Below are 64472 nucleotides of genomic sequence, written 5' to 3'. Positions count from 1 at the left end.
TTGCACATAGTTGAGTCATAATTTGCAATGAAGAACATGAGGTTGTACCGTAGGTGGAAAGTGGCGTGGATTCCAATGATGATTCAACAAGTCTTTTTGGCGCACATATCATACACCATAACCACAATAGTCATCTTGTGATATTTATTGAAAAGGATATTTGAAGCAGTCAGTTGGGTCATAGAGGAGTTAAACTGTAGCATATTCCCAGGAGTGCTCCCATAGAGTTACCAGCCTATATGTTAATTGGGCCTTACTTATATATGTACATTATACATATATAAACGACAGTAAAAGCTGATACCTCTTATAGCACTATGATGCCCTAGGCCCAACCAAAGGCTGCATGGATCCCCATCCCTCACCCCAATCCCACTTCATTCTTCTATCTTCCCAGACTCTTTGGTGTTGAATGTTTCTTCAGGTAAAGATGTTTAATGTGCTGTCTTGTGGTCTTCATGTATTTTTATGACATGACACTACATACCAGTTCTTTACTTTGGGAAGCCACGCTAGAGCCGTAAGGTTGGTTAGGATGTGTGCCGAAGAAGTCATACATATGTGATGTGTTCCAACCTGTGGTCAAAAGCATGAATACATCCCTGGTTGTTCTACTGGTTGAATGTAGGACTTTATCAGTGACAGCCCTTTTTAATGGTTTCTATCAATCCATATGTCTAACATTTTAATTAGATGCAAATTAAACACCCCACATGGTTGTACAATGACCTGTGCAGGTATAACAGGGATACATCCTTCCCTCTTCATATTTGATTTCAGATTTGCAATACGATAGTTGAAAGAAGCAGAAGAGTCAAGCTAATATTAAAACACGATAATTTATTCACATCAGCAGCAAAGGAAAATGACAGAGCAGCAAACCAACTCAGACTGCTGAACTTGTGTATTATTCTTTAATGTACATAAGCCCTAAGTGGCTCTCAAAGCATTGCTTGGCAATTTGTCTGAAACTTACTGGATTTCTAAACCCAGGTTCCCAATTCTATTAGCGGGCATGTGACCTATGGCATTACATATTGTCACAGAAATAATGTTACTTTTAATGCCAAAGACCTGGACACAACTGGAGGTTTGCAATATCATTATTATTAATATTATTTATTGTTTTATATCCATAACGCTGTACAATGGGATATTAAGTGTTGAATGGAAGGTTATAGGGTCCTATGGGAGGGTCATACATGTTATTATTTCACATTTATAACTAGACTGTAAGATCGCAAACGCAGGGCAGTCTCCCTCTTCTCTACCAGTATGTCTTATGTTTGTTAATTTTCCTTTTTTAGATACATGTATGAACAATGTTTCCTTTATCATTTCCCTTACTGAGTAAAAATAATACTTTTCCATAGATAGACAATTACTCCTGCCCTCAGACTGGGACCCCTTATCTTGGTTATCGGTTAATTATGACCAGGCCTGGACTGGGACAAAAAATAGGCCCGGGCATTTCAGACTGAGCAGCCCATTTTTATGAAAAAACATATATGTACATACATATACATAATACTTGGTCATTCAACATGGGAAGCCTGAAGCCACAATTTAGTACAACTAATCCTTTAAAAAAATATTATAGAGTAAATAACACAATACCTTATCTTTTCCACTAAATGATTTCAGGGACTTGAATGTTTTGTCCCCTGAAGTCACTACAAATTCTGGAGGGGATTTTATCTCTGGATAAGTAAAAATGAAATAGTTCCTACTGTAAATTAAGGAAACAGATAAGCAAACACACACACCAGGACAGGCTTTTCCACACCGACACCCAGACACACACACCAGGACAAGCTCTGCCACACCGACACCCAAACACACACCAGGACAGGCTCTGCCACACCGACATCAAAACACACACCAGGACAGGCTCTGCCACACCAACATCCAAACACACACACACCAGGACAGTTAAAAAAAGAAGAAATGGTTCAGCACTCAACTCCCAGGAAGCTGGGAGCTAGCAGGAAAAAAGGGCAAAACAAAAACAGAAAGCATAAGAAAAATAGCAACGTTTGTCCGAAACGTTGCTTTTTTGTTTTGCGTTCTTTGAATAAAGTAACCTAAGGATTGGAAGCTGATTGGAGTGCTGGGGTTCTTTTCTGTGTTCAAACACACCAGGACAGGCTCTGCCACACCAACACCCAAACACACGCCCCAGGACAGGCTCTGCCACACTGACACCCGAACACACACACTAGGACAGGCTCTGCCACACACATCAGGACATGCTCTGCCACACTGACACCCAGACACACACACCAGGACAGGCTCTGGACAGGCACACCGACACCCAAACACACCAGGAAAGGCTCTGTCACACCGACACCCAAACACAAACACACACCAGGACAGGCTCTGCTACACTGACACACACACACACACCAGGACAGGCTCTGTCACACCGACACCCAAACACACACACAACAGGACAGGCTCTGCCACACTGACACCCGCATCCAGAGGGTTTCCACGGACGGTTTCACTCAGCCTGCCTGTGGCATCTTTTCCCCCAAAACAGCTTGCCTGTGGCAACTTTGCCACCAAAACAGCCTGCCTGTGGCATCTTTGCTCTCCCCTTACACATCCATGCTAACGCAAACACATATTCATTCACTCTTTCACAAATATTTATTCACTAATTCACAGATAATCATTCACTCATTCAGATATTCATTCATACATTGATACTCATTAATTCCCTCATTCAGATACTCATTCACAAACATTAATTCACTCACTCCTTCACATATACTCATTAATTCATTCTTTCATTCAATCTCACATACTCCATACAGCCTCCCTCACCCCCTTACCTTAACTAATGATGTACGCGCCGCTCGCAGACTTCTGCAGATCTGCACAGGGGAAGCAGACGCGCAGCAGGGTCATGTGACGTATGTCACATGGTTCCGTTGGATTCCTGCGTCCCCCTGGCGGTAGAAGAGACGCTGCTCACGCGCGTCTGCCAGGTAAGTAGCGGGCCCGCTGCTAGAGTTGCGGGCCCAGTCGCAGTTGCTGCGGGCTTAAGGGGCAGGTGCCCCTTTTGCTCTGCATTAAGGACGGCCGCATAGGCCCAGTCAGTCCGGTCCTGACTGGGCCTATTTTAAGGTAGGGGCCTGGAGCTGCAGCTCCATTAGCCCCTAAGTCAATCCAGCCCTGCTGCGGCAAATGCCCGGTGTGCCCGATGGCCAGTCCGGGCCTGATTATGACCTAGAGCAGTGCATATTTTTAAGATTTCTTAACTGCATCCAAGGCATATCTATAAACACCAGACAACTAAGTATCACCACGATTAGAAGATATCTTGAAAGTTAAAATTAGACCTGTGTCTAGTACCTACACTTTTTGTGATAAGTGCTGAACAGTAGAGAAAAAGCATACAATTCTACTCCAAAACACAAACATCATATTCTTATTTGTACCTTAAAGAAAAAAATAAATCCTAAAGAGCTGTTTTTTTCTGACAAGATTTATCATTTCTAAATTTATCACTGCAGCAAGCTCCCAAAAGGATATCAGGAGGTATCACAGCTATCGTCATTTAATATAAATAACCTCTGAAGGGAGTACAGAACTCTCCTATACAGCAAAAAAAAAAAAAAAAAGCAGAAACATGGTAGAATCTAGTAAAATTACTATTGTATTCCTAAAAGGCACAAAATCATGCACGGCAGTGTTTATGATATAATAATGTGAGTGATGCAAAATAACATGACCATAAAAACTCATATTTATACGCTAAGGGCTAGGTTCAAACACTGAAATACAAGGCAAATCAAGTTCTATTTTACAAAAGGAAACATTTAAACGGACATAAATTAAATATATAAAAATACAGTATAAGGGATTATATTAAGGAATGGAAAACGGTGTGGTGAAAATGACAAATAACTTGGCAGAGGGTAGCATTGTGAGATGCAAACAGGCTTTGCACTTAATTTAAAAGTTCTTCTCGCTAAAATAGTCTATTAGATGATGAAAAATATAGCATCCGATCAGCTGAAGTCTTCTATGCTACATATTCTCCAATTGTGTTCAGTGATACAACAAATGTGTAAAGATGAGTTTTTGGAGTGTCCCAACTTTGCACAGCAGAATCCATGTTTTAGCAGTTACTTTACATTTGGTCAACGAAATGTACACTCCCTCTGTTGGAAGTCCTTTTGGTGGGTGACATTTTCATGTCTCTGTTCTTTGTGGAATTTGGATCAGGGAAATCATTAAGTGAAACATTGCCATTCTGCACCTTGAAGGAAACACCATTTCTTTCTTTGAAAACGGATCCTTTAAAAAGAAGATCAAATTGTGAACTAAAATCACCGTAATGAAAATATCCAATTGATATGTAAATACTTTTTATTCTTTAAATGATCATCTTGTATTATGAAGTGATATCTAGGAAAATAACATATACTCTTACTTTGTAGGTTTAAAGATTTATTCACTAATCTTTATATCTTACTCCCATCATAGTAATTGTTGACTAACAATGCACAATGCCAGTCTCATTGAATAAATAACTCAGCAGAGTCTCAGGGAAGATCTGAAGCATCACAAGCTGAACTAATTAGATTTGTCCCACTGCCTATAGGGAATTAGCTTTGTGAAATTCTTTTGATTTTATTACCCAACATTAATATGTAATTGAATTAAAAGAATTACAATTAAAATATCTAATAATAATAATAATAATAATATCCAATTGCACTACAAAATTAGAAACTATGCCCATTAAAATGCAAAGTTGATGAGACTATCTTTTTATTTCATAGACCCCCCTCTTCGGACAGTAAAATACTACCTACAGTGCCAAATATAACAATATAACATCTTCCTAACTAATCATTGCATTGAGCATCATACTTTTCACATCTAATTTCCCAAGTTCCACAAGCTTGCCTAGAGTGCCGCAGAAAGCAATAAGGGAATGACTATACTTTGCTGACGTACCTTATTTATGCCTCACCCTATACATTATTTTACTTATATGATATTTTTGTGGTTATCATGAGAGGGGAACACTCACAGGTCAAAACTTTTTTTTGACAATTCAATCAGTGCACACAGTGGTCAATAAGTCGTGCAGTTTTCTCTGATTGCTTCTACATGGATTTTAATGTAATATATAGGGGGTCATCCAATATTAGTCAGTCACTTTTGAACCTCTTGCAGACTCAAGGGTAGACAACCTCTGACAATCCAGTTACTGTAGTCCACATCTCCTATACTTTAGCTAGCTGAGCATAAGGCAGTTTTATTACATGTGGGGAAGTCCACTAAGAAGAATGTCAAACAATTGTCACTTAATAAAAAGTGTTGAATATGTACATCCTAGACTGCGAGACCATGAAGAGTCTCTATAATCAGGAATTAACCTTACCATTTCCATTCTGATGCATTAAATACTCATTGGATATTAGCAGCGTAGTAGAATTGGAGTTGCTGGTGGACTGGATTGAGTTGCTTGAGCTGCTAGATACGCCTTGCTTTGCCGTCTGCTTCTTCAGCTTATTGGTAGCTGTTTTACTCCAGTCTAAACATACAGATACAGAATTTTTTTTTTAACTAATTAAGTAATCTAATATTCATGATCAAGTAAACTGCTACCATCACAAACCTTAACAAAAGTTAACTTATAACCTATATCTTGAAATGTTTTATTTGCAATTAGTAAAGGGTATTATTTGGTTGATATTTGGTTTGAAAAGGTACTATGTTATCTAAGGGAAGCTAAGCTTTGGTAAATGGTGGAACATATTAATTCCCTTTCTGTTCCAAAGTCATCCCATTATTCTCATATCATCCTTGCAAGCGCTGCCAGGGCCAGTCGGTTTCCACCAAATAATGATGTTAACTGGTGGTGGTGTAGTAACTCTAGGAGGAACCAGCCATGCAGACCCTGAGGTCCAGAAGTCAAGATGACGGCTTACCAGAATTTTCTGCCAGCCTAAACCTCCCACAGCAAAGATATCTTCTCCACTGTTTACGGACATTTTCCTTTGCTACACAATAGAAGATAAATATGAAGAATCCTAAAAGAAAAATAAAAGATAGTGGGGTTTACAATTATCCTGAAAAAACATCAACTTTACCTTACAATATCATGTAACAGATGTCCTGGTGCACTTATCACAAAACATAGTTAATTTTCTTTACAAAGATTGTGTTTGTAGATATCCGTAAAACATCAATTGCATGGTCGATAATGTAGTCTGACGCAAAACTTACGAAAATTACGAAAATAATCTTTACAGCAAGAAAAACAAAACAAAAAAATGTGCAAGAAAGAATACAATTGACAATCTGGACCTCAAGGCACTGCATTTTTTTTAAGGCGCTGGCCAATGAATGAACACTATATGGACAAAAGTAATGGCACACCTGGCTATTACACCAACAGGGCCTTTTATGACATTGCATTGTAAAAACATAGCTATGTAGTTGGTCCTTTGCAACTATAACAGCTTTCACTCATCTGGGAAGGCCTTCTACAAGATTTTGGAGTGTTTCTGTATGAATTCTTGCAAATTCATCCAGTAGAGCATTTGTGAGGTCAAGCACTGGTGTTGGATGAAGAGGCCTGGCTCACAATCTCTGTTCCAGTTCATCCCAAAGGTGTTTGATGGGCTTGAATTCAGGGGTCTGTATGGGCCAGTGAAGTTCTTCCACACCAAACTCATCCAACCATGTCTTTATAGACCATGCTTTGTGCACTGGGCACAGTCATGCTGGAATAAAAAAGGGCTTTCTCCAAACTCTGACCACAAAGTTGGAAGCATAGCATTGTCCAAAAGGTCTTAGTATGCTGAAGGGGACATACCAGGAACCATTGTCTTTCAGCAGGTCTACTGATTGTCTTTTACTAAGAGACAGGGACAGAACAATGGGTAGATAGACAAAAAAAGATGGAACAGGGGTGTAGCAATGGATAACTTACATTTACTTATATCTAGTTAACCCACTAAATGGAAGGTATTCTAAGTACGCATCTAGAATGCTTTATTGTAAGTCTGACTGTCTGCTGGTTCCATGTGCATGAACAGGCAATCTCCAGTAATCACTTATGTCACATACAACACATGTCATTTCTGCCTTAAATGTTTATAAACCTGCTGAATAACTGAATAAGGCACGACTGTAAAAAAGCAGACAGAGACTCACCTTGCAGCGTGTTGAAGATGGTGAAAAGGTATATAATTACAACTTTCCCAGGCCCCCATGAAAAGAATGCCAGGCCCCAGGTGATACCAAGTAGAACAGTGATTCCAGCCACACTCCTCAGGTCTTGTAAAGTGGTTTTCCTTTGGTATCCAAGTTGCTTCTGTTTCTTGATTCTGCATAGTTGTATTAGAACTACTATAAACATGCTAACATTCAACAAGAATATTATTCCAAAGTATCCAACCACAGTTACATAAAATATGATTTCATGGATCCAGCAACTGAAATAAAAGAAACATTTGTTAGTTTTATTTGGAAAGCATGACATCTAATTAACTACAGGTTATATAGGCGTATAATATTTATCTGAATTACATGATATACTGTATGACCCAGTACAGAGGACTCATTGTGCTCATATCTACATAGCTAACACATGAAATATACAGGTAATTAACACTTTTTATAAAAAAAATAATCAAGATTTTATTCTGATTGAGCCTGCCCCATACAGAAAGATAGGTGTAACTAAAGAGCACAACAATATAGTATAGCTCTGTACTCTTCAAACACAAATACCCGTTGAAAATAAATGCTAGATTCCAGAGCCAGCCTTAGGTGTACTGGCGCCCTGTGCGGACTACTCCTCTGGCGTCCCCCCGTCCCAAAAAAGAAAGGAAAAAAATCTTGTCGCTATCTATCCCCTCTCCCCCCTTATTACTATCTACCACCTCTGCCCCTTCTGACTACCTTTCCCCCCTCTGCCCCTTCTCACTGCCCCCCCACCGCCCCTTCTCGCTTAAACTTTATTTAACATGGAGGATGTTAAATAAAGTTAAAAAAACAACAACAACAAAAAACCCTGATGTTTTAATTTAAGTCCTGGGCAGGCGCCCCTGCTGCCATGGCGCCCTGTGCGGCCGCACAGGTCGCACACCCCTAAGGCCGGCCCTGCTAGATTCACCCCAACCCCAAAACCTGACAGTACCTGATCAGTAGCAAGCATGAGACAAATTATTCCTGCAACTATGACTTATTTGTGTAGTCTGCATTTTATACACACATACATATATACACACATACACACACATATAGTATATATACATATTCATTTGATAACCAATAAAGATACTTAAAACAATATTTTAAGGGATGTATTATGGGTGACCAATTCTTTTGAACCTATGCATCTTAAGACCTACATGTTATACCGGTATGTAAAACATGTTCATGTTCACAAGATGAGAGTTTATTAAAATAAAAATCAGCTGATGTACAAAAATATATTTTTCTTAACTGACAAAGAAAATTGAGAAAGATGAGAATTATAGTATTTTATTATTCTTTTGGTTTTCTTGACCTCTAAGTGCTATTAGATTTTACAGTACTTATACAGTAAACATGCATTAATTTATCATAAACTTAAACTGGAAACTCTACTTACAAATCATCAGATGATCCATTTGGATATTTTCCACTTGACTGAAGACCATACAAATCTTTGTTCACAGCCAATATTATTGCCACTACAACAGCAGGGAGACCTGACAAGACCCCAATTTAAACATTAGTTATTACAGGTGTCACACCAACTTATCCACGATACAGATCCAAATGCATGTTTAAACGTTATCAGACAAGATTCAGTTATTTATCCTCAAAGATCAATGGCTTTACCCTTAGGGGGTTAAAATGAGAATGATGCCCACTCATTCCAAAGTATTTGAAGGTGAAAAACACTGATATTTTCTTTCTTCTTTTCTTTAAAGAGGATCTGCCTCTAAAGAGCCATTGTGGATATCCTGCTGCCACTGCACCCAAGCGGTATACTTACCGCCAGCCAGCTCTAGATCATTGACAGCTCAGAGGGGTCTAACATGGCCTCTGTATGCACTGGAACTGCAACTTTTCTTTAAGGTAAACACTACTATTACTTTTAACAGCTTGGAGAATGCATTTGAACGTTCTTATGAAGAACTTCAATATGCATTATTTGTTGGTGAGGCTGCATGGGAGACTAAACCTGTAGATCTGAGGCTATTCATTGTCTCATACGAGAACAGAGATAATAAATGTCATCTATGGATTTGTTCGAAGACATCCAAGATGAAAATAATCTCATCAGGTAGAATGTTAATCCGATATTACCATAGATTTTTTTCCTTTAATGAAGCAACATAAAGAGTGTTCAGATAAAAGTAGTCACCAAAAATTGGGTTATATACTACAATCTTTATTATAAATACTGTTTTGCACTTACCCCATCCAATAATGCAGAATTTCAGCATGTATTTCCGCACATAGGTATTAAAGACTTTCACAAGCGAGAGATACATGTGGAAGGCTTCTAGACCCATCCAAGTTATTGAAACCAAGAGAAAATAGTGTAGAAATGCGGCCACGGAGATGCAGAGCCCTGGGATGTCATTATATAAAGCAATCCATGGATTAAGAAGGAAGGTGAGATTTAGGCAGACTAAAGCTGCACACAGCTGTATGAGTATCTTAGATGGGTAGTCCCTCCTGATCTTCCTATAAAATAATAAAAAATTTACTTTATTTGTGTTTATTTCTTGCATTCCTATGGATAAAGAGAAAATCTATACTAAGCAAATACAAGATTTGTCTTGTCTAAGTGACAGCAACTTATGAGTAAGCGCCAGCAGGGGCGCAAAATGTGTTAAGCGTTCTTCAATTGGTATCCCCCTTGATCCTGTAAGCATTTTTCACTTTATTAATTATCTGAAGCAAGGTAAGTGTAGAGTTTTCTGTTTTTTTAACTTTCCCAAAGTTACTTCCCCAAAAAAGTGAATATTAGTATATGAATCAGTATATGTAAATCAGTGTGGTAAACATGAGTGTTTCAGTGCATGTGCTCAGATGTATGTGTATGCTTGTGGTGTGATGGGTTTTTGAGCCCACTGTCTGTTTTTTCTGTGGGTTTTGCACAAGGCTCGGACCGGCCCAATGTCCTAAACAAGACCAATTGTGTTCTAATCATCCGTTGTCAACCAACACACACATTCAGTATAATTATTGAGTTATTTGAGTTATTGTTACATACTCAAAGGCAATGTAGGTGACGAGAGTCACGGAGAGAAATATGGCAGATATACCACAACCAATGTATGTGATGAACGTTAGTATCAGGGTGTCTTCTGGGCTGAGTTGGGTTCTTGATACATCCTAAAAACAAACAAAAAAAAAGAAGAAAAGTGCAGTAATGAAAATTAAAATTCACTGCCGAGATCAGGGTCAGCTTACCAGGGTGGTTTTGCCCCCTAAACTGATCAGATTTCAACATTTTGGGCCACTGTCTGCAGCTTTGTTGCGTCTTTTACTTTTAATTATGAATACAACGACAGTGGTGTCTAGAGTAACTCAAGCTTTGGCCAAAAATATTGTAACAGGACCCAGTTATTACCTTGATGGTTATTTTGTACCATAGCCCCATTAATATGTGTGATAATGAATGCTGGATCCCTGAAAATTATTAGTTTCCATTTGTTTGTGTCTTAATGTCTCACTGTATAGTCTACATTACTTAGTATTACTTCCTTAATCCCTTAACCACCGTTGTGTATTTGACATTGCTGTTTGTAGGATGAGATTCGAGTGGTGCCATTGTTGTCTGTGTAATTCATTGCCATTGTGTTATATGTTTATTGTGTTAATATGCTTCCTGTTGTATGTCATCTACCCTTCTCTGGGCAATGTGGGTTTATTAATCATGCCAAGCCCCAATAAAGTTTGTATTCTTTTCCATCCTGGCTGGTGTGTCCTGACTGATGGTACAGTTCTTTGGGAGACTTTTTTTTCCTGAGGAGCACCTTTTATTTGAGAACTGGAGCGGCTAACCATCTTGTAGCCGGCCTTCACTACTGGGTCCCTCTGGTCTACTTGGTTCTTGCTACAAATGTACTCTGAATCCTTTGTATGTTTCCTTTATAAGATGAATATATTTCTCTTAATGTGTTTTTGACCAGACTGGATGGTACACATTGGCGAACACGTTGTCTTTAAAATGTGTTTTGGGAATCAATATTGGGGAACTCATGAGAATTTGTCCCCCAGGGTAAATGTTGCCTGCTCTTCCCTGGCTGAAATACTGAAGCAATATTTTTTTTAAGCACAATGAACATCAAAGAAAGCATTTATATGTATTCTAGGGAATAGTCAGATGTTCCAATAGGTTTTAATGTGCCATCATAATTAAGCCATACCTTTAGTAGAATTCTGCAAGAATCTGCTTACCATAAGTATTGCAAAACTTGTCAGATGATTGCATTTACACACAGTCTCATTTTGCGTTGAATTGGCTACTATGCATCCACTGGACTCCCAGCCTCCTTTTCCCACTGTTAATAAATGAAAGATTGGATAAACAAAACAAAACAAAAAAAAAACTCCAATGCGTAATGCTGGTGTGAAAACATACCGGGTTTTTCTAGCAAATTCTGAAACATGTTTTAGAGTAATCCTATTAAATACATAGCTTAACTCTGAAGACAATTTAAAAAAAATAATTTTATAAAGGTGCTGTTCCACTTATATCAAACATTAGTTCTCCACTTCTCCTCTTCTTACACACTCTAGTATGTTAAGCAAATAAACCTTATCAGATGTGTCACTTATGAAGGTTTAATGGCATTTTATAGCAACAATCGATTAGCGCTTGGTTTTGTATCACATGATAATCACATGCTAATGTCCTCAGTAATAATTATGAATGAGACAGCAGTTTTACAGGGTTATGTGCTTTCTGGAAGGCTTTGAGACAAGAAATGTTAAGGCAAGTGGTCATTGTCTTAAACTAGGAACTTAATTGTAATGCAAGGATGTTTTTACTGAGAAAGTGGTAGAAAGTTTAACAGCCTCCTGGCAGAAGTTGTAAAGGCTTATAAAGTAAGGGAATTCAATAATGTGTGGTACACCCTAACATAAGACAAGGTCAATGACATAATAATGCTTAAGGTCTTCAAAGAAGGGAAAATGTTGCCCCAGTCTATCTTGAGAAATGTACTTGCTATGCTATGCTATAACAACACTTACTGTTTTTCTTGAAATCCCAAAAAACACACTGCATAGAAAAATGTGTCTGTTAAAATAAAAACAACAAGCAAATGATAAGTGAAATTTTGATTCAAATTCCTTTGTAAAATGCTGCATAATCTGTTCCTTATATATAGATAGAAGAAAACAGTAATAAAAAATATCTAAGATAAACTAAGTCCCAAAAAATTGAATAAATGAATGAAGCAGAACAGCAATTACATAAACCAGGCAAAGGCCATACATAATACACTCATCCAACTACCAACTCTTAACATAGAGCGGCAAGAAAAAAGGAAGTGAACCCTTAGGAATGAGCAAAGTTACAATAATTAATAAACACAATTTGTCACAGAAATGAATGTATTGTTCTTGTCCATAGTGAATGCATCATTGAAACGTTGAATCTGTGTGAATCCCTAGGCTAATCACTTCAATTAAAGCTAATTGGAGGCAGGAGTTAGCAAACCTGGAGTCTAATCAATGAAGGTGTGTTTTAGCTACGGTTACATTAAAAAAACCACTCAGTTTGCTATTCTTAAGAGGTATCTGTTGATGTTAACCATGCCTCACAAAACATGAATCTCAGAGATGATTTAGTATTGTGACTACTCTCCCTGCTCAATGTGCCCTACCCAGTTCTGACACATTTACAACAAGACAATGCATAAAAGTCAATAACAGGAACCCAGTGAAGATCTGGTCAGCCTTTGTTACTCTAATGGCTATATGTGGACCTGCATGTAAGACAAAACTCCACATAGTTGCTCTTTGGGGTTTATTCAGTAATGGGAGAGTTGTGATTTGGGTTGTAAATTTCACTATTCATTAAGAAGGGTAATTCCTAGAAAATTTCTCCAGCAATAAATGGAGGTCAACGTGTAAGGAGACTGATTTAACTATGCATTACACACGACCAGCAGATGCTCGTTGGTGGTTGGACCTTCATAATGTATGGACAGGACAAGGAGTTAAATCTCAGTTCTCCTGTAAGTTACCCAACCAACTCTCCCTTTGGCAAATAGATCCCACTTAAGTTAGCACAGTCCTTTGCTGTTTCTATCCACATCTAGTTCTCAGAAGGCCACGCAGACACACAAACACTGTTATCTATGTTGACGATCAGGAAAATTGCTTACCTCATTTTGAAGGGGTGATGTTTTTAGAGTCACAGTCACATTTTCACTTAAGTTACGTATTGTGATGTTGCCAACACTTGATGATATAACTTTGCTAACCAATGTCTGATTTTTAGTTAAGGAATTGTCCTGACAAAAAAAATGTCAATATCAATGAGAAGAGCAGAAGAAATACAAATAAAGGAAGGGACAGACGATAATATATGAAGGAAATACAAAGGAAATAAGCCATAGCATTGCGTTCCTACAATTGGATATATATTTATAATAAATATATAATGTACATGAACACTTTTTCTCAATCCTATTATTTAAAAGTGAGTGTCCCGTGTTAATTGACCATTAATTTAAGACATTCAAAGACATAAGAGCTCTGTAATAAGTGTTGATCACTCAGAGCTCAAAAAGTATGCAGAATAGAAAATAATGCAGAACAGAAACTAAATTACCACGAAGAGGCTGGTCTTTTCATAGAAGTTGAACTGCACTCTTGAAGCAATGTCCTTCTCGCCAGGTGACAAGCTATTCAGTAAAGATGCCGGTAGAATGATATACCCGTCATTATTGATTGAGTCTTGCGAACCTATTGACACCTTAAAGATAAAAATTGTATAATAAGAATAGAATAACAAAATAAATTTAAAGTTTTAATATAAATTTTTAGTATATATATTCATTAAATGTAACAATTATGTTCTTCTCAATATAATTGGCTGAATACTTAATGATGTGTTATCAACAGTTTTCTCCTGCATGGAATACCATATATCCCCTTCAAATTTCTTATAACCAGCCTTTTTTGTCTGATATGCACCTTTTTGATTGAGGGGGACCTGGATGTTTGTGCTTATATTACCAGCAACTACAGTGTAATGAAAAACTTTGACATTTGTGAAGAAAATATGCAGTGACTTTTCACATTAATGTTTGATGGAACATCAATTGAGAAGGCAACCAAAAAAAAACTGGAATAAGCGGTCTTTACACAAACTGTCAACTTGCACACCTGCCTAATTATAGATGCACAATATGCTTTATATTTTATCTTGAAAGCCTATTGTGTCTTTAGTGCTCAAGACTCCAGTTTGACTAGGTTTAAATCCATCTGATCTGAAACCTGGCCCATCAGCTGTGTGAAGGTAATCCTAATGTTGTTAGAATTAACACCAATATTCAACATCAACAGACCAGGGAGGTCTTGAACCACTGGCCATCTGGTGGAGTAACCATGGTATTTGTGTCTGTGGTGGTAAAAATCTATCTTCGTCAGTCCATGTAAATTGAGATTCATTACACAGGAATTTGCCATCAGACACCCTGCATCTCAGACATGTGACTTTGGAAGAAATTTGTCTGTTTGAGAGCATGGCAAGGAGGCGGCCCTGGCACTTTAAGCCCAGATGCCACCTGATGACATAAGTACAGCCGATGGTTGGATATCCATGGCTGCACATTATGTGTTCATGCTCATGTAGCATGCATGCCAGGCATATGCAGCCAGCAGCCACATTGCTTGCGTGTATGTGGTGTTTTTGGCTACTGCCCAACAGGCGTTTGCACGGTGAGCCAGAGATGTGTGCGAGCCAATGAACCGGTAAACATGGCTAAATAATTTACATACAAATTACACGCCTGCTTTTTAGATTTTTGTATGCTTTTGTTGTACCTGCATTTTTCAAAAGAAGCCAAAACTATCTGGGCTAGAAGAAAATGTAAAAAATGTGAGGAATGGAATAAAAGCAGACAGTGGGAGGCAAAGGTAAAGATAAGTAGTGAGAGTCAAACAGAGGCATGACTTATAGTCACGTGTTAAAATAATAGCAAAAAATTTAAATGTTAGTAAATGGGATTTATTCACCTGCAAACCTGATGATGTGTCAACACCGAAGGATGTTTCAGTGAAAGAAGAGGCATTGACTTTATTCACTGCCAAAGCCAAGGAATTAGAGGTGATATTTATAGACTGTCCAGGGAATGTCAACTGTAAGCCAATTTTATCCACGATCAGTATTAACCTGTGGGGCAAAATGAAAACCAGTTATCTCTTTTCCTAAATATTAACATGACACCATTTGTTTCAGAACATTACAATGATGCATTCAAAAATTATTCTTTTAAAGTATGCGTATCGCTGTGACATCATAACACATCATCACACACTGCCCATGTTCAGCTTATTTCCCACCCACACCGCACATGTGCAAAGCCTTGGGCAGCGTCGGCTCGATGGACAAGTTGTTGGGACACTAATTGAAACTGTCCTGACAACTATGCTTTAATTAAGTACAGGGTTGAAGTTAATATACTGTATGTATGTTTGATAAAGTCAGTAATTCCATATTCTATATCGTTACTTAATAAAACGTCACAACATACCTTTTGGATACAGGTGTTATAAGGGCCTCTGAAATATTTAAAAAAGTGTTTAAAACGCCAACCAATAAGACGGCATTCTCGGGGCTAACTTCTCCAGATAACATGTTTTCGATTTCAGACACAATGCTATCCACCACAGATGAATTAAGATTCCCAGATGCCAAGGTTTGATTCAACCTGTTCAAGTCACTTGCTGTAACAGAAGAAACAGAGGAAAATCAATAGCCTTCCAACACGTAGCAACCTGCATCACCACACAGAAAAATCATGAAGGACAATATTTGCAAGAACATCTGAATTGAATGAACCTCCAGTAAGGATACCTTCAGCAGTGGAGATGCCTCTGCAATATATTATTTTCTCCTGAACTATATAAAGTTTATTTGCCTGATTAAGAAAATAATGTGTATTTAAACATTATGTGCAATTTGTTATGTGAAAAATACCACTTTGTGCAAAGAAGCTGGTGACTTTGGCACTTACTTAACTCGGTAAAAGGGACATGTTTAGGTCAGTGGTTCTGAAACCCAGCTCTCAGGACACATCAATGGTCCCTATATTATCAACCTGTCTATTGGCATAGAATGTGATAACTAATAAATGCTGACTTGGTAATACACACCAAGGACTGAGTTGGGAACCACTGGTTTAAGTCACACCAATTTTGGGAGACCTAAATATTATATTGACTTTATTTTAAAAAGCACCATGACTGTTCCTTCAGGTCTGATTATTTAACATTTACCTGTGTTGCTTGGTTTCTTATTGGTGGTAGGAATTGGAGATATGTTGGTATATGTGATATTGTTCACACTTCCGCTGGCATGGCTGCTGGTACTTATTGTGACATGAGAACCCGAGGTGGTACTTGTGCCAGAAACACCTCCAGTACAGATATTGGTTCCTTCACTAACAAAATAAAACATATTAAAATGACTTTTATTTAGTTTTGTGAAACAAATCAATACAGAACAAATAGCATCAATTCTAAATATTATATTCTAAATCAACGCAAACCAATGAATGATATTTCAGGTTAGTCAGCAGTTTTTTGTTTTTTTTTTTCTTACTTATTATATGGGTTCAATGATCAGGTTCAATAGAAGGCAGGGCCAGACTGGGGATGACTAATTGGCCCTGGCATGAAATGAAGTACACGCGGCCACAGGCTGCATACAAGGGGCCAAATGGTACATTTTTAAACTCTTGGTATGTGGCTCTACTGGCTGATGCCATAAATGATAGAATCACTACATTTCCTAACACATTATGCTAGAGTAATGCAGTCAAATGGAACAAACTCAAAAGATGATGTGATTCATTCACAAAACAGTGAGTTTCAGAAGAGATGAAAGATAGATCTCAGCATGTGAGTTAACTACGCACTATGAATGGCCACCAAATCTATTTTGAAAAAAAAAAGCTCAAGTTAACCCTGCATCATGCATAGTTAAAATACAAATTCTGTGAATTCAGTCTCACCAACATAACCATGTATTAAGCAGGATTATCTGGGATCTTTTTCATCCCACATGTATCTATGCATTACTATTTACTAAATAAACCCCCAATGTCTGACATACCTGATGATTTAATCTCAGACTATGACATTTGATACAAGATATCAAAATATTGATACAAGGTATTTTAATAATGGCAACCTTGCCCAATAAAACAAAGCAGAGCACGATACATTGGGGGGTTACGTATAAATGGTACATTGGTACCCACTTAAAAAATAGTATCTTATCCCCATGGCAACCAAAGGGATGTTCTAATGATGGCTATAGTGACAAGTTTTCCAAATGTTTACTAGATTCAAACTTCATATATAATCCCCAATGTCTTGGTTTAAGTTAGTTTTTCAGCAACATCTCTGAAATCATTATTTCTACTAGTTTTGATTGATGAAACTAGTAACCCATGATTCAATGCATTATATTGGTCTTCTATTTTTACACAGGGTTGATTCAGCCAGGCAACTGTAATTTTTAAAGTGTTTTTTTTATCTCTTATTGGTTAAACTTTGGATTATAGGTTTTGAGGATATTTGCTTTTATTTTATTTTTTTAAATAGCAACAGATTTGTAGCAATTTACCAGGTAAGGTTGTTGAAGTATGTCAGATTGGTAGGGCATACAGGAACAGCAGGACAACAGCAGGTTCCTGAAACAGAAAAAGAGTTGCCATTTATTCATTGTATTTGGTAATTTTTTTTAAGATTCTAGGTTCTGTTGTTGAATTTGATAGGCGGATTCTTTACATGGTACTTAATAGTATGGTGGTGATTTATAATGAAGTCAAGTGATCGCAAACTCTGTCAGACCTGGCAGAAGTAACAATGGTGGCTCTACAGAAAATACAGAAAACTTTATGCAAAACCACTAGGAAGGCTTGGTGGCATTGCAACTCAGACCCAAATGTATAAAAGTAGCCAAGCTACCTATATACATTTGAACATGGCGGTTGTGCTAACAGGCAGCATCAGGGTTAGTGTGACTGCCCACATGTTTATGCATAATGCATGTGTACACATAAAACTGACCAATAAATAATTATCATGCCAATGATCATCTGGGTCAGCCATGGTTCATCTTAAAGTGTGTTCATGTTATCGTTACAATGTCAATTTTAATATTGTTGGCAATTCTGTATTCTCATGTTTTGTTATAGTACTATATTCTGGTGCTTGATAGATTAAACGTTGGAAGAGCTGAACAAAGTCAAAATATGATGAAAGTTGGAAGTTACTTATACTTACGAAGTCTCTTTATAACCGGTGAGCTACTTAAGTTTCTTTCTTGTATTATATTCTGCAGTATGATGCATGGCTGTGAATTATTTTCAGTTCGCACAAACACAGAGCAATTCCCCATGCTAAAAAACAACCAAAAAAATGTATTACAAAGGAAAACACTTGGTTTATTTTTACTTTGAGGAATAAAGAACCATCTTTTATCCATGTTATCTATTATATTTTTAGGAAAAGCAACAAAGCAGCAAAAATCATATAATTAAACCTTTACAGCTGTTCTAGGTTTGGTCAAGTATAAGTGGTACTTACATAAGGAAAGCATGATTTTTTTATTATTAATGTACTGATTACACCCCCCTTTTACAGTAGATCTACATAAAAATGTATGCTTTGATATATTATCACCTTCTCTTCCAACTAGCTAGTTCTCTACATCATGTTTGTGAATACAAGACACAAATAATACATATTAAACATTAAGTTCATGTCAGAAGTAAATTTATCATCATCAGAATCAAGTTTGGTTACCCCAGTTTGAGAACAGTCAGATCAGTCAAAATTGTTGGACCTGATTAGCCCAAAGGCTTCTGCTATCCACTGTTCCAGACTCAACACCACCATCCCTTAGTCCAAAATTTTTTTTTATTATTATTATTTTTTTTATAAAAAAGTCACAGAAATTAAAATCGATTCATGCTTTAAAAACATACCTTTCATTTATTGAGTGAAAATGAGAATCAAGACCCTTCAACAGGAGAAACAGAAAATGATACAAAATTAGATATTACATATTGCAATAAGCAAATAAAGAATACTTTAAGTAATAACTCAAACTTACCAAAATAGGTTTTGTAATATTGCTGTCCGTATTATTATTTGATGAGCTGTAAAATACACAAAAAAAAAAAAGCTTAGCTAAAGCCATGGAGATTACAGTCATAAAACAAACTACCATGTACCATGCCATCTGTTACTCCATCAACACCCACCACAAAATTGTTTTTTAGTGTGGTGGACCACGTATGATCTATAAGAATATGGATTTGTTTTTAGAAGGGAACTAGAGAAAAAGTCCTGAGGGTCATCTGTTAAACAAAATTGTATCGGGGCCACTATCACGATTTTTTTACAAGAATTTTACTGCAGCTGCCGCAAAATGACAAAAGGATATTTAACATTTATTCTGGTAGAGGGTTAAGTAAATTTACTTGTAAAATATCATATTAGATATCCATAATATATTGGAAAGTGGTTCTGATGTTATAGGGTTTCAAAGCAAAATAATTACGGGAAGCACCGAACACAATAATACCGTTTATTCACATTCAAATTGTTTATAAAAGCGCATGCATGAATAATCTCTGCCACAGTTGCATAGTAAGGTTGTAAACAGGCACTTGTCAATTGAGTTGACTCTATCGAAGATATCCCTAACTACAGTTGTTCAGATGAAGTCATCAATGTACCAATTTTGAAGGGGAGGGAGATTCTTCATGACTCAATATTGAGTGTAACTCATATTCTGTGTAACACTATATTTCAAATTATGGTATGCACCCATAAATGCCCTTGATAATAAGTGAAAGAAGAACAAAGAACTTACATGAAACTATAATTTAAACCCCAGCAAACCTGAAAAAAAAAATCACACATGTTTCAACAGAACGTACTTATCGGCACTATAAAAAATATATAATAACAGTGCATAACCACTGGTGTAAAAATGTTGTGTATTTACAGATGCATTCATTTTGGATGCTAAGTAGACACAGAAAACTATGTGGGTTGTGTAGAAAAAAGTAAACATTTTGAAAATGTGCAATGCTTAAACCCAATCAAAATCTAACCCAATTAAAACCCAATTTCAAATCTAACCCCAAATACGTTACTAAATCCCCTTCCATACAAAAAAAACATAACATAAAACCTGGACACACTGACTGGGCTCTATTCCAATTTACTGGGTGGCAGGAATAACACCAAAGTTAGCTTTATTCATACTATATAACTGTCATGGTTACATGTCTACATGGGAAATCCAAGGGTGAAGCAGGGCTATACATTCTTCCACCTTGTGACACTGCATGGTGGCTCAACATAAAATTATTACTCTGGGTTTATATGTTATTGCAGAAATTTCTCTATACGTGTTAAGTGAACTCAGAGTGTAAAAACAATATAGAAACACTTACCGTTTCGTTTGACTGGAAAACAAAGTAGTAAATTTCTATAGGGAAAAAGTATACTCTTATTTTGATTGAAATATGCAGAATATGATGGTGCTATATAAAACAATAAATACTAATAATATTGACTACTACACTATGTATGTAAATAAGTCATCTGGTTTAACCAGTCTACATTTTTTATGAATGCAAAAGTATTTTAAATTCCCCTAACCCTACATAATGATATATAATTTAGATTTATGTATGTATATATATATATATATATATATATATATATATATATATATATATATATATATATATATATATATATATATATATATATATATATATATATATATACACACAGGGAGTAAGTAAAAGAGAGGTGTGGCGAATTAAGTGAGGTTCCATTAAAATTTGGCTCAGGCCAAATGTGCTTGTATGAAATAGAAAAGTACCCAATATATATGAACAGTATAAATATGTGTAAGCCAAGATGATTTTCATACAGAAGCTCCTGCATGCATACTGTTTTACTGATACAGGGACTTCACTCTTTTAATGCAAATTAATATTATTATTATTAGTTCTATTGTTATAGCCAACAATGCATCACTTATTAACGTACATGGATTAAAAGGGTATGAGTTTAAGAAAATCAGCTAACCTGAATCGTTACAAATAGATGATATATCGCATAGATAACCTGTGGACACTGTAAAAAAAAATAATAAAAAAGGAATAAAAATACATTCTGTGCTTCTAGAAGGGAGTGACGGGGAAGGAAAAGATTATAATACCTACAGCTATTATGGAAGGTGTTGTTTTCACAATAGTGTCCTTCTGCAAAAGGAGTTAAATTAAAACAACATTCACAAAACAGTTTGATTAAATGTACCTGTCTGACACCTGATACGACCTTTGTTTTGCTGCCAATAGTCCCCAATTTACCAGTATAGTCCTTTCAACCACGCTTATGTGCTGGTTATTAGTACTTGTCATCTAAGACGGGGTCGTTCATGAACTAAAATCCCCATCATGTTTTTGGCTATTATAAGGCTCCTATCAGAAAAACTAGGCAGGGTATTAATAGGGCCCACATTGCGTGAAATACCATTATCTTAACCCCTTAAGGACCAGGCTCTGTTTTACCTTTTGTACCATTGGGACCGAGGCTGTTTTAATACTTTTGCGGTGTTCGTGTTTAGATGTAATTTTCTCTTCACTCATTTAGTGAACCCACACAAATTATATGTTGTTTTTTTCAGGACAAGAAGGGCTTTCTTCAGATACCATTGTTTTAATCATATTATCTAATTTCCCATAAAAAAAATAATAAAATATGATGAAAAATGTAAAAAAACCCACATTTTCTGACTTTTACCCCAAAAATCTTTTACGCATCCAAAAAAGCTAATGAAAAACCCTACTAAATATATTCTACTATTTGTCCTGAGTTTAGAAATACCCAATGTTTTTATGTTTTTTTGCTTTTTTCTGCATGTTATGGAGCATTAAGTACAGGTAGCGTTTTGCTATTTCAAAACCATTTTTTCCAAATCTGGTAATTCTTCCCCCCATGTACCATTTCGGGTATCTTTGAAGCCGGCCAATGCAATTTACCCCATCAAATCATATATTTTTGAAAACTAGACACCCCAAGGTATTTCAAATGCTAGTATTTTAACCCTTTCCATGCATGAGATTCTACCACCAGCCTTTGCCACACTTTGTGTTAGTATTTTTTTGGTATTTTTTTTTACACAAATTGTACTTTGGGTATACATTTATAGCTCCAGGTATACGTCACTATCAAACAACACCCTAATATGTGTTCAATAACATCTCTCGAGTACAGTGATACCACCCATGCATGGGTTTGACTGCTGTTTGGGGTTAAAAGGCCACATTTGGGAAGTGCGCTTTTTTTCCCCTATTTTGGTCAGTCTGTGCCTATGCCCTATCTTTGAGCCTGGCCACTACAATTTACCTCATAAAACCATATATTTTTGAAAACTAGACACCCCAAGGTACTTAAAATGGTAGTATTTAACCCTTTCCATGCATCAGATTCTACCACCAGCCTTTGCCACACTTTGTGGTAGTATTTTTTTATTTATTTTTTTTCACACAAATTGTACTTTGGGTATAAATTTATAGCTCCAGGTATACGTCACTATCAAACAACACCCTAATATGTGTTCAGGAACATCTCCCGAGTTCAGTCATACCCCACATGTATGGGTTTGTCTGGTGTTTGAGGTTAAAATGCCACATTTTGGAAGTGCGCTTTTTTTTCCCCCATTTCGGTCAGTCTGTGCCTATGCCCTATCTTTGAGCCCGGCCACTCCAATTTACCCCATCAAACCATTCATTTTTTTAAATTAGACACCCCTTGGGTATTTGAAATGCTTTTATTAAAATTTTTCCACGTCAGGATTTTTGGGAAGATACAGCGCTAATTTTAGCACTTGCTCATAATAATAAACTTTATTTTTTTATTTTATTTATTTTACTCTTTTTGGACTTTTTTTTTACATTTTGCTGGAACTGGATAGTTCCTCTAAAGCATAATAATTTTTAAATGTTACCATGTTTTTTTTAAGCTTTTTCTTTTTTTCTTTTTTTTTTTTAAATTTTTTTCTTTTTTTTTTAAATATTTTACTAATCACATAGTGATTAGAAAGCTGGCCTCCATTGACTTGTATGGTTGAATGCAGTACCTGTATTCAACCAGCAAGTGGAGCCAGAGTTCTCTAGAAGGTCAGGAGACCGTCTAGCGAACTTTTTCAACTTTATTATTTTTTTTCCCGGGCCGCCGCCATCTTGCGGATGGTGAAGACTGCGTGCAGCTGCGGCTGTGACCGCTCTCCGGTCCATCAAGAGGTAAGTGTTTGGTGTCGCTGGATGCCTCCTGATCGAGGCATTCCAGCGACACCATTGAAGTTTAGGAGGTGATCGTTGATCGCCTCCTAAACGCTTTTAAAACGGGCGTCCGCCGCCATACAATGTATGGCGGCTGTTGACGCCCCGGGGAGGGGCCAGACATGGCCCATCATGCCGATCTCGGTGTTGCTGAATGCCTCGACATCGAGGCATTACAGCAACACCGTTTAAGCTTAGAAAGTGATCATTGATCACTTTCTAAGCTTGTTTAAGTCTGATGACGTGTCAGGCACGTCATAGGTCGTTAAGTGACCGTTTTGCATGACGTGCCTGACCCGGCAATGGACGTTAAGGGGTTAATGCCCAATGGAAACCTCCATGTTAAAAAAAGCCAATTTCTCATGTTTATAAATAAAGCAGACTAGCCCTTTTACCAGGGTCACGAAGTACATTGAAAACAATGCACAGGTTTTCAAAGTACAGGTGTTGGGAAGGCACACAGGTGTAGGACTGTTGAGCCACCTGTAATTTGTAAAATCAGGGCTATTATTAACATAGCCCCAGCTTTACAAAAGGTATAGAAGGTCATCTTTGCAATGCAGTCACGTGCATCATAATGCAGTGAGAAGCTTAACAGGGAATTTAAATGCTAAACACATGATATTTTTGTGTGCCAAGTGTATTCTTCTTCTAAACTATTTTTTTTTTCAGGCTATTTTGCTGGGTTGGATGAAAGGATAGGCAGCAAAAGTCTTTGTGGTGGTCCTTTCACCAAATGAAGTAAATGGTCCATGTGGGTCATTTGGTGAAAGGACCACCACAAAGACTTTTGTCTGGTACCAGCCATCTTATACCACCTGGGTAAAGTTCCTAGGCACAAATACTAAATTCAAACTCAGAGCTATGTGTTCTCACCTTTGCTCCTACAAGTGCCTACAAAATAGGCGTGTTTCACCATGACAGTTTTTTCCCCCTTAATTATATATTTAACCGTATCTAAATTATTACATTTACATACATAAGGATCATACGTACCTGTGACTGTTATGTTTGATGTACTTGAACTTGAAGTAAAACTGAAATGATTCACTGTATAGATTGAATGTAAACATATTTAGTGTGAATTGATCCTCTTAAAAATGTTTGGCAGCAACGCTCAAATAAGCAATTTTAGGTTTTTAGTATAATATTGTTTGCAACTATAAATACAGTATGTAATTTTGTTATTCATATATAAGTATGTAAGAATATTATAGTGTATGTGTCTGTTAGCGTGTATGTGTAAGTATGTTACTGTGTGTGTGTTAGAATGTTTGTAACTATGTTAGTGTGTGTATAAATATGCTACTGTGTGTGTAAATATGTTACTGTGTATGTTAGAATGTTGCTGTATGTGGAAATAAGTTAGTATATGTGTAAGTATGTTACAGTGTGTAAGAGATTTGTTGCCCCCACCGTAAGACTTGCAGGGGGACAACTACATTTTTTGTTATGCCAGTTAGGAATAGTTATCATATTTGATTTTGTAAAAAAAAAAAAAAAATTGAAAAATAACATATTTGTGTTATACATTTGAATGGGCCAAATAGGGAAACTTTTTCAAGATGGTCTAAATAAAGGCATGTATTTGAGCAAGGCTTTATCTAGAATTTGCATGTAGCTCTGTAACCAATTGTAAGTCATTAATGTAACGGAGTATGAAATTAAAAAGAATAATGCATTTCATTTACTAAATGCAATTTATAAATATACAGTATGTACTTAAATATACAAACAGATCTGGGGAAAAAATGCTGGTGGCTCTTATCCTACCAGCTGTATGGTTGAGATTCTTGAAAATACAGTAGGTCATGTTAACACATCAATGTACATACCTGTAGTGCTGTTCATTTTTGTTGAACTAGAAAATGTGGAGTGTAAAGAACCCGTAGCACCTGAGTGAATAAGTTAACACAAAATAACATCAATTATAGAGAAACATATTATATAATGTAAAACAAATGTAAAACACAATTTACCAGGAGTCTCGGTCTCGCTGAAGGTTGAAGGTTGATCACCTGTGAAAAACATTAATAAAAAGAAATAACAATTACAGATTGCATATTAGTAACCCAAACTTAAAAGAGCAGAATTTACATGGTGCAGTATAAAACTAGAATGAATGGCAGGACTATATTTTCTAAAATATGACCTAAATATAACTTATTTTAAAAAATATACAAAGAAAATAAGAAATTCAAATGGAACAGAGCAGAGAAGCTTGGAAGATGATGGAGTCAACACAAATGACTTGTACTTAATGAGTGATTTATGTAATTGTAAGAAACCAGGCTATGAGAGCACCTTAAAAGCTTCTGTAATTTAACTAGAATAATAATAATTGTATTTTGTCGCTATGAGCTAGTTTAAACCATGCAGAAATTATCTAAGTAACAAATACTTTTGCATGATGTCACACTTGATAACTCCTTAGGGCCCTGGAGTTTTCACCACTATAATGCTAATGAACACCTTTGTCATTGTTCTTCTTCTGTTATTAGAAAGTTCATGGCATTGTCATGTAATCTCTGGTAGACATTATACTCTCCCACGGAAAGAAACCTTAACCCACAGACATGCAGCAGCCAAGGGTCGAAGCATTATTATGTACAGCTGAGAAATATGGCAAGTATTGTCTTGAAATCTATGTAAGTACCAAATACCATTACAAGAAAGAGAATGGGTGAATTAATTGGAAGCAAGAGGAACCTGGGGACTTGAGACCTGATGTCCAAATAATACTATTCTACGAGGTCCTAAGACCTCACCCTCCTAAACCTCATTGGCACAGATGGTTTAAAGGCTTCTACAGACTGAATGTGAGCATGGGGGGTATGACAGCTAATTAGAGTTAGTATTTCTCAGTCTGTATTTTTGTGACTTAACTCATAACCTTCAACAGGTCTTTTCCATACTGTACAAATAGTGAATTGGTGTCCCCTCCAGGAGTAAGTTAGTACAAACAATGTCATATAAATACCTTTTGTACTCCTGCTTGGTAGTGATGTACTAGATACTGTATCTGAACTACTATTCACCCCTGGAAAAAAATATTTATTAGTTGTTTGGGCAAACATAACAATTGAAGTCACAAAGCTGTGTTCTCTGGCCCATACATTTTAATTTAAATCATCATGACATCACTAGATAAAGAGGGCTTGATTTGAGAGTCCCAAAACTAGATGTAAAAAACTGCTCTCTAAAATCATATTCAATAGTAAGCGATATATAACAGTGTACCAGTAAGTGATTCAACTCACAGCACTCAAACATAAGAATATGTTGCAGGTGGGCATAACGCAACTTTAGTTACAAGCAAGAGTTCCAGGGATTAAAGGATATGGTGTCTGCCAAATGAAAGATAACGGTGGATGTTACTCACATCTTTCACTTCTGGAACAATTAAGCAGTTACTTTGAGCATTTAGCTTCCCAAAATAGACCATGGCTAATGGGCAATGCAGATGGGCAACAATATGTCCTTGGGATATTACATACAGATTGTTGGAAGTCAGATTCTGCATTCAGTAGTTGTGAATCCACTTATGCCGTAAGTCGTAAATTTTAAAAGTGTAGTCAATAATTGTTCATCAAAGTACAGAGCAACCAGAATATATCAATATATAAAAAGCCACAAAGCTCTTGTATTTAACAAGAGCTTTGTGGCTATACCTAAATCACACTATAATGTTCTGATCACGAATCAAATTGAAATAGTATCTAGATTTTTTTCCACACCCTATGTGGAAAAAGTATAACATTATCAACACAGCAAAATCTCTTTGAAAATGTATTGCAATCCTGGCACACATTTAATTTAACCTGGCAAGTTAAACTGGTTTTAAACTCCTCTGTGCATGTGTTATGTGTTTGTATTACCATACTAAGGCGGGGAAAATTAGTTTAGAGATGTCTACAAGTTTCTAAACATTCTCATGGGTATGTTATAAGATCTCACGGGGGCAGACTTCTAATATCTTGCATATTGGTTTATTTGCAAGCTTGTGTGTCTATATGGTACCTACTGATTTATATCATGCATTGGAATTAATTGTGATTTATACTATGTATTGTCATTAATTGTGACAAATACACTTTATTGGCATATTAGGAGTGCTGACCTTTTTGTTTTTGTGACTTAAAAGGTATAGCATAGCATACCTTCACCAAAAAGAACATCTATTGACCTAAGTTTTAGTAAAACATATACTTACAATTGGCTGTAGTTTCAACAGAAGGTGTACTAGAAGTTGTGTTAATAGCAGGAGTACTGTTGCTTGGAATATTATTGATCAGGGTTTCTGCTAAAATAAAGGTAATTGCAAGTATTATGGTAATTCCAATAATAAAAAAAGAAACAAAAAACAGATATTTGGTGTTACATTTTTAACTTTAGTAAAAGTTAAAAGTTACTAGCATGGGTACTGCTGATTGTACTATTTCAGGTTGGGGTCCAAGCTAAAAAAAAAGGCAATTCAATTATTATTATAAGGTGAAAAAACAAAACAAACAAATATAATAGTTATTGTGTTACATTTGAGTTCTATAGATATTAAAGAAAAAATATAACCAAATGGAACCATGGAACTTTGTAATTAAGACTTTTTATTGCAGTCACATCTCTGGGGCAGGTGCCAAGTAACGAGGTGTATTTACTATATACTGTAAAAAAGTATTTGCCTCTTTCCTTCCCAATTTCTTCTACTTTTGCATACTTATTGAAATCTGATACACCCAGGCATAATTACTGCCACCACTGTTCAGTCTAAACATCAATTAAATAGAATCTGCCTCGGAAAGCAAAGTAGACTAAAGGTCTCAAAAACATCATATGATGCAAACTAAAGAAATTCAGAAACAGGGCTTTGGGACTCCAGAGTGAGAGACACTATCTACAAATGGAGAAAAAAGTGGTGAATCTTTCCAGCAGTGGCTGGCCTATCAAAATTCCTTCAAGAGCGCATTGACAATTCATCCAAGTGGTCACAAAAGAACCCAGACTAAAATGTAAAGAATTGCAGGCCTCACTTGCCTCAGTTCAGGTCAGTGTTCACAATAAGAAAGAGATGCAAAAAATTGCATTCATGGGAGAGTTGCAGGGCGAAAGCTACAGCTGACCAAGAAGAATACAAAGGCTCATCTCATATTTGCCAAAAAACTTCTTCTGACTTCTGAGACTTTTGGTCCACAAAAAGATAATTGTAACAGTTAACCACGGTGGTGGTAGTGTGATAGCCTGCAGCTTCAGGACCTGGGTGATCATGATTGATGGAAACATGACCGCCCATCAGTTTGTGACCTAAAGCTCAAGTGCAGTTGGGTTATGCAATAGGACAATGATCAAAAGTACACAAGAAAACCCACCTGTGAATGGCTCAAGAGAAATAATATGAAGGTTTTGCATTGGCCTAGTCTAGGTCCTGACTTAAAACTGATTGGGACGCTGTGGCATGACATTAAAAAGTCAGTTCATGTTTGAAGAACCCTCCAGTGTGGCTGAATTAAAAACAATTCTGCCAAGAAGAGTGGGGCAAATTTCCTCCACACTAATGTAAAAGACTCATTGCAGATGTTGTCGCCAAGGGTGGCACAACCAATTATTAGGTTTACTTCCCTACATGGGTGGTATAGGTTTTTATTAACTCTTTACCTTCAATAAATGAAATGATCATTAAGCTGCATTTTGCATTAACTCACATTGTCTTAGTAAGAGTGGGAAAGAGTGAGAGGAATTTATCAGACGCAGAGTCTCACTCTCACTCTTATAACAAACCACGTATAGACCCAAAAGTAAACCTCACGTAGGTTCTCTGCCCCATTACCGAGCTATTTGTATGTGACACAGCTAGACCCTACGATAGCAGATGAATGAATACAGACACACCTACAGGAGACCACTGCTGCCAAAAAGGACGCAGTACCAAAGATCTGAGGGTCACTATATTACTATATATATATATACTATATATACTATATATACTATGTTTGAATGAGTGTGTGTGTGATTGAGGGAATGAATCTGTGAATGAATGATTATATGAATAAATGAGTGTGTGTGTGTGTGTGTGTGTGATAGCATGGATGTGTAAGTGCTGGAACCTAAGCATGATGGGACTGTGATTGCTGTTAGCAATCACACTCCTATCATGCCAAGTCAGCCAGTACATGCTGAAACCTGGCCAGCTGCCCCCCTTGTGTAGTGATGCTGCCAGCAGTATGGGGTCTGCACTTACAGCCACCCTGTACCAGCATGTACTGGCTGACTTGGCATGATAGGAGTGTGATTGCTAACAGCAATCACAGTCCCATCATGCCTAGGTACCAGCATTTACTGGTTGCCTGGGTATGATAGGAGTGTGATTGCTGTTAGCAATCACACTCCTATCATGCCAAGTCATATTGCTAATTTTGTCCAATTGTGTGTTACCTACTTTTATTAAACATGTGATTTTTTATTATTATTTTTAAAGGTGGGGGTCAGTTTTGGCTAAGTGAACCCTGAATGTTTTGGTCCAGAATTTTCATTTTAGTTCATCCCTAGAATAAATCTAGGGAATCCTGAATTTGTAGTCGCAAAACTTTCAAGGCCCAGAAATCAGTGAGTGGAAGAGTAAAGGTTTTGTGTCATTTTACTTTATTTTAATCTGCATATTTTATTAAAGGCCATATTTTTTGTCACAGTGAAAAATGAGTGCGGCCCGCGCACGTATACAATTCTGATGAAGTGGCCCACTGCAGAAAAAACTTGGACACCCCTGGATTATGCCCTTTGTACATGCGCCCCTTTTTCTTTGATTTTTTTACAGATATGATTCAATATGTAAATTGAATTTGTTGAATTAGTTGAAAAAAAATTGTTGGGTAAAAATCATGTTTTTTGGGGGGGGTGAGGGGGTGGGGGGCCCTTAACAGATTCTCGCACCCGGGCCCTGAGGCGTCTAGTTACGCCCCTGTCTGAAAATATAAACTCCTGGTAAAATTTGACACCCCATCATGCACATGCTCTTCACTGTTCCTCCCTCGAGAGGCCATGTGCACAAAAAAATAAGACAAAAGGAGCAGCGGAGGAAGAAAGAAGATGCAAGATACGGTCTATGGAGAAGGTAGAGAGACATTCAAAGAGTGGGTGAGAGTGCGTGAGTGTGAAAGAACTAACAAAATAAAAAATACAAAATTCAAAGCTCTTTTCTTCATTTTCATTTATTTCTTTGGGGATCCCTCCTCATTATCGGAGATTCCTATGAATTCAGAAAATTGGCAAATTTTGTTAAAATTTTAATTTTTACAAGTCTGAATGAACAAGAATTAGTTTATCAGGGAGCATTAGGATTGTGACCATACCTACTAAAGAATGAACCCTTGATATCCCATTGAGAACAATGTTAATGAAAGCTAAATAAATACATGACTTGACAATTTAATTGACAGTTGATAATTCACATAGTGCTTCATCATACATCAAGGACCATGAGATGAATTAATACCTAATGTTACATGAAATTGTTTTGGTTTTAAAATAATTTTCTAAATCTATTTTCTGTAATTTTTTATGTCATTATATTTCCTTTTTCGCAAAAGTAGACATGCCTTGGTAATGCCTACATATTACGATATAGTTCCACACATGTAAGATTAAAAAATCAAATGCAATGATTTTACCTGTAGGTCTGTTAAAAATTGAATTTGAAAAAGAAGGTGGACCTATTGCAAATAAAGCACATTTTAAGGGCACATTAAAAGCAGTTTCTTAGACTCAGAAGTAAGGGAAATATGCTAAAATAGGCTTATCCAACTGTGGCCCTCAAAATAGTGCTGACAAGGCTCGAGAAAAGATTATTTGCTCCAAATTGATCTGACTTGTAGACTACATGGGGTCACTATGATCGTTTATAGACAGCTAGATATTCCTGTTGTCACTCTTTGGTTAACACCACTATATTGTTTTCAAAGGTGAACCAAATTATGATTTTTGAGCCATCTTGGAAAACTTCTCCTTGGGCTGAACATACCCAGCCCACCCCTGGGAGCTCTCAATCTGTTGTTGGAATGCAATAATTCCCATAGCCCTCTGTTAGCCGATAAAAATAAGACATAGTCCAGCAATAGGTAAGGGCTGCATTTGGATAGCCATCTACTAAGGTGTGAGAAATGTCACAAACTACAGTTACTACATGCTAACTTACACTTTTTAATAAAATATTTGCTTATACTTCTAGCATATAAGAGAGTAAAAATGTTAGTGCCACCACCATCTTCATACGCCTCTTACCAACTATGTCTCACACATAAGATATTTACCCCTAAATAATAAAAAAAACTAGCTAAATATGTGGGAAATGCCTAAAGACTTGAGGAAAAAAAAGGAGCAACAAGATTTAAAATGAATCCCCTTTTTTGTGTCGCCTACGACCCATAAAAACATCCTAGAACACTTAGCCATACCTCCCAAGTGTTTTTTTTTTTTTGAAGAACAGTCCTTCTTTTGGCCCTCAATCCCCTTTTCCTTTTTCCTCCCCTGAAGCCCATCTTTTCTATTTTCTCAATATTGTCGCTGGGTATGAGTGTATCCTAGTATTCTACAACCTTAAACATTACGATAATTTGAATAAGAACAGCAGAAAATGTGTTTATAAATTAACTTGTGTAAATCGAATACATTATTCTTCTTCTAAACATCTTACCCAGTTACATAAACACCTTAAGGTCTTGGTAAAGCCCCACCACCTAGTTATACTAACCACATCCCCAAAAACAGGTGTCCATCTCTCAAATGTTGGGAGGCATGCAAGGCACTAGAGCAAAACCATTCCAATTAATAATTATCGCACTGCCAACTAATAAATCCCATCTTTACCAACAAAGATGTAACAACAGCTGTAGATATTAATTTCATCAGCTTACGTGTTTCTTGGGTAGTTATATTCCCTTTACCCATAACAGTGGACAGTTTGTATAACTAAATACGGTCCTTATAAATTCGGACACTTAAAGGGGGCTACTAATTGAAATCATGATACCAAATGAGCGACAGGGGAGGGCCACTGAAACGTTTTTGGGAGTTTTAACTGCAGTTCCATATAATGTGACCATGGTGTCTACAGCTACAAGAATGAAATGCATCATTTACACACTGACTGCATCCTTTTTGTGTTCCCTATCTGTACGTCTCTGGATATTGTCCTTAGCACATTTTGCCTGTGAACACTATATTACAGTGTTACTCTGTGGATTTGTCCCCCAGGCTACCTCCCTTTATAATTGCACATATTGATATGGTGATTCTAAAATCTGAGTATAGTAGGCATCTGCATTTTAAGTGGGCTTTCAGTTATTTGCGTATAAAGTTGATCTCCCTCCAATAGCCCTCCTGTTCTGCTAGCATTCCATGGTTATAGTTGTAGATTTGTACAGTTGTTGGCAGTCTAATGTTTTTCTGTTGGAATCACTACCAAGAGTAGCTGCTACTGGTGCCACTGCAAGCTGATTATTGAAGTTGGTACCTAGCATCAGAGTAGTTCTCAAGCTGGATATTTTGTCATTTTAATCATACAGTTACATTTTTCTAACTTCTAACTTTTTCAGCTGGGCTTTCAAAAGTATGGGGAGTATGTCTATTGTAATGTTATAAAATATAACAAAACCTCCTTTGAACACAAACCACTTAAGACGTACATTTGCTTTAAATATGTTAAAGGGTTACATTTGTGTACCCCTATTACCCCATTTACTGAAAATGGTCATTATTATTATTTCTGTGATTGGAGATGGGGGAGCGTGACTGCAAGTGTTCTTTGCTTCTAGCAAAGGTTTCATATTAGGTTTCCAGTTTGACTGCTGCGCTCCCTAGTGGCAGTCTGGGGTACTGTTTCTATTCTAGTCACCAAGTGCTGCAGTTGTCAATAAGCAGTAGGTTAAGCTCACCATTCTATGAGGAAAACTTTACAATTATATCAGAAGTCACACACACTTATACATACATATATATATTATATATATACACACACACACACACATTATATATAGGGTGAACATGACCCTAAATATAATGTTTCAGGTTTAGTGCAAAAGACCTTAATATATAAAATTCTGCTAGAATGATGGTTGTTTGGAGAGGTGAATAATTACACATACATATAACTGCATTTTTTATTTTTATACAGAGTCTGCTTAAAGTAAAAGTACTCCAAGCTGGTATTGTTCTTTAGCTTGAGCAATGTGACCCCATACCCATGCTCGTGGTGAACCCACCTATACAATATATGTTTAAAACACTGAAGATTTGGAGTTATTACACATACATACAGTATATAGATACATACATACATAGGAACTCTAAATCAGTGTTTCTCAACCTTTTTCAAACTACATACCCAATTTCATCAACAAAGTTTTCATACAAAATGTAGCCTTAGTAACCCCCACTCTTACTGTTTCCTATCAAATACCATTAACTTAAGGAAAACTGTACCAAAAGGGGTGCATGTGTCAAAGATGGAGAAACCTGCATTCTTTTGGATCAACAGCAAGAAATATGTAAATTACCCTGCAATGTAAATTACCCTGAGATCTATTAAAGTATATTTAAAGCACATAACACTGTTCACTAACCAATAGACTGTGTTACTGGAGTAAGCATCCTTACACTGGAAATCAACTACAAATAGTCCCCATGTATGAACATATATATATATATAGTATATTTATAAATTAAAAATTAATGCTATACAAATTAGATTTGGAACCCCTCACCCTTAAGGCATGCAAAGATCATACAATTATTTCAAAATAAACAACTCAATTAATGAATTACCATTTCTAAAGGATCCCCCCAGATTCAAGCTAGCAGCAGCATCCAACGGAATTTCCTGAGCTTTTCACAAGAATAAAAGAAGAAAAACATTATATTATAATGTCTACTATGTGGCAATTTACTTACAGAAGCTACTATATCTTAAGAAGGGTCTCTACTATTCTGTGCATTCTTGGTATTGCTTGGCTGCTTCAAGTGTATCCTTTAGTGTTTGATAAGTGTGACTGTCAGGCTAACTTAAAAACCAAACAGTATCATGTTTGTACGTTTGCATCTCATCATCAATAATAAAAAAATACAACACAATGTAAAACTGGATGGAACTTGGAGTGTAGCTTGGGATTGTCATCTTACCAGGAGTCGTGATTGGAGCTGAAGATGATGTATCTTTTTTTGCTGCAAACATTGTAAAGTAAAATTAGTTAATGTTTCAAAGTTTACTCAAGTGTAGTAAGTAAATAGTCAATTTCACGAGAGAGCAAAATTTTCCTGTTATTTTTTTTGCAAGGCTCACCATTAACAGTACAGAAACAATCTTAGCACTTACAGCCACTGATGACCTTCACATTTGAGTGATCACAGTGCATTATGCCCTAAGGACAGGTTTTAGGATTGAGCCTTGCTGGGACCTATCCATGATTGGCAGGCTAGCCTTCTAAACAGACCAACAAGCCAACAAATAAAAATGACAGAATCAGTTGGCTTTATAGAAGAATGTTTTATATTGAGACACTATTAACCAATTTAATATACAGTCTGCAGCATCTGATTTGAAAATAGTTCTACCTTTAGTTTCATTCCTGTAAAAATAATTTCTAAGTTAAGCACACAGAGTTGTCAGAGCATTAAAAGAAGGTACTACTTCACATAAAACGAATAAGCATCCCTGCAGACACGGTAGCTTAGAAACATAGAATTTGAAGGCAGATAAGAATCATAAGGGCCATCTAGTCTCAGTGGTGTATTTAGGTTTTCTGCTGCCCTAGGACTGACTTAACTCATGTGCCCCCTAGTCTTAATTTTCCCGTCAAGATCCCACCTATTTCACCCTCACTCTTTTGTCTTTTGGTTCCACCCCTCCCCTTAGGCTCCACATCTTCCTCTTTGTATAATGTGTGGATACCGAATAATTACTTGTATCTTTTGTAGTTTTGTGCGTCATTTAAAATGTTTTATCTATTATTTTAAGAGATAATACTCTTCGATTAAAAAAAACGGAGGACGTAAATTCAACAATTTTCACCAAGATCATCCTTGTCAACTATACTAGAGAGATCGCACATGCTCAAATTGGTTGAATGAACACGTGGTCAGTCCATGATGTGAGCATGATTTGTGTAAGAGCAACCACTGTTACTGTACATTAACATACCATTTGCACCAGACATACAGTGCCATCTTGGTGCCCAACCAGCTTAACAGTGCCATATTTGTCCTCAAACAGCTCCCCAGGCTAAGACCTTAATCAATTCTTGATTCCCGTTTTAGCGTTAGATTTGTGTAACCCTACTACCCTTACTTTTGCCTGAAAACGGTCATTATTATTTCTGTGATTGGAGATGGGGGAGCGTGACTGCAAGTGTTCTTTTCTTCTAGCAAAGGTTTCATATTAGGTTTCCAGTTTGACTGCTGCGCTCCCTGGTGGCAGTCTGGGGTACTGTTTCTATTCTGGTCACCTAGTGCTGCAGTTGTCAATGAGCAGTAGGTTATGTTCACCATTCTCTGAGAAAACTTTACAATTATAGCAGAAGTCCCATATATATATATATATATATATATATATATATATATATATATATATATATATATATATATATATATATATATATATATATATATATATATATACATACATACATACACATACACCTACCTACCTATACATTTGAAAGGATATCTTTAAAACCTGTACTAAAGATTTGGTGTTATTACACATGCATACAGTATCTACATACATATATACATGAAAACTCTAAATCAGTGTTTCTCAACCTTTAAGACACATACCTAATTTAATCAGCCAAGTTTTCATACAAAATGTAGCCTTAGTAACCCCCACTCTTACTGTTTCCTATCAAATACCATTAACTTAATAAAATAGGTTTTAAAGGAGACCAGACCAAAAGGGGTGCGTGTGTAACATAAAAGGTTGAGAAACTTGCATCTAAATGACCCTGAGATCTATTAAAGTATATTTAAAAACACATAACACTGTTCACTAACCAACAGATTGTGTTACTGGAGTAAGCAACCTAACACTGAAACGTGACTACAAATAGTTCTCAGGTATGAACATACACATATATATATATATATATATATATATATATATATATATATATATATATATTAGTATATTTATATACTACAAATTAATGCTATACAAATTAGATTTGGAACCCCTCACCCTTAAGGCATGCAAAAATCATACAATTATTTCAAAATAAACACCTCAATTAATGAATTACCATTTCTAAAGGATCTCCTCCGAATCAACCTAGCAGCATCAGCCAACAGAATTTCCTGAGCTTTTCACAAGAATAAAAGAAGAAAAATAAAATATAATAATGTCTACTATGTGGCAATTTACTTACAGAAGCTACTATATCTTAAGAATGAGCTCTACTATACTGTCCATTCTTGATATTGCTTGGCTGCTTCAAGCGTACCCTTTTGTGTACGGTAAGTGTGACTGTCAGGCTAACGTAAAAACCAAACAGGATCATGTTTGTACGTTTGCATCTCATCATCAATAATAAAAAATTACAACACAATGTAAAACTTGATCGGAGCCGAGTGTAGATTGTAGAGTGTAGCGATTGTCATCTTACCAGGAGTCGTGATTGGAGCTGAAGATGCATCTTTTTTTGCTGCAAACATTGTAAAATAAAATTAGTTAATGTTTCCAAGTTAACTCAAGTGTAGTAAATCATCAATTTCACAAGAGGTCATCATTTCCCTGTTATTTATTTTTCAAGTCTCACCATTAACAGTACAGAAACAATCTTAGCACTTACAGCCACTGATGGTCACAGTGCAGTTTGCCCTAAGGACAGGTTTTAGGATTGAGCCTTGCTGGGACCCATCTATGATTGACAGGCTAGCCTTCTAAACAGGCTAACAACCCATCAAATAAAAAATGACAGATTCCGTTGGTTTTAGAAAAGAATGTCTTATATTGAGACACTATTAACCAATGTAATATACCAACAGTCTGCAGCTTCTGATTTATAAATATTTCAACCTTTAGTTTCATTCCTGTAAACATAATTTCTTAGTTATCAGAGCATTAAAAGAATGTACTACTTCACGTTCCTTCTTTGGTCTCACTCTTTTGTCTTTTGGTCCCACCCCTACTCTTAGGCTCCACCTCTTCCTCTTTGTATAATAAACGTACTTTTTGTAGTATATTTTGTAGTTTTGTGCGTCATTTCAAATGTTTTATCTATTATTTTAAGAGATAATACTCTTCAATTAAAATAAGGCACATATCGCACATGCTCAAATTGGTTGAATGAACACGTGGTCAGTCCATGATGTGAGCATCACCATTTGCACCAGACATACAGTGCCATCTTGGTGCCCAACCAGCTTTACAGTGCCATATTTGGCCCAAACAGCTTAAGAGTGCCATATTTGTCCTCAAACAGCTTCCCAGGCTGAGACCTTAATCAGTTCATGTTCTCGGCTTAGATTCAGGATAGTATTATGCCAATCACATGCTTGCTTCCTTCTGCTGGGCAGGAAAGCACGCATGCATTATGTTATTCTAACATTATGTCGAGAAAAAAAAAGGGGTTAGAGGTTTCAGAGTAGGCAGAAAAACATTCGGACTGGATTGGCCAAACAGTTCTTTGCCACCATAAAACCATTTTGACTTTTCTTAATAATATAAGGGTTCAGTTTCTCAATGTTGTCAATTTTGAAGCTGCAGTTCCAACTCAATAATATGACCATAAGTAAGACTAGCAACTAGAAACCATTTACAATGTTACCTAAAAACATGTTTTCTCCCTTTTTCAAAATAATTTGATTAGATAAAATAGATTTTTTTTTTAAATACAGTATCTGTTTAAACTAGCAGCATCCCATTGTTATGATGAATTAAAAGAGATGTGACAAAATGGTCAGATTAGGTAGGGTCAATCCGTGCTTTATCATCAGCAACAGAAGACATAGGACAGCAGCTGTAGCTTAGATCACAAATTAAAAACAGTGGAGCTGTAAAAAGCAAAAACACAAAATACACATTAAGCAAATATTCATGTTAATAAACTAGATTACCAATACATAGAAGCAGACTAAGGACAACCGATCAGTGCCTAACACAAAGTCAGCTCTGTGCATCATCATCCTATACTGTGGCTAATTGTGGTGATTTCCACATTAGAAGAAAACATTACGGCAATTCAGTACCAGTTTAGGAGCCTTCAGGGCACATGGTTTTGCTCTCCTATAACACACACATAAACTATATCATCTTACCAGTGCCTCATACTATGTATAAGCTCTAGTAGGGTTATGTGACATTGTTGAGCGTCTGCCTTCTGGATACCGATTGCCAGACTGCTATTTAAAACCCTTGATGGTACAATGACAGATTATCCACTAAATCCCCAGTTCTCACAAATATGTTATTACATGACTATGCTATGAGCCTCAAAAGGTTCCAGTATGATAAAATCCACACCTTTTAATATAAAAATGAGCATACACATTGTTCAGGTTAAAAACATGTCATAATTTCCTAATATGGCATAAAACTCTCATTGTTGTTTATTATTTGTTATCATTTGACATTTGAAAACAGTTTTAGCAAATACTGCTGCAAGCCCTACCATCACAAGCAAGCTAATTTTAGTTATTGGTACACATTGTACACACAAGTCATAGAAACATAGTACTTTTATTTTTTCAACTTTGTGCCAACAAGTAACTATTTTAATAATTATAAATATGTATTATGGGAACAATTTAAAAAAGGTAGGTGTTCTCAAATACAGTCAAGTATCATGAATTGTTTCTACTGCAGCTTATATGACTTAAGATCTGCATCTGGCAACATTTAACAAAGACCAATAGAGTAAACTGGAAATGGCAAGTGAAATCAGCTTTTCTAGATCTCTGCATTTTCCATGTGAGTCATAACATCTTTGAATATCCTGAGTTTCCATTTCAAGGCTCTTTCTGATGTTGCCTGTCTGGTGCTCCCTCTCCTGTACAACAAAGCAACCTTTGGAGCCTGTACAGATCAGCACAGTGCCCAACGCGGTAACCGAGTAGTCCCAGAAGAGGTGGACCAAACCAAAAATCACAACAGTGAACTAATATTTGCACAACTTCTGGCTTTTACTTGTTGGTTGCCATGTTTCTGCCAGGAAATTGCATCCGCCATATGATTATGATTTAATGTTTCTATAGTTTTCCATTAGTACACAGTGCTTTAAAGATTAAATATAAAGACAATGCAAACTATAGGGAAGGTAGGCAAAAAAGAATCCCATCTGTAACAGGACCTTGCCTGTATTAGAATGTAGAATTGATCTATGTATAAATGATAACAGTACTATAGTCACATTTAACAAGTTTATCAATCTTAGAAGTCTAATTGTGTCTATCATTGAGATGTTCATCTCAATATCTTCAGGCACATCAAAGTATATTTTTTATCATGGGTTTTGCAGTTACTGATCTGAAACTATTATGATCACCCCAATTCACATGGAGTTGGAGTAGAGACTGGTCATTTCAATTATTGCCCCACATTCCAATGCGCACAGGGTAGATGAAGCGTTAGGCAGCTACCTGGCTTATTATGTTTGGGAAAGGGGGGATTCACCTGTCAGCTCCTTTGTGGTAATTGGGGACTGCCATTACATTATTTTCACATTTATTTACTTATTTTGATTTTACTGATATATTTTCAATCGGACATCAATCAGGGGTCTGTTATATGTATGTGGACACTACAAAATATGACCACACATCTTCCACATATGTACTGTGAACTCGCTAAAAATGTACTGTGAACTCGCTAAAAATGTTGTTCAACATATTCTTGTGATTATAAAAGTCCATGAAACATGGAAACATGAAGAGTCAGAACTAGTACAAGATTGTGGATCTAGTGTGTCAAGCCAAGTTTTCTAGTGTAGAATGCGGTGAAGACCTATTCCCAGAGCCCCCGGGTTGAGCATGTACTGGTAGTGACCAGTACTACTCTCCCTAGCATCAAGCCAGGCTAAATCAGGTATCTGGCTGCACCAAGTTGTATTTTGCAGTAGATGTCAGTGAAGAACATGTACAAAGTTACTGAGGGTATATAATGTTCTGATGATATACACATTTTCAGACTTTGGCACAAGAATAGCATTTATAAGTCTATCAGAGCACTAATTGTTTTCCCTATTAGGAATAAAAAGTTATTCCAAGACGCACAGTAGACCACTCTGCACCAGAATATGTTTAAATAAATATTGGAACAGTGTGTTCTGCGTGGCCTGAGTTTATTTAAATTCATATTTCTCCTTATTCAAGTATAGAGGTTCACAATTTTTTTGTATTATTTCTGTTGGAAAACAACTTCAAAGGCAAACCCTATTCACACTTGCTTGGCCGATAACTCCACTTGTAAATTTCCTCCACGCATGTCTGCTGGTAACTTTCTGGGGCAAATAGATTAGGCTCCCCAGTGCACCCCCTTTTCAATGAGCTGGTTAAAAAACAGTTACTCTATGAAGGTACGTGCCTAGGTGATACAGCCACCATAACAATTATCTGGCAAAACATGCCATATGCTGGCACTAGGCAAAGAGGAAGTACAATGTAATAAGATGTAACAGCTCTGAGCACCTCTTGCCGCTTTCTGATTGTTCTGCGGCTGTGGGTATGAATGCTAAATTGGATATTGTTGTTAAACTGCATTCACAAACTTTGATATCCGTCCAGAAAAAGCTACAATATACTCAAAGAATGAAATTAAAAATCTTGGTCCTCATTTAACCTAGTGGTGCCCACATCAGTATGCTTTGGCTTCTATCACAGATCTAAAATATAGTAGTCAGCTAAAAACACTGGCCTATATTGTTAAAACATGAATATTGTTCATGGTAGCAGATGTCATTATATCCTATGGTTCTAGTTTCTATGAGCAGTTTTATGCCAAATAGTAGAGGGACAGGTTATGGTGACAAAGGCAAGGAGCATACTTTTAGGTTAAATGCCCAAATATCAGCTCATGTGAATACATTGTTATGGTCATAGTTTGGGACTTCTGGTACTGATGGCAGCTGTAAACTCAGCTCTGGATGGGACCATGACAACATCAGAGCAAAGGTCCAAATAAATTAGTTAAGCAAGGAATCATACTGACAGCAATGCCTTGTCCTCGTGACTACAACTTAATTGACTATTGGACTCTACCAATAGATGGTATTTAGCATGAATGTCCTTTGAAAACAATACAATAGTTGACACTGTGCAGCACAGCTATTAATTACTTACTTGAAAATGTACCACAAAACACTATCCTAAAGACCCACCCAATCCACATAATTAGCATAATTCAGCTCTGCCTAGTTATTATGGTGCCAATATATCACCAAGATCCCACTAACACTACAGTATACATGGTAGATAAATATGCAGCACAGCATTTCGAAAAGACACCCCGAGACGTGGCCTATCACCCCCGTCCTATACACATACACTGCCCTTACAAATGCCTTTCCATACAAATATTCATCCACGTTATCTATCAGTGAACACGATAAAGAAAAATAAATAAAAATATTCATAAACATGCACATTCACGCTTGTACTTACACACAAACATTCCAGTAGCCACATTGTTTACTGGCCCTTAGACACACTTGCCCTAATTTTCAAAATACAAACACACTCTTCACTTTGTCATTCTCTCTCTATTTATTTATCTCTCTTCTTTCTCGGTATCACTTCCGTTTCTCACTGTCTCTCTCCTTTCTCTTTATCTCTCACCCTTTTCATTATTATCTTCCCTATTTCTCCCTGCCTCTTACCTTCGTAACTCTCCTTTTTCTTCTTTCAGTCCCGCGGTGACTCCCTCATGGAGCACAGAAGCATTAATCACCAGCACACATTGTGAGGAAGCACTAAAGAAGAGGTTTGGGTCAGCTAGAAGGAGATCACCCCCGATACACGGGACTGCCGATTTCCCAGGACATGTGTCACGACACTGAAAGTATCTGGACAGCTCCCAGGAAAAACAGGACAGTTGGCAACTACCCCTATAAGCACCATACTCAAGAAACTTTGATATAAACAAGTTAGAAATATGCAGTTCTGATGTTTTACACATTTTATAATCATCTCCCTGCAATTTGGACATAATCAAGATTCCAATGAGCCATAAATCAAAGGTGTAACCTCCGTTCAGTAAAACACGTTAACTCTGCTTGGTTTAGCAGGTCCATGCTTTAAAAATAACAAACCTTTTACATCTCAGTGCAGTTCTAGTTAATAAGGAGTGTAAAATCAGGAAACTATTTGGCTGATTTGGAAACCTAGTGTGTTCTTTATGAACCTCTACATGGTTCAGGTTATTTTAAGTTTGCGTATGTACGTAGACATGTTCAAAGAAAACACAAGGTTTCAATTTGTTTGCAGCTTGTTTAATGGCAAAATTAGGGTTTGTTTTTCCCCGTCATGCACCTGGAAACATATTCCTCCAAGCTCTGATGTCACCCCACGTTAGGTGGCTAGAATTTGTAGAGCTGTGGAAATTACATTTCAACAGACAAACGATTCTTTTTCTCTTCGCTCTGAAATATAAACGCAGTACAAAACCACTAACTTAATATAATCACAGAACTCTACCGAACTGTAAATATGATTATTTTCTTTTTAAAACTTTGAAGTGACTTTGTCTATTTGTCTCGTTGGACAGCACGATTTTGTTTTTCAGCCACAGTTGATTTTTAGAATGCAGGCTGAAGATTAAAACCAGGATTTTGAGCATTTTATGAAAATCAAAATGCTTTTGTACCTGGAGACCAAGACGCGTGTCAGCTAAAGCCATGTATAAATAGCCACATCATATAAGCATTCTGCACATTTAGCTGTATCAGTGCCAGCGTTGTATCATTAAAATGCACGTATCCAGTAACAACTGTATTTAAATAATAACATTACTTTTATATATCCTTTTTCCATTCGACTTGCAAGCTCTATAGAGTTCTCTATGTCAACTTCACTTCAATCAACTCACCCTTGTACAAGCTGTCTTCTCCTGCTTTAATATGTGTTATGGTGTCATTTTTATTGTAAAAGTGTTACAGAATCTGCTAGTACTACATAAATAGATGTAATGTTATATTGTTTTGTATTTTATTGGATAACACAATCTACTTCTTCACAGAAAGCACCTACAGCACGTGGCCAGTGGCTGGATAAGCGCAGCTGCACATTTCCAGTCGTTGGCTGCACTTGCGTCATCAAGCTGAAGTTGGCCTTAAAGTCACAGGGCCGCCTTGTCATTGGCTATCCAGCCATATATTAGACACATTGAAATTGTTATTTACAACAAACCAAACTGTACTAAATGCTTTAGCATTGCGTAATGAGTTGCCAACCAGAAACCAGCGCAAGATGGCTAAATACGAGAACATGGTGATCTAGGAAGCTTGTGCACGAATATAAAATGTTTACCGTATAGACTAATGTATAAAAAGCCACTTGCGGTGCAAAGTGGAGGTATCACCATAGCAACCAATACAATTTTCCTATAGTCCATTCCACTTTTTTTCACTTTGCAAATATATATCACTAACATATTAGTGGTTTGTATTGTGGGGATACTACAGACATCATATACCATAATGCACATAACGGATATTTAAATTATGTTTTCCCCCATGCAAAAATGGGGAGGTAATTTAGAATCCCTCTATGCATTTGACTATCTACCCGGCCCCCAGTTGCTTGCTTGCTTGCCCAAATGCATGCACACTACACTTACCACCAGCCAGAGCTAACAGGACCCCCTGCTTTTTTATTTACCTGAGAGCATTCCCATAATTTTCTGGATTTCCATCAAAATACCAATTCTTTGACCTTAAAGCGTCTCCATCAGAAACAACACAGGCCTTTTTTCATGAAACAGGCCTTTTCTGTTGAATCACTGGAATTTCAATAGATGTCTTAAAAATTCATATTCTTTTCTAGTGATTCTAGTTTCTAGATCTAAGAAGCCAATTGACGATCGATTAATGCACATGATGTGTTTGTGATTCTTTTACTGTGAACACACCAACCAGCTAACGTTAGTAGCAAATTCTTATTTTGTGTTTCTGTCGAAGCCCTTTGTTATATTTCATTTGATACATGACAATTACCTTCATACAACGGAAAGAATACCAGATATGCTCAACTGAGAGCAGGTGATAACTTGGCTAATTTGCTTTAAGATTAGACTCTTACTCATTTCTCCGACATAAAAGAAATATCCTGTCAACCATGGAATGAATTCCAAAATATTGTGCAACTCTTTTCATAACTAAAGTTACAACAAACCCAGGTGTAGCTTTTTGCAGGAAGAGGGTGGAGTTGCCTGACATTTTGAGGACCCAATACTTATTGTTGCCCTCCTTTAGAGCCCACCATGTGTCATAAATAGGATCACCCACACACTATATCGTTTAACACACCCTGCCTATCAATGTATAGTAGTTGCATTACTCTCCCTTTACAAAATTCTACCCATAATCCACATATCTTACCCTCCTACAAAATATTTTCATTGATGTTCTTATACACATATATATATTTTTACATATTGCTGACCAGCCCAGATATAACTAATTGGTTCCCTTCCATGAGTCTAAACAAAACCAGAAACAAAAGCCACGTTCTGAAGCATAAATAGCTGGGTACTAATTAAGCGCTAAGTTAGTTGGTAATACTGGCAATAAATAGCCATTTGTTATTATGGCCTACTGGTGCGCCAAGAAGCGCGGAGGTGCCCCTTGTGCTTGGGAGGTCTCCTGTGAACAGCTAGTATATTTTTGGTGATAAAGCCACTTTTAGAAAAGTTTAACTACAATGTCCTTATATTATTTATCTATGTATTGTCATTTTTATTTTATCCTAAAAGCTTAAGTCCCGGCAGGCTTCCATACATTGTAGATTGTGTTCTGTGTAAAACACAGCTACTTTTAGTTTAATGGCAAGTTAGTCTAACGCTAGTACGCCAATGATATGGACAAGCAGAAGCAAGGTTCATTCCTCAAACTTGATGTCTAGGCATTCATGCACTTGATCAGTAGTCTCAATGCTTCTATTTTCTAGAAAGACTTCAACAGGTACGATAAGTAAGAAAACTGTTTTTGGAAGTGATGCATCACTAATTTCACTGAAAGAAGAGCATCAGTAAAGTAAACACACATGAGTTAAGATATTTTAACCTTAGTCCCCCTTAAAGAAGCACAGGAATTTTTTTCCCAAAAATGTATGCAATACAAAGGAACATGATGATACTGTCACATACCTGGCCCGGCAGCCGCCGAGAAGAAGGGGAAGACCTCCCACCGTGCCGCGGCAACCGCAGCCGCCACGGAGAAGAGGGAGACCCCCCACCGTACCGCAGCGGCTGCAACCGCCGCGGAGAAGAGGGAGACCTCCCGCCTCTACACGGCAGCCGCCGCGGAAGAGGGGGAGACCTCCCGCCTTGCCGCGGGAGCCGCAACCGCCGCAAGGAGGAGGGAGACCTCCCGCCTCTCCGAGACAGCCTCAGCCGCCGCGAGGGAGGGGAAGACCTCGCGGCTCCACGCGTCGGTCGTCCTGTGTTGGAGTCAGGTCCGGTCCTGCTGCGTGCACGCGGTCCGCTGCACGCCACCTGGTGGCGCCAGCCGGTACTATGGCTTCTTTTAGAGTTTTACGTTCTGCCAATCCCAAGATGGCCGCGAACCGGAAGTGACGTAACGGCACTTTGAATTTTTGGCGGGAATTCAGTAATTGATGCCTGGACTTCCTCTGCTTATTTAAGAGCCTCAGAAACACTCCAGCCTTGCCTTCTGATGGTTGTACCTATCTCGTATAGTGTCTGCTCAGTACGCGTTCCTGTTGATTTCCCGTTACCGACCCGGCTTGTTCCTGATACTGATTCCTGGCGTTTGACTCTGGCTTTCCTCACGTTTATCCTGACTTCTGGCTTCCTGACCTCGGCTTACCCTGCTACGATCCTGACTTCTGGCTTCCTGACCTCGGCTTGCTCATTGGCTATTCTATACTGGACTCTGGTTCTCTGTCTATTGGACTTGCACACGCTGCTCTACCTGATTACAGGTTCTACCATACGCTGTGCGTGACAGAATCAGAAGGCCAACATGAGACCTGCATCGGTAGGACAGCAGAGTTCTACGGAGGATCGTTTGGATGGCATGGATCATCGTCTGGATCAGTTTGCCCAAGCTCTCCAGACGTTGTTGCAACGCACCGACCCAGCGCTACAAGCTCCTCCGGCAATTGCGGTTCATCCACCACCACCTGCACCTGTCCATTCTGTGCCCGCTCATCTACCCCCTCCTCAACGTTATGATGGTGAGCCAGCAGCATGCAGAGGGTTCCTGAACCAGTGCGAGATTCATTTTGAACTTTCACCTTATGCCTTTCCTACTGAACGGGCTAAGGTGGGCTATGTGATTTCGTTACTCACGGGCAAGGCACTGGCTTGGTCCTCTCCACTATGGGAGAGAAATGCTCCTCCTGTTCGGTCCTATTCGGAATTCGTCTCAAGTCTGCGTTCTGTATTTGACGTTCCGGGAAGGAGAAGTACGGCATCAGCATCCCTGTTCTCTATCCGCCAAGGTTCCCGTTCTCTTCAGGAGTATTCCATCGAATGCCGCACCTTGATGGCAGAGGTCAACTGGACCAACGAGGCTCTAGTCGCCGCATTCCTGAATGGACTATCTGAATCCCTCAAGGATGAGATCGCGGCTAGAGACCTTCCTACGGACCTGGATGCGGTAATACAGTACGTCGCCCAGGTGGACTTACGTCTTCGTGAAAGACAAGCTCAACGCGAGAGCCTGAGACGACAGGAGAGGGGAGTGAGGGACACTGTACGTCATTTTTCCCAAGTTCCGTCCTCACCCATGGTGTCTGATTCTGCGGAGGAACCTATGCAGCTGGGGGCAGCTAGACTCTCGGAGCATGAGAGGAGCAGGAGGAGGAAGGAGGGTTTATGCTTGTATTGTGGTCTGTCGGGACATTTTCTCAAGAACTGTTCTAAGAGGCCGGGAAACGCCCGCACCTAGGTAGGCTGAGGGGACCTACTATAGGTGTGATTAGACCATCCCCTGAAACCAAGATTACCCGCATGACGGTCCCAGTTCGACTCGTCTGGTCTAGGGGTTCCGTGAACACCATGGCCTTTCTGGATTCCGGCGCCGCCGGCAACTTCATTGACTTTGAGTTTTGTACCCGGTTTTTGGTTCCCACCCTTCCCCTGCCCAATCCGTTGTCTGTGGAAGCTATCGACGGGAGGCCTCTTCTCCAAGAGCACATAACTCTTCATACGACTCCACTTACTCTCTCTGTGGGAGTGGTTCACAGCGAACCGTTGCAGTTGTTGCTCATCCGTTCCCCTTCTGTTCCGATTATATTGGGGTATCCTTGGCTGCGTAGTCACAACCCTTCCATTGACTGGTGTACCAACCAGATTACGGCTTGGAGCAGTTCCTGTAAGGATCATTGCCTCTTACCTCTGAGGACTACGTCGGTGACATTGAACTCCATCGGGACTTCACGTCTGCCTGAGGCGTATCGGTGTTTCGCGGACGTCTTCGACAAGAAGGAGGCGGAGAAACTACCCCCGCACCGACCTTATGACTGTCCCATCGATCTGCTTCCTGGTACCATGCCACCCAGAGGTCGGGTTTATCCGCTCTCTGTTCCCGAAACCAAAGCTATGGAGTCATACATTGAGGAGAATCTTCGTCGGGGTTTTATTCGCCGATCTACTTCGCCCGCAGGAGCAGGATTTTTTTTTGTTAAGAAAAAGAATGGAGAGCTTCGCCCATGCATCGATTACAGAGGTCTTAACCGCATCACGAGACGTAACACATACCCCATTCCATTGATCTCCGAACTGTTTGACCGCTTGCGCGGTGCTACCATCTATACCAAGCTGGATCTTCGGGGGGCTTACAACCTCGTTAGAATTCGTGCTGACGATGAGTGGAAGACGGCTTTTAATACACGGTCGGGACATTACGAGTATACAGTGATGCCTTTCGGGTTATGCAATGCGCCAGCTGTTTTCCAGGAGTTCATCAATGACTGTCTCAGAGACTTCCTGCAACAGTTTGTCGTGGTATATCTAGACGACATTTTGATTTACTCTTCGGATCTTCCGACTCATCGCACGCAGGTAGCTAAAGTACTACTTCGACTACGGCAACATGGGCTCTACGCCAAACTGGAGAAATGCGAGTTCGAGGTCCGCAAGGTCTTGTTTTTGGGGTATGTCATTTCCCCGGAGGGATTTGAGATGGACCCTTCCAAAGTACGGGCTATCAAGGACTGGCCACAGCCCGTGGGTCTGAAACCGTTACAACGCTTTCTGGGGTTTGCCAACTATTACAGACGTTTTATTAGAGACTATTCTAAGATTGCTGCTCCTCTGACAGCCCTGACCAAGAAAGGGGCCAATACCATTGAATGGCCACCCGATGCCGTCTCCGCTTTTGACCAGTTAAGGGAGAGGTTTACTACTGCTCCGGTACTGCGACATCCGGATCCCCTCTTACCGTTTGTCCTGGAAGTGGATGCCTCTGAGACAGGCGTGGGGGCTGTCCTATCCCAGAGGGCCTCATATAGCGGTCCACTACACCCGTGTGGATTTTTCTCCAGGAGATTTTCTTCTGCGGAGAGAAATTATGACATCGGCAACAAGGAACTGTTGGCGGTTATACTTGCTCTGGAGGAATGGCGACATCTACTGGAGGGGGTACAAGTTCCTACATTAATCTTAACGGATCATAAGAACTTACAGTACATCGAGACCACAAAATGTCTCAATCCTCGGCAAGCAAGATGGTCCTTGTTCCTGTCACGTTTTCCCTTTGTACTGACCTACCGTCCAGGATCCAAGAATGTCAAAGCGGACGCCCTCTCACGCATGCACACGTTTCCTGAAGAGGAGTGTCACGAACCCGAGGCGATCGTTCCTGCGACCAAGGTTGTGGCTGCTACCCGACTTACCTGTCATACTCCTCTGGTGGATCGTATTGCTAGTATGCAGACTCAAGCTCCGGTATCTCTGCCAGCGGGGAGGTTGTTCGTTCCTGTTCGTTTCCGGTCTCGAGTCCTCCGTCTTTCTCATGGTTCCAGGACGGCGGGACATCCGGGAATTACACGTACTAAGGAGCTCGTGTCCAGAACTTTTTGGTGGCCGAATTGGGCTAAGGACACTGTCCTATTCGTCCAGTCCTGTACCAAGTGTGCAGCTAATAAGTCTTCCAAGAGACTACCTGCTGGCCTGTTGCATCCTCTGCCTCTTCCTTCGACTCCGTGGACGCACATAGCCATGGACTTCATTGTGGACTTACCGAACTCCAGAGGTCACACTGTTATCCTTATGGTGGTTGATCGCTTTTCCAAGATGGCTCATATGATCCCGTTGAAGAAATTGCCCTCTGCTGCCATGTTGGCCGAAGTTTTTATACGCGAGATCGTCCGTCTCCACGGATTACCCACCGAGATTGTCTCCGACCGAGGTTCTCAATTCATAGCACGCTTCTGGCGTGAATTCACTAAGGCCTTGGGTATTACTCTGGCATTCTCATCCGCGTATCATCCACAGTCCAACGGAGCAGCGGAGAGGGCTAATCAACACTTGGAGCAATATTTGCGCCTGTTTGTCAATAACCACCAGGACAATTGGGTTAATCTGCTACCCTTCGCTGAATTTGCCCGCAACAACTCCGTACAGGAGTCCACAGGAGTATCGTCATTTTTCTGTTTGTATGGCCTGCATCCACAGTCCTTTCCCGGAACGTTCCCCGCCTCGGCGGTTCCAGAATTACAGGAGAGATTGGCTACCATACGGTCCACGTGGTCTTCAGTATTAGAGGCGCTGCAACAGGCGGGCAGGCGTCAGGAACATCAGGCGAACAAGAGACGCTCCAGTGCTCCTGCGTATTTACCTGGAGAGAGGGTCTGGTTGTCTACCCGGTATCTCAAACTCAGGGTTCCTTCCATGAAGTTGGCTCCACGTTTTATTGGTCCTTTTCCTATTGTTCGTCGGATCAATCCAGTAGCCTACGAACTTCTCTTACCTCGTACCCTTCGGATTCCTCGAGTCTTCCATGTTTCGCTCCTGAAGCCTCTGGTGTGCAATCGATTTACTGCTACAAGACCTACCGTTGCGGGGACTTCTGGTACAGATCCACCTCGGCGTTGTCCTCAGACGATTCTGGCCACTCGCAGACAACAGGGGAGCGTGCAGTATTTGATCCACTGGAGAGGTCTTGGTCCAGAGAGTCGTTCCTGGGTACCCGCGGCTCGTCTCAACGCTCCTCGTCTGGTACGGGTCTTCCTCGCCAGGAGACGGGTTGGCCTTGCCAAGGGTCGTCCGGTGGCCGCCCCTTCGAGGGGGGGTACTGTCACATACCTGGCCCGGCAGCCGCCGAGAAGAAGGGGAAGACCTCCCACCGTGCCGCGGCAACCGCAGCCGCCACGGAGAAGAGGGAGACCCCCCACCGTACCGCAGCGGCTGCAACCGCCGCGGAGAAGAGGGAGACCTCCCGCCTCTACACGGCAGCCGCCGCGGAAGAGGGGGAGACCTCCCGCCTTGCCGCGGGAGCCGCAACCGCCGCAAGGAGGAGGGAGACCTCCCGCCTCTCCGAGACAGCCTCAGCCGCCGCGAGGGAGGGGAAGACCTCGCGGCTCCACGCGTCGGTCGTCCTGTGTTGGAGTCAGGTCCGGTCCTGCTGCGTGCACGCGGTCCGCTGCACGCCACCTGGTGGCGCCAGCCGGTACTATGGCTTCTTTTAGAGTTTTACGTTCTGCCAATCCCAAGATGGCCGCGAACCGGAAGTGACGTAACGGCACTTTGAATTTTTGGCGGGAATTCAGTAATTGATGCCTGGACTTCCTCTGCTTATTTAAGAGCCTCAGAAACACTCCAGCCTTGCCTTCTGATGGTTGTACCTATCTCGTATAGTGTCTGCTCAGTACGCGTTCCTGTTGATTTCCCGTTACCGACCCGGCTTGTTCCTGATACTGATTCCTGGCGTTTGACTCTGGCTTTCCTCACGTTTATCCTGACTTCTGGCTTCCTGACCTCGGCTTACCCTGCTACGATCCTGACTTCTGGCTTCCTGACCTCGGCTTGCTCATTGGCTATTCTATACTGGACTCTGGTTCTCTGTCTATTGGACTTGCACACGCTGCTCTACCTGATTACAGGTTCTACCATACGCTGTGCGTGACAGATACCACATAATGTCCAATGGATTGATTTTTACAGCTAGAAGCAACTGCAAAAAGAAAATATCACTTACCACAATGCAAGGTGGAATCCTGTATTACGGTAGATCCCGTATAAATCCAGTCACTCATGTTCCACTGAATAACAGTACCGTCTATGCATTTTTGGAGTAATTTTTCATCTGCTGAATTCCACATCCTAAACATGTACATCTCTCCAACCAACCCAGGAAACGAGGCAGAGCTTATTTCTTCCGTGTAGAGACAACCAAGGTATAAGATTCCTCCACCGTTAAATTTATAGTCATTTCCAATATTTTGTCTATTTTTCAATAACCCATCAAGGTAAAAGCTCATTTCTTTTTTGCCATCCCATATGATGCATGTTTCATGCCAGGTATTCACTTTAAGTGTCTCATAAACAGTTATCTGTTTGCCAAACATCCATAATTGCATAACACTGCTGTCACCGAAGAGGCCGATTTCATAACCATTTATTTTGGACGTAGGCAACTTGTAAGCAAATGCAGTCCAGGGAAGAGGGGATGCGAGTTTTATGTAGGTACACACTGTGAACTGCGATAGATCCGGGACAGAGATGTTTAAGCGCATGGTTTCTGTGCATGGCTTCTTGAATACAGCTTTGTACTCTCCAAAATAAGCAGTTTGAGCTGGAAATGAAATAAGGACATACATGTCACAGATGACAATATAAAGTATGCAAAAACACGTTATCTTTAAACATTTTTGCCATTAGAAGGCAAGAGGATGTCAAGACATGACACACGCATACATAAAACTAAACACAAAAATAGATGTCTACTTTTAAATGGCCGCTGTGGCTGTCAGGATATTTGGCTCATTTTTCAGCTTTATCAGACTGACTATGACCCACATTTTCTTTTGACATCTAAATTTAAGGGCATGGGCTACTGTTGAGCCAATGCACCATCACAGCTTTCATCATAACTAAATTTCTTAAACTACTTGTTATATAACTACTTGTTATAGGTAGTTAAAACTACCTATAACAAGTTTTTGTTGGTCAATCGGTTAATTTGATTTGGAGATACCTAGTTTAAAAGTTAATCTCACCTTGCGTTTATGTCAAACTTTATGGTACTGCTCCCCCAATACATTCCTTCCCTGGTCTTTCTTTCTATACCCAATCCCCTTTAGAGTGTTAGCTTGCCAGCTGAGCCCTCTTTATCCAATATATTGGTTGGTCAACTTTAGCTTTGTGATACCATTTGAATTTATGCAATGTAAGAAGCCCTGCATAATTTGTTGTCACTATATAAAAGATAATAATATCAATCTATTACCAGAAAAAACTGGATGAGTTTTGCCTATTTTTGAAAGCACTCATTTGAAAACAGCATTTTTTCACACCTGCCTAAAACTTTGGCACAGTACCATATATCCCAGATTGGACTGGGGCCAGAATTAGTCCTTCGCATGTAAATGACGTAGTCTCCCAGGTTAACTTAATAATTGATACCTCCAATTCCAGTAGCTTACCAAGTATTCATTTGGGTTGTCTATGGCCAGTCCAACAACTCACTCATTACTACAAAAAAAAACTGGGAATCACAACTTACAGCCTTTGCTATAGAACAGGTCCCACACCTAGCTATGACACACACATACAGGCAATTTACAGGGGATATGATTTTCATATTAGTAAAGTCACAATAAGAGCCAAGTGAAAATAAGAGGGTTAAACTGGGCGACCTTGTTAAACTAGTATTACGAAACAGAAAATTCAAACATCTCCAGAGTGCGTGGTCTAAATGTAATTTTCTTTACGTCAGCGTTGCTGTTTCGAAAACAGTAACCACAACTCTGCACACCTCTGTACTCACAATTATGCGCACATTTCAAAAAAAAAGATCAAAAGGGTACACGATGAAAGAGGTGCATTCCAGTCAAGTCAGGTTTCTACTTATTGACATTTATTTGAAGATTTTTTTATGTGCTCCGATTTCTCAATCATATGGAACTGTCATTCACTTCTCTCTCATACTCAGAAAATATGTCAGGTACTTCCACAGCTGGATGAATAAAGATTGGCTTTATCTGTTAAAAGGTTGAGAGAAGGGCTGTCCAAAGTGCAAGAAGATATTGATTGTGTAAAGAACCACACCTTATAGCTTTAAATAGTACTTGAAAGAAGTTAAGAAGCCATACCAGATTAAGGTGTAAACCAGGGTTGGGCAAGTGCTCTCCCCTCCTGCTTTAAATGGGACACTGTGGCCCAAGAACAACTCGGAAGGCAGTTCAAACAAAGTCCAGCAGTGCCTTTTGTGGGACATACTATTCAATACTCAATTTCATTGTGTTGATAAGTTCTCCTGAACTAACCTCCTGGGCAAATTATAAATTTTTTGTGGCATATCCATTTTAACCCCTTAATGACAAAGCCTGTACATGTACGGGCTCAAAATGCGTTGTTTTCAATGGGTTTAGGGACTGCCCATTGTCCTTAAGAGGTTAAATTATTTTTCCTACCGCAGAAAAACTTTTTTAGTTGTATGTATATATATATATATATATATATATATATTTATATACACAGAGGGAATTATTACAACACTTCTCCGACTAAATACACAACATTACTACATATAACTGTTTTATTACCCACCATGTACTTTGCTCCATCCTCTATAACAAATGACTCACCAGCGGCATTGTGTAAAAATCCTTATCCAAGCAGTTTCAACGTCTTACCTATTTGCGGAATGGCCAGAAGACACAGTAAGAAGCATAGTTGCTGCGTAGTCCTTATTTGCTTGGGAAAATGCCTTATATTTCCTGTTCTAAAAGGTTGCTGATCACTGAAAACCATCCTGCAAAATAAATAAATAAGTAAAAATACATTTGAGTTCCACAAAGTCAAACCTTTTAGAAAGAACGAAAAGGTATTTCAATGCATGCAATGTTATTTTTATAAACTGGTTTGCGGTTTTTCCTAGTTGAAAGTCATATCTGGAAAGGATTACCAATTAAATTCTGCTGGATTAAACAAAAAAAAAAAAAAACTTGAGTCATGGTGATCTCCAAATTTCCACTTAATTTTACATAGATTAGAGCAATGTTTTTTTTGTAAAAAATGAGGAAACAAGTTTCTTTAAAAAAAATACCCATACATATACACACACCCTCTTCATTTACTAACCTTTAGCCACTCATTTCTGCCTCCTGCTTTGCGAACCACCCCCCTCTGCTCTGGCATATAGGGGGTTAAAAGGCATATCATGGGACAGAGTTGCATATAGGGGGGTATAAGGCATTTCTGGAGGCAGAGTGGCATACAGGGGGTTAAAATGCATTTCTAGAGGCAGAGTGGCATTTCTAGAGGCAGAGTGGCATATAGGGGGTTAAAAGGCATTTCTAGAGGCAGAGTGGCATATAGGGGGTTAAAAGGAATATCATGGGGCACTCTGCCTCTAGAAAAGCATTATGCCCCCCATATAACACTCCCCCCGACTTACCACTGCTTCTGACTCCATGGTGTCTGGTGAGGGCAGCAGGTGGAGGCTGGCGTTCACAAAATTAAAGGGGCCGGCGCACACGCACACACCGTGCTGCCCAATGGCTGTGCCTCAGCTCTTCGTCCCACCCCTTTTAACATGCTGAGGCATGGCCATTGGGCGGCATGGTGCGTGCACGCCGGCCCCTTTAATTGCATTAGGCGCCGGCGGCCGGAGGAGGCGGCTTTCAATCCCGCTCGCAGCTGCTCAGCGGCTGTTTTGCATGTTGGTCTGCCGGCCGCCCGGCCCACGGGGAAATTTCCCGGTAGGCCAGTCCAGCCCTGCAATCAACCCCTGTAGAGTAAGCTGCAACCAGACAAATGAGGAGCCAACAACCTCACCTATGTGCAAGCAGGGAAAAGATAAATGTTTGCGTGCAAAGCTAGTCCCAGGCTTAAATAATACAAATCTGTAAATGGATCTGCCTCCAGCAGATGTGGTAGATCATGATACAGTGAAATAATTTAAACATAATGTTATCCTAAATCTAAGATGAGACCACATCAGGAAAAATGGGGAGAAAATCTGCAGCCATCCATCTAGTTTGTAAAATCCTCTAAAACCCTGGCTGTAATGTTGAAGCCAAGTGCTTCATCTAGAACACAACATAGAATTTGCATCTAAATAAGACATGTTTACAAAATACTGATCAAAATATGCCTTTGTTTAAACTTTGTATAGTTTACTAAAGCCAAATCACTCATAAAGTATTATCATAGAGTTCATTTAATATCTATAAGTGATTTGGCTTTGTGCTCTTTTTACGCCACAATGTCTGTCAGGAAAAATACCTGGAAATGGTGGGCATAGTATTAAAACAACAGTTTTCAGTGAAGAGGAAATGTCATTGAAAAAAAGAAAATATCTATATTGGAGGTCATTTCCTGCTGACTAAACCAAGGGCACGCCTCCAGCTGGGAAATACCTCAGACATGCATATTTCTCGAAGATTCTGTGGACTGCGAGGCTCACGGGGCCTTCTCATTTTGTGTGCTTGACGGAATTACATTAATTGAGAGGGGAGAGCTAATGAGACTAGAGATAATGAGAAAGCAGGAGAGATAAAGAGAACCGTCACATATTTACTGCAAATATCTACCATAGGCAAAACAAAAGAGATGGTGAAGTATACTATATACCAAAAATATTGGAGCAATGTTTATAGGAAAGCCCTATAACATGATATAACTCTCATATGTCTGTCATCTTCATGATACGTACTTAGTTGATGCCACGTGATTCATGAATGAGTCCTTGATTGACGTGAGTAGAGTCAGGTTGACCAACATACTACACTTCAATGTAAGACTACACAGGGCTTTGAGAAATACACTAGATTTATGAAGTTAAAACCCTTAACGTTATCCAAGGGGATTTGGATAATACTGAATAAATAATAAAAAATACTAAACATAGGGATTTTATCTGAAAACAGTATGATTTTTGCGGAATTTTAGGGTGAAGTTGTAACCCGTCCCCTAAGAAACATGAACCAGATGTCATCTCATGCAGTCTGTACTTGCAATCCATGAGGTCAGTCCACCCTGCCTCTGGTAGACCTTCTGACTTAAACACATGTAAACCACCTCATGCTTATATGAATAAACGGTGAGGACACAGATGAAAGTTAGTTATGTTCCCGCATCTGTAACATATATATAAAAAGTACCCAATTAAAATGCCTTTACAGTGAAGCACTTCCCATCACATTAGATTTTGTAATCATCTACATATGAGGGAATGTTTCACGAGTTTTCAAGTATAAATATATATATATATATATATATATATATGTTGTATATAAGTTCTTTTTAAATAAAAAATGTTTATCTTTCAGCCTTTGATTTGTGTAGTAGTAGTAGTAGTAGCAGTAGTAGTATGGCTTTAGGTTTTGGGGGCTGTAAGCAAATTTTGCATACATTAAGGAATACAATGTATATGACCACAAATGTAACTATTAAGGCTTCTGTCACACTTGTACAGGTCTGTCCACTTCCGCCCCTAGGCACTTAGACTACTGGAATCACAATTATCTGGTTAATCTCCTTATAAGGTAGCATGGGCGTAGGAACCGGGGGGGACAGATCCCCCCCAGTAACTCATGCGGGGGGGACCGATAATGAAGAAATCCCCCCCAGGGCCGTAGGAACCCCCCCCAATAGAAACACCGCAAATGCGGCCCGCGAGACCTCGAGGTGCGGCCCGCGTAAGATCGGCAGTCAGGGCAACCGATCTTACGCGGTCCGCACCAAGAGCCCTGCTACTTACCTGTGGGAGGGTCTTCTGTACTGCACAGAGGAAGCGGAACCCAGCAGAGTTCATGTGACATCACATCACATCCTGCTTCCTCTGTGCAGTACCAGAGAACGCAGAGGGAGGCCGCGCCCCCTGCTGAAGTCTGTGAGCGGCATCGAGGAGCTGCAGTGCAGGTAAGAGGGTGGGGAGGGTCTTTGAATGAGTATGCGTGATTGAGGGAATGAATCTGTAAATTGTAAGAAATGAAGGGTGCCTTTAAAATGGGACATTACATTTATTGCATAATGTTTTGGGGACGATTTGGGTTTCTATAAGGTGAGATATCTGGTTTTACAATGTAAGGTAACTTGCATAGTAATGCATTACAAAGGGTTTGGAACAAAGGCTCCAACAGAGGTGGGATACCCCACAGGGGGTCAGACAACTGAATCCGATGTATATTAACATAACTGTGTGCATGTTTGCATAGACTACCTGTCTCCTCCGTAATTGGGTCATACAGGAAATCTCTGGAAAGAGGGGTTGGGTGAACCACTTTCTGGGAGGTACAAGGAATTCTGGGATGACTAGTTAGGGGCTGCAATAGAAAGAAGAGTCTGAGTAAGAGAGAAAGGAGAGTCGGAGAAAGAAGAGACAGAGAAAGAGCACAGTGAACAGAAGTGTCCTGGGTCAGGAGACTCAGAACGAAGCTGCGCAAGATGTCGTTCGGGAGAAGCCTGTGAGCTGAGCAAGGCTTCCCAAGAATTTGTTTAAGTATCCCTTTTGTTTTGGATAATTATCAAATGTTTTGTGTATGTTATATGTTTTTATAACCTGTAACAGTGACCTAATTCAATATCAATATACATTTTTCTATACGCTTGTATTTGTGCTTTATTCGTCACACATTCCCTAAAAGAATATCCCTGTAAGAGGGTCATAATTTTTTACAAAATGAATGAGTATATAAATGAATGAATGTGTGTGTGATAGCATGGATGTGTAAGTGCTGGAACCTAGGCATGATGGGACTGTGATTGCTGTTAGCAATTACACTCCTATCATGCCAAGTCAGCCAGTACATGCTGAAACCTACCTAGCTGCCCCCCTTGTCTATTGTTGCTGCCAGCAGTATGGGGTCTGCACATCACTTACAGCCACCCTGTACCAGCATGTACTGGCTGACTTGGCATGATAGGAGTGTGATTGCTAACAGCAATCACAGTCCCATCATGCCTAGGTTCCAGCACTTACACATCCAGCCAGTAAATGCTGGAACCTAGGCATGATGGGACTGTGATTGCTGTTAGCAATCACACTCCTATCATGCCAAGTCAGCCAGTACATGCTGAAACCTGGCTAGCTGCCCCCCTTGTGTATTGTTGCTGCCAGCAGTATGGGGTCTGCACATCACTTACAGCCATCCTGTACCAGCATTTACTGGCTGCCTGCGTATGATAGGATTGTGATTGCTGTTAGCAATCACACTCCTATCATGCCAAGTCATATTGCTAATTTTTTTTGTCCAATTGTGGTGTGTTACCTACTTTTATAAAAAATGTGAGTTTTTATTATTATTTTTAAAGGTGGGGGTCATTTTCGGTTTTGGCTAAGTGAATGTTTTGGTCCAGAATTTTCATTTTGGTGCATCCCTAGAATAAATAGAACTATTTCATTTTTAATTATCCTGAATTTGTAGTCACAAAACTTTCTAGGCCCAGAAATCAGTGAGAGGAAAAGTAAAGGTTTTGTGTCATTTACTTTATTTTAATCTGCATATTTTATTAAAGGCTATATTTTCTCACAGTGAAAAATGTGTGAGGCCCACGCACGCATACAATTCTGATGAAGTGGCCCACTGCAGAAAAAACTTGGACACCCCTGGGCGGTTTCCCTTACTCTGCTTAATTTTTATAACTAAATACAACATTAAAAACAGTATTTCTATTACTGTTGAATGACCAAAAGTAATTATATAACCATGAAAAAATCTGCCTCATTCATAGTTTTTCAGGGAAAGCTTAATTGTCACGTGACACAAAAGCAAGCACTGATAGGTTGTCGCTTTTTTAAGTTTCTGCCTTTTTGTAATGAGGAAGTAATGAAAGGAGAGCTCTGTTATTGGTTATTTGTTGAGGTCGGCTATTATGTTGTCTAGGTGGAACAGCAACATGGAAAGTACATACAGGGAGCATGAAACTGAATCCAGTGGGTACATTATGTCTTTAAACTTTGTAACTGTAGACACAATGGTGCATTTTGTGGAATTGCAAATACCCCCAATTTATTTAAATAAAAGCAGCACAGAGGATATCCCCTGGCATTTACTTGCCGCCTGGTTTCAATGAGCCACTCAAAGTGTGTATTCCTTAGAGGGGTATTAGACATATTTGTCATGTGTATGTGTTCCAGTTCTGCTATCCTATACTAGACAAAAACCACGACGCCACATTATACGGCGCTTCTTACAATACATATATTCAAGAGGTATGACAAGACTAGAATTGACAGACGAAGACAAACCGATACAGTAGGTAGGGAGAGCCCTGCTTGCAAGCGTACAATCTTGAGGATCTGCTTTCCAAACCTACGTTACTTACGGTAGCTTAATTATCAAATAGAGGAGAGTTATAAACAGTTATTAAACAGTGCACTGTGGTTTACAAATACCTAGTAGGTAAATCCTCATGCCAACAGAGCAACTATGATTTTAATCTCAAACGCTACTTCCTATATGATCACTGATGGGAACAACTGGCAAGTTTAACCTAAAAGTGCAGCCAAGTTGTACCTCAGCTAACCCCGGTTAGCTGTGTAATACAATAGCTTGGGGCTTAAAGAATGGTGCCTCCGTCAATGTATATGGAGCAGGGATTTTTCCATTTTACTCAACATAGTATAGTATAGTAGTAGGTTGAAAAAAGACTTCAGTCCATCATAGTTCAACGTTTCAAACATACCTAGTTCTAAAGTTGATCCAAAAGAAGGCAAAAAAACCCTACTTGGGGCAACTACCAATTATGCCACAACAGGGAAAAAAATCCTTGAATTTCTCTGCCTATATTGTTGTTGATGAGCAACCAAAGGTCAGAAGGTGTTGACCAGATTGCCTTGCCTTAGCATAACATTTATGGTGCCACTCCCTCTCCCATTAGGAGGTGTACATTTAGGTTATAAATATCTCTGCTAATATTCTCCTGCTTTCAGCAATGTTATTACAGAACCATACGTCAGTTATTAGAAAACCTGTAAAGTTTCTTAAGATGTGAAACTGAATTCACATTTGTTGTCCATTCATTCATTCATTCACTTATCTATTCCAAAACTTCTAAGAAGGTTTTTTCCCAATCTACCAGTTGCTGTTTTTGTGTCATTTGACAAAATTATGAATCAGACAAAATTTGACATGTTAAAATAATTGTTGGACATGAGGATTTAGGCACTCAGCAGTACAATGAAAGGGACTTGACTTTACCAAGAGGGTGGTAGATAAATGGAACAGCCTCCCATCCAGGGCCGGCCCTACCATGGAGCAGAGTGGGGCAATTGCCGCAGGACTGATGAAAGGTAAGTACAAAGGGGGGGGTAGATAATAGGGAGGGGGGAGAGTAAGGGTAGATAATATGGAGGGAGAGTAAGGGTAGATAATAGGGAGGGAGAGGAAGGGTAGATAATGGGGGGCGGCATTTTAAACTTCGTCCCAGGCGGCATTATGTCTTGGGCCAGCCCTGTTCCCATCAGAAGTAGTAGAGGCTAATACAGTGCGAGAACTTGGACATGTATAGTATAGGCATTAAGCTATCCTGAATCTAATACAAGAACTGATGGAGGTCTAAGTCCCTACACCATGAAAAATGGCCAGACTAGATGAGTCGAATGGATCTTATTTGCCATGAAATTCTACATTTATATGTTTCTATAGCTGAAATTAGATATAAAAGTTTTAAAGTCAGCAGAATAGGTAGAATGGTGCCTTCAATTGCCATGAATATTGCATAAGCGAATCCCTTTGTTTTTAAACGTGATTTATGCTTGATGCCAAGATCAACAATATTCTCAAACAAGTGAATAATTCATAAAACTTTGTCAGTAACAAAAGCAGTGAGTAAATTGTAATGCATATAACAACACGACTTGTGTGAAACTCTGCTTTATATGGTTTCAAAACTAACAAATATTAAGTGCCCTCAATCACTCCATTATCTGCTGAGCTTCTCTGACTGTAGATGAGAACCGTTTGGCCATCTAGTCTGCCCATTTTCGCTTCTTTAAAGAATGAAACTAATAGAAAGAAAGAATAGCTAATGATTCTTTATATTCTTATGGTGCCTCCTTTGAAATGCATTGGGGGGATTCTACAGAATCACTTTCCACGCCCCCAGCTCCTTTATGTGATTCGATCTGTGTGAATTAATATTTCCCAAGGTCAAATCATGAGCAAAACTTCTAGCTACGAATATCATCACCCACCATCTCCTCTAATGGTTATTACTGGAAAACAAAATTTTTTGAGTCACTGAATGAATTGCTTATTTAACCATTTCCATGCAATGCAACTGCTTAAGAGGCAAGAAACAAGAATGAAAAGACCAAAAGTACATGAGAGCTCGCTAGAAAGTTCTTCCCACTGCTATGGTGTCTTTGGCAGGTCCAAGTAATTACTGGGTTTGCTGGAACACAAACTTGTACACTTAATAGAAATGTTCCTGTAATCACCAACCGCTATTCATGTTATTTTAGTTTCCATTGAATACTTATTTACCCCAGATGAACTGTATAAAGTTTCGAAATCAGATTTAAACCTTAAAGGGGAAGTTTACATACGCTTTCTGTGTAGTACATATTTCAAGCAGCTGTCACGCAATTCATTTTCTTTTTATATATGGTACAGATAAATGTGTGGATTGCTTTGGAAATTCGCCATATACCGGTTGTTACATTTACCCTGATTTTGCAATGTAACAACAGCTTTTCAGAACGTAACTATCGGTATACAACTTTAATACCACAAGCTGAGAAATGTGCAAGTAATAAGCAAATATCCATATAATAATAAGCAAAATATTGAAATGTGATCAGCAAGCAGCATAAGTAAAACAATAGGTTTAAACAATGCGACAGTTCACTGCAAGTGTTCAACTGTGCGTTCATTTTTGGATTAATTGTTGCATATACATGGATTACTATTCGAAAACAACAAATTTCTTAAGAAACATATCACAGTTTGATTTTTTTATGTTTTTATGTATTGTCTTTCAGGCAAAACAATTTACCAAAAATGTTAATTTATACTAAGTGTTTTTTTCATGATGTCCAAAACTCAAAACATCTACTTTTCACCTACTGCCAGTTGCGGAAGTAGTGCCTAAACCTCGAATATCTTATGTATTTGATCACACAACAACTCTACTACTGGAACATTGATTTTGTCCTGGAGTAAACACTGTATTTTGTGACATCATGTCATGACTCATGATGTAACTGGGCAGCAAAGTGAGAAGACTTGAGGTCTGCATGACCAATAAGGCTCATGAACTCTGCAAACATTCATGATGATCGATGACGACTTACAGGTTTCAACAATTATTATTATATATGTATATTTATGTGATATCAGACAGCACCATACGTCATTAGTGTTTGCAGACATTTCTGAACCCCTCACTAGAAATGTGTAGTCTGAGCTGTTGGTAATGATTACAGTTAAAAGTAACAGATGTGGGTCCTGTGTCTTGACGTGAACAAGAAGTAAACTGTTTCAGATTCAAGCACTGCTAACTACTCCTTTTAAGTTCTGCACTAAATATCAGGGCATGTTGTGACGCAGTTGACATATACATGAAAATCCATTGTCGTCACCCCCTAAAATTACCGAATTTTTTGCAGCCAATGATCCTTTATGCTCTGCTCCTAGCATTGGAAAGAGATGGACCACTCCTGTTGTTCCTTAAGGGTCTGGATGCTGGATCTGTACATAACAACTACGTTGCAATCCTCATGACCTTGAATGTCTAGCTGCTTTTTTTCTTACAATTTTGTGCTTTTGCATATATGTCAATTACATTTTTATGTCATGTGTTTATCTGTTTTCTTCATTAAAAAGAAATACATGTTTCTGAGTAAATGTTGGGTATAAATAGAAAAATGGACTAATTATGATAGTAGCTTACATATATGGGTGATTTCTTTATTAGTGGTAGAAAAAGTAATGAGCACATACCAGAATCAGTCATTTAGCATAAGCAGAACATTTTGCTATGCTTCCAATTTTATGGACAATGCTATACTTTCAATTTTACGGGAACAGTTTGGGAAAGAGCATTTTCTATTCCAGCATGACTATGACCAGTGCACAACACAAGGTCCATAAAACATGAGCCCTGACCTCAATTCCATCTGACACCTTTGGGAATAACTGGAATGGAGACTGCGTGCCAGGCCTTCTCATCCAACATCAGTGCTTGACCTCACAAACGCTCTACTGGATATATGGGTGAAAACTCCCACAGAAACACTCCAAAATCTTGTGGAAAGCCTTCCCAGAAGAGTGGAAGCTGTTATAGTTGCAAATGGGGGCCAACTACATATTAATGTCTATGTATTTAGAATGCAATGTCATAAAAGTTCCTGTTAGTGTTCTGGTCAGGTGTCCCAATACTTTTGTCCATATAGCGTATCAGATATGTTGCCGGATGTACAGAGAAATATTTGTTGCCAGTAAGACGACAAGGTGATAAATTCAGTATGTCTAAATATAAACATTTGAATTCAGCGTGCACCAAGTAATTGCAAGCTTTCATGAGTCACTGCGTCTTGAGTC

General features: G+C 38.8%; 1 protein-coding gene across 1 annotated transcript; it reads right to left on the bottom strand.

Annotated features, from left to right (window-relative positions):
- Window positions 1-4141: 4141 nt before the first annotated feature.
- On the bottom strand, window positions 4142-52493 carry LOC149289761 (adhesion G protein-coupled receptor G2-like). Its single transcript, XM_089490270.1, has 21 exons — window positions 51956-52493; window positions 27817-27906; window positions 25583-25621; window positions 25439-25498; window positions 24600-24653; window positions 20700-20711; window positions 17852-17918; window positions 16498-16661; window positions 15753-15945; window positions 15235-15391; window positions 13826-13969; window positions 13377-13505; window positions 12238-12283; window positions 11440-11543; window positions 10250-10371; window positions 9446-9717; window positions 8630-8729; window positions 7186-7466; window positions 5955-6056; window positions 5405-5557; window positions 4142-4308 (listed from the first exon to the last, which is right to left on the bottom strand). The coding sequence occupies exons 1-21, from the start codon at window positions 52491-52493 to the stop codon at window positions 4142-4144; spliced, it is 2994 nt and encodes a 997-aa protein (XP_089346396.1).
- Between the last annotated feature and the right edge of the window lie 11979 nt (window positions 52494-64472).

The sequence above is a fragment of the Sceloporus occidentalis genome, unplaced genomic scaffold (genome assembly GCF_023333645.1).
Source record: "Sceloporus occidentalis isolate IW3139 unplaced genomic scaffold, rSceOcc1.0.p SCAF_43, whole genome shotgun sequence".
In the NCBI taxonomy this organism is placed as follows: Eukaryota; Metazoa; Chordata; class Lepidosauria; order Squamata; family Phrynosomatidae; genus Sceloporus; species Sceloporus occidentalis.
The sequence above is the reverse complement of the archived record's forward strand: the minus strand, read 5'-3'. Positions and strand labels throughout refer to the sequence as shown.

Excerpts from the sequence above, each read along its gene's own strand:
- LOC149289761 (XM_089490270.1), bottom strand. The coding sequence starts at position 52,493 with ATGCGCTTAAACATCTCTGTCCCGGATCTATCGCAGTTCACAGTGTGT. Across the intron at positions 27,907-51,955 it reads GGATTCCACCTTGCATTGTG|CAGAAACCCTGATCAATAAT; the intron begins GTAAGTGATATT and ends CCTTTATTTTAG. Across the intron at positions 12,284-13,376 it reads CATCACCCCTTCAAAATGAG|ACACATTTTTCTATGCAGTG; the intron begins GTAAGCAATTTT and ends TTATTTTAACAG.